Source organism: Ictidomys tridecemlineatus, chromosome Y, assembly GCF_052094955.1.
Source record: "Ictidomys tridecemlineatus isolate mIctTri1 chromosome Y, mIctTri1.hap1, whole genome shotgun sequence".
NCBI classification, from domain to species: Eukaryota; Metazoa; Chordata; class Mammalia; order Rodentia; family Sciuridae; genus Ictidomys; species Ictidomys tridecemlineatus.
This window is the reverse complement of record NC_135494.1, coordinates 17688559-17759680: the sequence shown is the minus strand read 5'-3', so window position 1 is coordinate 17759680 and position 71122 is coordinate 17688559. Positions and strand designations below refer to the sequence as shown.

General features: G+C 45.0%; 2 protein-coding genes, 2 long non-coding RNA genes and 1 pseudogene across 8 annotated transcripts in view; 1 reads left to right on the top strand and 4 right to left on the bottom strand.

The window, feature by feature from the left end:
- Positions 1–4553, bottom strand: part of LOC144372065 (uncharacterized) — a 10652-nt gene extending 6099 nt beyond the window's left edge. For all 3 annotated transcript variants that reach the window (XM_078035482.1, XM_078035484.1, XM_078035483.1), the window contains exons 1-5: positions 4187–4553; positions 2999–3113; positions 1518–1633; positions 1121–1351; positions 1–38 (exon numbers count right to left, since the gene is read on the bottom strand). The exon at positions 1–38 is cut by the window's left edge and continues 77 nt beyond it. In XM_078035482.1, the coding sequence (XP_077891608.1) occupies positions 1–38; positions 1121–1351; positions 1518–1633; positions 2999–3113; positions 4187–4255 (569 nt within the window). In that variant the 5' untranslated portion in view covers positions 4256–4553. The remainder of the gene's footprint in view (positions 39–1120; positions 1352–1517; positions 1634–2998; positions 3114–4186) is intronic.
- A 6105-nt stretch (positions 4554–10658) lies between these two features.
- LOC144372066 (nephrocystin-1-like) lies at positions 10659–41954 on the bottom strand. 2 transcript variants are annotated; one of them, XM_078035485.1, is made up of 9 exons: positions 41836–41954; positions 34929–35057; positions 27904–28009; positions 26597–26679; positions 24348–24506; positions 23118–23217; positions 14468–14681; positions 12375–12543; positions 10659–11730 (listed from the first exon to the last, which is right to left on the bottom strand). In XM_078035485.1, the coding sequence occupies exons 2-7, from the start codon at positions 34958–34960 to the stop codon at positions 14529–14531; spliced, it is 633 nt and encodes a 210-aa protein (XP_077891611.1). In that variant the 5' UTR covers positions 34961–35057; positions 41836–41954; the 3' UTR covers positions 10659–11730; positions 12375–12543; positions 14468–14528. The 2 variants fall into 2 exon arrangements, with proteins under 2 accessions (XP_077891611.1, XP_077891612.1); XM_078035486.1 differs by lacking the exon at positions 41836–41954 and having other exon boundaries at positions 24430–24506; positions 34929–35031.
- A 410-nt stretch (positions 41955–42364) lies between these two features.
- On the bottom strand, positions 42365–47613 carry LOC144372070 (uncharacterized). Its single transcript, XR_013432118.1, has 4 exons — positions 47520–47613; positions 47174–47216; positions 44151–44245; positions 42365–42527 (listed from the first exon to the last, which is right to left on the bottom strand). It is a non-coding gene; the product is annotated as an uncharacterized LOC144372070 (long non-coding RNA).
- A 4421-nt stretch (positions 47614–52034) lies between these two features.
- Positions 52035–63581, bottom strand: LOC144372068 (mitoregulin-like; annotated as a pseudogene). Its single transcript, XR_013432116.1, has 5 exons — positions 63395–63581; positions 60198–60271; positions 55061–55121; positions 53921–54045; positions 52035–52066 (listed from the first exon to the last, which is right to left on the bottom strand). The product of XR_013432116.1 is annotated as a mitoregulin-like (transcript).
- LOC144372071 (uncharacterized) lies at positions 62878–64768 on the top strand. The gene is made up of 3 exons (XR_013432119.1): positions 62878–63088; positions 63467–63709; positions 64629–64768. It is a non-coding gene; the product is annotated as an uncharacterized LOC144372071 (long non-coding RNA).
- The last annotated feature ends 6354 nt before the right edge of the window (positions 64769–71122 follow it).

The window sequence follows — 71122 nt, the reverse complement described above, 5'->3', positions numbered from 1 at the left end:
CTTCGGATGAGGCTCTTCACTGTATCCACACTGGTCACCTGGATCAGGGTGGAATAAATGTCATCAGAGAATGGCTTTTAGAGGAGCTACCCAGAAGACTGTGGTCAAACATTCAGGAGAAATCTCAGCTACATATACAAGGGCACAATCTTGTTATCCTGCTACCTGAGTGTAGCCTCCATATAACCCCTGGGTTCTTGCAACGTGCTACTAGAACAATCTTGGTACAAATATCTGCCTGTACCTGCCATCTCCCCTCCCCCTGGGGAGCCACATTCCACTCAGGTCAAAGGACCAAACTGCCTATGCACAGACATACTCTCATCTCACTGAGACGAGAGCAATGGGCCAGGGATCTGTGCACCAAGTGTGCTCTGGGGTGCAGGCTGCCTTTGTGCATGGAAGAGGCAGACGCACTGAAAATTTTGGTCCTGACTGCCACTACACAAAACAGACTCAGATACAAGAGTGTGTACTTGAGTGCTTCATGATAGCCTTGAGAGGCCCTGGCCTCTGGAAGCTCGGTGGGGGTCTGGTTGTAATGATGTACTTGACTCAGCACTGGCAGTCACTGAACGTGTCTTCTCTGCAGCTGGACACCTGCAGCATTAGCGTGTCTACTGCACATCCATAGAAATTCTGCCAAGAACCCCTTTAGCTCCGCATTTACATACATGCAAAGGCTAACATTCCGAAGCTTTGGCATGACCCCCCAGGTGATCCCGACCCCAAATTCCCACACCTAGTCATGCTAAGGAGGTTCTCTTCCCTGCTACAAGGAACACATCCCCTCCTACACATGTGACAAGTCACTGCCAGCTCCTCTGCTCCAACCTCACTCATTGAGAATACCAAGTTCTAGGCACTGCAGCCTGCACCCTGGACATATCTCTGACTTCATTTGTCCACAGAACTTCCGTCTGCACTTCTGGCCTGCAAAACCCACACTACAACACCCACTCACCACTGGAGCTGGGCATGCTGATGCTCTCCCTCCTCAGGTCAAGCCCTTAAGATGGACCTCTCTCTTCTTTATTTCCCACCACAGCCCCGGGGTTGGCTGTGTCTCCTGCCTTCCACTGTGTGGACACCCAGGAGGCAGCCCTACTGTCGGGCTTACCAGGATGCGCTTTGACTCTCTCTCGCTCTGTCCCTCTAGGAGGATATAAATAAAGTGGTTGTCTTCCACCTGCTCGCTGGAGTGAAGCAGTGAGGAGCTGCTACTGGTGACTTTTCTCATGCAGCACTCATTGCTTTGGGTGGCCTGGGGCAATGATCCTGCAGCCACTGCAGAGCTGCTGCTCACAGTTGCTGGGGTCCTGGATGCCACTGCCACAGAAGGCTCCAAGAACTGTGGGGGATGACAACATCAGCAAAGCCCAGCACCTGCACCCCACCCAGCCTGGCAGTTGGCTCTGTGGGCATTCTACAACATCCATCCAGAACCTGAGGTTCTTGTCCCCTTGGAGGATGTGGAGTGGCACCAGGAGTAAAGAGTAAAGAAGGTGATTGTTTACCTCCTTTGGCTTGACCTTCAACGACTTGCTGGCATCTGTTTCCCGAAGAAGAAAGTTATAATGCACTCCTCCAATCAGGCCATAATATACTTTCGCATCAGCAGGGACCCTCAGCTCTGGAGAGGCAGGGGCAGAGGCGTGGTAGGTGACACTCAAAAAATACACTACCCAACATCCCCCACAACTGAGAGCCTCTGCCAGCTCAGGTCTCACACACAGACCTGAGAGCCCCCGAATCCAGCTACTGTTCCACCAAAGACTCCCCACTGATTCCTCCCTGAGGACCCTCTATGCACAGGAGGTCCAGTACAGGAACACCTTTCAAGGAAATAGCCCCTTGTACCCCAGACTCTCTTAGTTCACGTTGGACCCAACAAAGAGAAACAGCTAGACTTTGTATCTGGATTGGTCACCAAAGACTCATGTGTTGAAGGTTTTCTCCCCACTGCAGCAATGATCACAGGTGGGTTTGGGGAAAAGCATTTGATGGTGGGTGCCTCCACCTTGCCAGTGGATTCATACACTCATACAGGGCTACACTAATTGGAGGGGTATGGTTTGGAGGTGTGTTGAGCATGGGTGGAGGATGTCCACAGCAGGGCTGTGCCATCCAGAGCAATATATTTCTCTTGAATTCCCCACTACTGCATTTCCTGCTCATGAGTATAATTCTCATTCACATTTTTAATCAATGTATTGTTATACTTCTTGTTCACCTTGTGTTTCTCCTTCTTGTTCTTGTTCTTCTTCATCTTCTCCTCATGCTTCTTCTTATAGTCATCTTGAACTTCTTATTCATGGTCTTCTCCTTCAACTTATTTTCATTTTTCTACTCCTCCTTCTCCTTCTTCTCCTCCTCCTCCTCCTCCTCCTCCTCCTCCTCCTTCTCCTTCTTCTTCTTTCTTTCTTTCTTTCTTTCTTTCTCTCTCTCTCTCTCTCTCTCTCTCTCTCTCTCTCTCTCTCTCTCTCTCTCTCTCTCTCCCTCCCTCCCTCCCTCCCTCTCTCTCTCCAAGAACAGTCTACAAGCTGTGAAGGGTTCTATTCTATTACACACTTCTCTCTAGAAATGGCCTCTGGTCCTCAGTTTGCAATGAATAAAAAGATTGGAAGCCAGAAATGATTCTTCATTGAACTGCTTTTCTCATGTACTCATCTGGGTCAGGAAAGGCTGCCAAAGTAGGCACCCTGTGGTTGTCTGTCTTCTTTGACACAAGACAAAGAAGCCTCTCTTCTTGGCCCTTTGTGGAAAATAGCTTTGCAATGCCTCCTCAGGCCAAGGAAAGAACATGATAGGCAGGTCCACAGCCCCTGGGGAACATGAAGAACCTGCAGATTTATGCCCCATCATTACACTTTGTTTTGTGCACAAGTCCCACCATACTCTTCCTGGGCATTGGGCCAATGCACACTGTGTTTTGTCTCCCAGTTATCGTGAGCCCACTGTGACTCACTGCTCCCTACCCTCTGATGGTTCCACTTACTCTGATGGTTCCAGACAATATGCAGAAGCTCATAGTTTTTTGGATCCTTCTGCTGGAGCAAGTGTACATCTAAGGCCTTGCGGATTACGACTGGAGTCCTGTCCTGGGAGGTCACCTGAGCAGGGTTGGAGAAAGCTCATCAGAGAGGGAATTTGGGAGTAGCTACCCAGAGGACAGTGCTCGAGGACAATCAGAGACAAGAGAGCTCTCAACACAAGGGCACCATCTTGATACCCTGCTACCTGAGGCCTTCATGTGATCATGTGGGGTCTTCCTATGAGCCTCTAGTCCAATCTTGGTACAAGAGTTTGGTTCAACCTGCTATGCCCTACAAGGACAAGGGAATAAGGACCAAAAGGCACACTCTAGTCCCCACAGATGGGAGGAATGGTCCAGTGGACTTCCATATCCCTGCTCTGGTCTGGGATGCAGCTGCATTTTTGTGGGGACCAGGCACAAACCCTAGGTGCTTTGGTCTTGACACCCAGGCACAACACACACTAGGACCCTTTAATGATAGGCATGGAAGCTTCTGGGCTCGAGAGTGTCAGTGCTTGCTGGGGTGTCAGGAGTTTTGGACCCAGCAGGTGCAGTGGTTCAACATGGCTCCCCTGGAGGTGGTCACCAGAGTCTCATGATGGATACTCCACACCCAGGAAGATCCTGCAGAGAGAGCCGCTAAATCTCTATTCACATACATGCAAACTAGGACACTAATGGGCCCCTCCTAGGCCCCCAGTTGTCTGTGACCCACACCTACCCACCCTAATCATTCTACAATTGCTCCCTTCCCTTCAACCAGCAACATATCCCCTCCCACACACAAGAAAATGACTGCCAACTCCTCTGCTTCAATATACTCCTCCTCAATACCACGGTTCAATATACTCCTCCTCAATACCAAGGTCAGTAGAGGATGGCCTGTACCCTCAATATTTCTCTGACCTCCTCTGAACCCAGCACTCACTCCTGCACTTCTGACCTGCACACCCCCAAACACGCAGGCCCACTCGCACCCAGACCTGGCATGCTGCTGCTCTCCTGCCTCTCTCTTCCTCACTTTCTGCTCTCCTTCCTGACCTTCCAGAAGCTCCAGTTCAAGAAGACAGGCCTAGTCCAAAGTGTTTGCTGTGGACTCGGTCTTCCCCACTGTGGGCTCCCAGGAGACTCCCCTGCTCGAAGACTCACCAGGATGCTCCTATACTGTGTTGTCCTTTCATTTTCCAGGTAGATGCGAATGACGCACCTGCCTCTCATCGGATTGGTATATTTGGGCCGTGGGGAGTACTGAGTGGAGACCCCTGATGTCCTGGACTCCGGCTCTGCCCCTTACCTGGGAGAAGGCTCTGGCTCTGGGGTTGGCTGAGGAGCCGTGACAGGAACTGAGCTTGTAGCTAGAGGAGAAAAGATGCCAACATGACTGCCTTGCCCTGACCTTCGCACAGACAGACAATACCCCTTCTGCCAGGAAGAACTCAGGCCCTTAGCCCACACAGGACCTCTTTGCAAACTAGGGTCACTTCCTGAATGGACAAAGGCTTATCCTAATTTCCAACCAAACACCAGGCATACAGACTCCCTGCAGTGGAACAACAGTCAGACCTTTCCTCATATACCCTTAGGTACTCACCACAGTCCACCTGGCTCTCAGGCTCTGCCTGGCTTGATATGCCATCTTCATTTGGGGCCAGCAGGTGGTGTGCTTGGTGCTCCAGGTTAAAGCCACTCAGGAGGAGCCACACGTATGGCAGCAGCTGCTGCAGACTCAGAGAGCCTGGAGGCTGATGGGAAGCCTCGGTGTGGAAGTTCACCCAGGTCCCCAGGAAAGAAGATGAGGCACTGTGGGGAGGCAGGTGTGGAGTCAGCAAAACCCTGGCCTTGCCTTCGCCATGGCCTCCAGAGCAAACCTCTGACCCTACTCTCCTGAACCGTCCCTGGTTCTGAACACACCAGTCCACCTCAGGAAAGACACAGTGGCTGTACAGGCAGGGACAGGACAGGTCGCTAGGCAAAGAACCTTCAACGAAGGAGCGTTAGATTCATGGTATGACCAGCTCTCCCCTCCTCTGGGCAGGCCCGACACTCTTCTTCCTCTTGGCTACCTGCTCTCCAACCTGGAATGCACCTTCCACGAGTGTCTGTCCTCCTGCCCACTCTTCTCAGGGCTCAAGAGACACCTCCTCCCCTGGCGAGGGCTGCAATGCTACCTCATTCTCTGTGAGCTCTCACTGAGTCCCCCTGAGTAGCGGTGGACCTCTCTTTTCCCATGAGTGCAGACCACATCTCTGTGGCCCTGAGGGAGGACAGGGAGGTGTAGAGTAGGAAATCCATTATCCCAGGGCCTTCCCCAGAGGACCATGACTACCTACAACTCCCTGCCTTACCCCTCCTACTGTTGAAGCCCCACACCTTACACTGCAGGCAGAAAACTGAATTGGGGAGAACAGTCTTTCCTCAGCCTTCCCAAGTCAAATCACCTTGCAGGTCCCTACTCTAGAAACAGGAGCCCACCCTCTTGACCCCAAGCCCATTCCATGTTGAAGTTGGTCCAAGGGTCCACCATAGTCACTGAAGAGGACAACGTGCAGTTATGCCCCATGGAGTCAGGGATGCAGTCACATGTAGGATATGTACTCATGGCACCTGCGGTTTGAGGCTGACCCCCATGAAAAGGGACACAATGGCAGTCATTTGCACCCCATTTTTCACTGAATTATGAAACGTGACTGGAAATGTGTCTTCACACAGTGGGTGCTTTCTCCATGTTCATCAGTGAATGAGCCCAAACTGCTGATTCCCACATATCTCTGGGTGTGGGAGCTGCCATGTCCAAAGCCCCTATCCAGCTATGTCCCAGCTAGGATGCTCTGTCCCACTATGGAAACTAACATGTCTTTATTTACCCAAAAGTGCTTTTCCAAGGCCCGAGTTTTGAGACGCCTCTGGCACAGATCTACGTTCTTCACAAAGCCAACATCACACCAGAAAGACCACCTGGCCTTGCTGAGTCCACCTGGGAATGAGCTCAGTGCACACCATTGAGCTGTGGTGCCCAGTGTGTGGGGACTGCTCCACGGACCTCTGTGGATCAGCTGGAGTCAGAATGGTTTCTCTGCCTGAGAGGGGAAGTTCACTCCCCTTGCAAGGCTGTGGCAGGCACCTCCAGGACTCGTCCCATTCGGGGCTGACATTCCACTATGAGTGTGGTCCTCTATCTCACTAGGCATCACAAACCTTTGGGTCCCTGAGAGGCACTGGCAGCCGCAAGACAGGCATGAGGGGGCTACACACTTGGGCTTGGTGGTCTGGTGCTTACCTTGGGAACAAGAGATCCAGCACCTGCTGGGTGGGGATGAAATCCCAGGAGATTAACCCCATGTTGCTGCGGAAATGTAGGTTTCTCCCACAAATGACAGGCAGGAGCTCATTCCTAAGCTGGTCCTGCCTGTAAGGTTCAAGGCTCTGTACACTGAAGGGCTCCTCCGTGTTCTGATCATTTTCACCCTGGGTTGGGACCAAGAATAGTGGGTTCAAAATGGAAATGGTGACAAACAGAAAAATGACTTGTGCCAATACACTAGAGTCAAAGCACAATGGGACAGTTTCCATCAGTACAAACACACACACACACACACACACACACACACACACACACATACAGAGTCAGAATAGGAGTCCTGGGCCATTCATCAGGGATTAGACTAGAGGGCCTGCTGGGCTCACCTGCCCTGTGCTACTTACTGTTACTCTTGAGCTCCTCTGTGACAATCTCCAGAGGCTCTGGCGTCTAAGATGAAGCCTCACCCAGTGCATCCACAAAAGGGCTAGTTGGCCCCCCTGAGATTCCTGGGAGCCTGAGGCTCGGCATTGTTTGCAACCACAGGAGAACATCCTTCTCACTCCAGCTTCTCCAACCAAATGAGCTCGGATGGCTTGGTCAGTGAAGTGGGTGCCTGGATACCAGGGTTCCATGTTCTGTTTGATCCATTGTCAAGGCAATGATGTCATTTCCTGTGTCCATACCTGAGCCTCTTTTCACATAAGACCACTTTCAAAAGCCCTATGGGCTGCTGATTTCTCCTCCATGCCTACCCATCTCAGGTGCGCAGGTGTTCACCAACAACTACCCAAACATCCCCACCAGCATCTGCCCTGCTTGGTGCCACTAGAGTTCCAGCTTGGAGCCTTCAAAAATGCATTCACAACTAGTCCTTCCCTCTCAGCAGCTTTTGGACCCTGGTCCCATTAATGTGCAACTCATGCTGTGCCCAGTCTTTTCTGGAAAGTAGGGTAGCATCTAATCTCTAGGGTTTATTGTGTCTATTGGCCCATAACACACTCTATTTTCTCTGAAACCAGAGATGGGACTCACAGGTGGCTAAAGCACAAATGTAGAGATGGGACAATCACAAGAAGGGCAGAGACAAAGAATGCACCCCAACTCAATAAGGCCTGTATCCCACACAGGAATGTGGCCAATTTCCGTCCCATCGTGGCTGCAGTTCCCTCTCTACACCATGGCAAGTTGGAGGGGACTGAGATGCAGAGGCTGCTCCCCTCTGCCATACAACTTCCCAAGGCTTCTCCTAAGATTTCAAAAGGGCCAAGTGTGTCTAGTGTTGGGGTCTCACAGAGACTCCGAGGTACCACAGCATCCTGCTGCCCAGAACCGGTTCACCCCTCACCTCAAGGGGGCTCAGCCTCTGGATTCATGGGAATTGAAGTGGGTACAGGTGATGGGATATCACCTCCAAGACTGAGTTATGCCAAGTCCATGACCCCTGTCTGCATCCCTGTCTCCAGCACCACTCCCCTCTCTCTCTTTCCTCCTCAGAGCAAACAAATCCATTTAGCAAGTGTGTCCTGTGATAAAGACATGACAGTCACCCATCCTCTCATTACAAAAACACTGAGGCTCAGCCAACATGGATCCTACCAGGAACACAGGCATAAACTCAGAGTCCAATCCTCCCAGCCGAGCCTCAGTGGAGCCTGGGCTCCCAGCCTCCTGAGTCAAGGAAACAGAGGTGCCTAGCCAAGCCACCTTGGATGCAGCCGCACAAAAACTGAACTCATCAATGCCCCTTGCTCTCAGTTTTGAGTAAGAGGGGAGGTGGTGTTTCACAACCCTGGACATCAAGTGCAGTCTCCAGGCTTTGGGGTGTACCCTGACCTCTCTATCTGCCCAAGCCCTCCAACTCACACTGGCCTTTTACCCAACCTCCTCCTAGGGCCAAACTCAATCCTGCCTCTCAATTTCTGCTGCCTTCGCCAACACACTGCTCCCCAAAATGAGCAGGGCTGGCTCTCTGTTATCATGCTGGTGCCAGCAGCAATGCCACCCCACTGACATAATTCTGAGTCCCAACCTAGGCACTCCAGCTGTCCTTGCCACATGTGGCCCGGTTTGGGCTCTGGCTCTTGCTCTTTTCTTTCATGTGCATGTGTTTTGAGGTTTTGAGTTTCTCCCACTGCAGAACTGCAGCTGTAGCAGGGTAGAGCTCATGAGGGTGACATTCTGAGACACATCCAATCCCATCAGTACTGTGAACTGGGGTGATGCTGGAACACAGTGATGAGTGAACACATGGGAGGTGGTTGGACCCACCTTGCCTCTGAGTGGCTTCCTTTCAGGACAGGAATGTAGGGATGGGAGCCCCTGGCGTGGGATGCTTTGCACAAGGCGTGACCATGGGCTCTCTTTCCTGGCAAAAATGGCTCCAATCAGCATGGAGAGCACTGTCATTCCTGGTGGCTAACAACAGCCCTGGACCCCAGAAAGGAACCCACACTCAAGATTAATGTCCGAGTGTGCGTGTCCTCGAAAAAATGAGGTCTCCTGATCCCAGGTGCAAAGGGGTAAGTCCTCTAACTCCAGGGGCCATGAAGGGACATCTGAGTTTCCCTTGTCCTTCTTTCCCTCTCTGAACCCATGGTGTCCTCACACTAACCACAGTTAGGACCCTGGCCTCATTCCCCAGTTGGGATCATTAGACTCCATAAAGGACAGTCTCTAAGATGCTCAGTAAACCACCACCCTCTGCACAACCCATAACCCTATTCACCCAAGAGGCAAGAGGATTTCTATTCAGGAAAACCAGGAAAGGGAGAGCCTTTCTCAAGTACACAAGGACATTAGTGAGTGAGGGAGTGATTAATGGATGGAGAACTATTTCCACCACCAACTTCCAGGAGCATATATGGCCGTTTGGGCACAGGTACGGACCCTTTTTTTCCAATCAAGTTTTTCAGAGAAGTGAGGCTGCCTTCTAGATGGCACCTCCACACTAAGGGGGTCTCCTACTTCTTCCACATGTATATATTGCAATGGGCCTCCCACTGTGCATCTGAGAACACTCTGTGGGCATCTGTAGCCTTTCAAGACCCCAGAAACCATGCGGGCACCCCAGCACCAGCAGAACATTTGTGCACATCACAACAATCACCCCGGGTGAGAACTCTCCATTCCACTCTGTACTAGGCCCTGCCATCTGTACTGATCAGTCCAACCCCTCTCCTTCCTGTTTCTTGATTATACTACCATGGTTCCCACACATGGATGCCAGGGTGCTTGTGGCCCCCCAACCATTTGGGTTCCAGGAACAAATGCCACAGTGGAATGTGTTTGCGAACTTTTGGATGACGGGAAGTCCCACCCTCCAGGTTTTCATCTTCAATGCAATGAGTGCAGAGGGAGCCAGGAGGGCTCTGTCAGGTAGAGAGGTGGGAGCTGATGGAGCCTCAACTAAGTGCCCAGGACTCTGGGTTCAGAGCTGGTGTTATGTGGAATTGTTGAGAGATGTGACGAAATCCCAGCTCACTATATGCAGAGACAGCAGATGCCCTCACGTGGTCAGGCTGCTGTGCTTCTCAGAGCCCCAAGATGTTCCACAGGTGTGGAGGTGGGGAACCCACGTTCCAGCCCAGGCTGCTCCTGAGCACCTCTACCTGGATTCGAAGCACGTGACTCTGCATCAGAGTCCTCACATCAATGTATCCTGGCCCCCCACCCCAAAAGTTCTCTCAGAGACACTGAAGTTCAACTGGCTCTGGATTTGCCCTTTTCTCTGGGATTCTGGGGGCCCATTAATTAGGAGGTCACAACAATTCTCAGCACACAGGCTGAGCCTACTGAGATCCCAGGAGTATCCAGGCATTGCTTCTATTTATAGTCCATCATGTCCCACGACACTGTGGACACGTATTGCACTCACTAAAGAAACCACCAGGCCCAGGGCCTTCATGCCACTGGCCTGCAGAGATCTGGAGGAGCAGGCAACCTATAGGCTGTGTGAAACCAAAGACCCTAGATCCTGAGATCTGAGCTGGACACACAGCTCATGTGCACACAGTCACCACTGTCACTGAGAGTGCAATTGAAACACCCGCAGAGTTAGCAGTGGACCTGGTATGCCCACGAGTGAGGGTGATCTGCATTTCTTGAAAATGATCGTGTCCAGAGAAAGGCAAATTTTGTAGGATTTCACTTATCTCAGATTCTCAATTATCAGGTTCATAAAAAGTAAATACCATGTTCTTTTCCTAGGCCTCAAGGGCACTAGAATTCAGCATTGATGGCAAGAGTATGTCCACGTGAGTTCTGGAGATGCATGGTGGTGACGCCTATACACCAACATGAACATGCTTAATGCCACTCAACTGTGTACTCCAAAATGGTTTAATTACAAAACGGATGTTTGGTGTCAATTACCACAATGTAAACACTTGGGAGACTGCTGATTGACTTATCTTAGCATAGTTTGTGTTGTATTGGCACTGGGTAATTCATAGCACAGATTTTATTTCTCAAACTTGGGAGGCTGGAAGACCAAGACCGGGGGCCAACTTGTAAGAACGTTCTTGTGTCCTCCTGGGGAAGCAGGTGAAAGAGGGACAAGGGCTGATTTGAGAAGCCCTTTCCCAGGGAAGGAGAATCCATGGCCTAAGCACGTCTTCAAGTTCCCACCCACTAACACATCATAATGCAGAGACAGAATAGAATGACAGCCCATGCTCCCCAGAACATCCCAACTTTTGGCATGAGTCCATTTCTGCAACATTTCACAAGTCATGATTTTGGATAAGACAAGAGTTAAGCTGAACACATGGGGAGCGGGCTCCCTTCTCGTCTGCTGCTTGCAGTGTTGCAGGTGGCCTTACAAGCCATCACTGAGGTTCTGCACAACAGCTCCGACTGCCCCCCATCACATCCCCATGAGGCTGACTCACACACAAGTCCTGAACACTCCCAAGCCCAGAAACCAGAAATGTTACAAGAAATCCAAGGGAGATTTGTTCAAAGTCAGCCCAAAACACCAGTCCACACAGGCTCAAGTCTCTTACAAAAGTGCCCGAGTATTTGCATTTAAACCCTGCATATCTTCTTCCTGTAGCACTTCCATTATCTCCAGATGACTTCTGACACCTAATACAATGAAAGGGCAGTGTGATTCTCTGTAACACTGTAAGATCCAGGAAACAATGAGGAGAGAAGTATCTGTCCAGAGAGACACAACTCCTTTCCTAATAGTTTGGATTTCCAGCTGGTGGGGATCATGGATGCAGAAGAATACGTGCAGGGCCAACTGCACTTTCTTGCTTTGCATTGAGGGGAGGAAACACTGCAGCCAGGATGAGGGCTTCTAGGAGCTGATATCCTTCAATTCAACATCTGGAAACATCTGACCTTCAGGCTGGAAGACTTTCTAGCAGGGGATCCAAGGACTTGCCTACTGTGGAAGGAATCCAAAAGAATAACTTACTTTAAAGGACATCAAAGAGGTTCAGGAGGGAGGGAGCCAACCCAATTGTCTAGAGCACTTTTAGAGGTCAGGGGGTGGGTTCCAATGCAAAACACCGCAGTCCCATGGAGAATTCTGCAGTGTGTTGGTGATTAAGGAGAATGTGTGAATCCAGGGGTCACTAGGTCCTCTCAGCCATAAGGAGGGAACCTGCCATAAAGGAACTAGGACAAGGGTGCGAGGAATGCTCACTGGGGGGAGATCTGAAGGAAGGAAAGTGTACTCATTAGAAAAGTGTCCCCTGAAAATTCTTAGCCAGCCAAAAGTCATGCGAACTTGTGTGGAAAAAGAGTCTTTGCACAGTGATGAAGCTAAGAGCTCACATGATGGAACACGGCATCAACTGGGACCAAATCCAATTTCTGATATTCTTGTAGGAAGAGGAGAGTCTGGACCCAGAGACCAGGGAGACTTGGGGATACAGCCTAAGTGAGGATGGAGTCAGGAGGGGATGCCCATATGGGAACCACAGATCGTGGGCAGCAGTAGGAGAGTGGGAAGGGCTGGGAGAGTTGGGGGGACAGTCCCCTTGAAACTTGGGAGGGGTTATGGAACTGGGACAGCCCAACACCTACTGTGATGAGCCTCTGGAGCTCAACGGAAGACACATCCTCTGTTGTCGGCCACCCAGTTGACAGAGTTTGGTTGCAGCAGCCTAGGACCCAGCTGAAGGTCTGAGTTGTTGGCCATGCAGGTTGGATCTGGACCACAGATACCCTCATCAGAGACTGTAGCGTCTCAGCCCTGAGGCAAGACAAGCACCAAGTCAGGCCAGGTGGGGAAACGGCTAGGCACACACTCTGGGGGCTGGTGCCTGTGTTACTGGGAGCACTTCTGATCCCAATTCCCTGATCTGCTGCCAACACAGGCTACAGAGGAGGGTACAGGGACACAGACCACGGATCTGCCCCACTCAGTGGGCCCAGGCCAACACCACACCCAGCAGCCTCGTGCCATACCCAGTGAGTCTCGAAGCGGCCCCCTCTTCCCATCCTGAGAGCTCTTTCCTTCCTCATGTGCCACTAGCTCCCTACTGTCTCTGGCAATATCTACTCTGTGAGATGACAACATCCATGGGTACTGCTCTCTCATCCCAGGACAGTGTGGTCCCACACACCCTGGTGAAATGGGCCGCCTGGAAGCTGGACCTGGAGGTTGTTGAGGCTGAATGGCAGGTATGGTCCTCTGGCACTTTATTATTTAAGTTAAAAACACAAAAACAAAAACAAAAAACGGGTCTTGGTGCTCAAAAATGTTTGATTTGCATATTCTCATCCCCTAACCCCAATATTTTCATTATTTCCTCACATATGAAATCTTACTAGGAGAAAGTTAATTTCGTATTATACAAAGTTGATTGAAATAACATTGGTATAAATAATCAATCACCATACTTTCAATTTTTGTTCCGCTTTCCTCTTAGAAACCACATGGATACAAGAGAACAGAGGACAGACTCATGGAAATGCTTGAAATGACAAGAAGCTCCCACTCAAGCTCAGCATTTAGTCCTGGACAGGGTAAGACCAGGCCACTTTGACATCTGTTCCAAAGAGTCTACCAGACAGAATCCTCTGACTGATCCCTGACTGAGCCATAGGAACTGGCTAGAAAAGCCTTGACATCCTCAATACATTCTTCACTTCAGAATACTTGACAACCATTGATATCCATCTCTCGTTACCTTGTTCCCCAGCCAACCATTCTTCAACAAATTCAAAGGAGCAACTCATGCAAGCACACAGAGAGAGGTATTCACTACACACATCCATATGTGAAAAAGACAACTGGTATTTCTTTTTTGGGCTATTTCAAATGAAATCCCTTCTGCATGACCTCCACAAACCAAAGGAAAATATTTGTGAAATTCCCACATAGAAGAGAAGATACTCTTGCCAAGGAGGCAGTGCCAAGAATTTTGACACTCCAAATGTAGAGTGTGTGTTTAGGAAGCAGTCACAGTTTCCATGAGAGAGTCCCATGAAATCAATTGGGAAGATCCATGCTCTAGCCCTACCATGCACGTGATGTGACTTGAAAGAGTCATTTAGTCTTAGTAACCATCATCACTAACCACTAAGTCAATGAATAAAGGTCTTCAGGTGTCAAGCGACAAAATGTGGGATGAGCATGGATGAGGATGGGTGGGAGAATCCTCCCCCTCTAACACAATTAGGGAAGGATGTGCTGCCCTCAAGTGGCTGGGGGACCTGGGATCCTGCCACAGAGGGGGATTACAAACCTCACATCCCCTGACCCAGGCCAGAAGACCAGGTAGAGTCCAAGGACCCTGGGGTGGCCCAATGGCAATAAAGGTCAAAAGGAACTAGGGATCTGCCTGGACCCTCAATCCCCTACTCTGAGCAGGGCTGCATGACGAGGCCAGAGGCCATCCACAGCAATCTGCCTTTATAGGAAAACAGGGACTGCAGGCTGCCTCTGGCTCACTGAATCAGGGTGGTATTTTCATAAAGCAAGACCACTTCCTCACATTTGACCAGCAGCTCATGCACTGACAGCACAATGGCTGGCTTGACTCAGGCCCTGAGAAATAAAATAGAAAATTCATAGAAAACACATCTTTAGCTCTTCCACATCATCAGAGGGTGCGATTCATTTCCGTCAACAAAGGGGTCTGAAATGGTGTCTAAACATGCTGGGGACTCACCTCTGTGTGAAACTCTTCAGGAAAAAGGGGATCAAATCTCATGAAGCAACTCTTCTCCCTTCTAGCCCATGGGCAATGCAAGGAACCTGCATGATACCAGAGGCTCACTTCTGTCTTCTGATGTCTTCTGGAAATGAATCATTAATGCTTCCTTCAAGGTGAAGCAGAAGCCTGCATTCCCAGCTGCACAGAAGTGTCTGAGGGCACTGTCTCCCTTAAAACCGAAGAAGAAAAACAGGTCATTAAAGAGGCATATGGATTAGAGTACATGTTCAATGATCCATCCTCCCTGGAGCCTTCCACACGCCCATCTTCCACATTCACAGAGCAATGCTTGGCCATTCTCAAAGACCAGGAGACCATGATGCTCATCACCAGGAAGTCATTAAAGGACTCAAACAGAGCAGCATGGATTGCAGAAGGTTGCACACCAAGGATCTTCAGCTCTGCTGCTACAACACAAGACCTTAACTTCAGTATTGACTTTCTGCCACCTACCAAGTACGATATTAGTGTCAAGCACAACATGCAGACATGCAAGTAGCAGGTGACACCCCACATCCATTTACAGAAGTGGGCAACATCTGCATTGGAACAAGAAAGTATCTTATCCTTACTGATAAAAATCATAAGAAACAAAGAATAAAATGGATGCAAGATTTCTCATTTCACTATTACGTAGCTGTTGGAATTCCCTATTAAAAAATACCTCCTCCAAAATAAAAAGTATCTCAGACATGTGTCAACTATTCAATGGATGACATTTTAAAACTATGGCCTTTACTTAATATTTATGTATGCTATAGCCCTGCCTAATGCTCTTTGAGAAAGGAGCACATAGAATTGGATCTTTGAAAACCTCACATTTGCTGATAAATATTACTACTTATGTCAGGCATGGTGAAGTGAAAAGTGGGACTTTGGATGCTCAAAGAACACAATGTTGTGGGATTGGTGTCCCTGATTCATAGACAGTATGTGGTTTCTATGAAAGCCAGTGAGGGAGCAGGAGTAAGGAAGCTCATTGAACAGATGACCTCAGGGGATACTGGCAAGTAGGCCAAATTGAAGAACATGTTCCAGCTAACAATGGTATTTGGGCTCCTGAGCCCAGACTGGTTGTTAAAAAAGGTGCAGACAGGCAGTGTTCATGTACAAAATGTCTACCATTTAAAGGTGGGTAATTTAAATGGCATCTAGTTACACATCTGAAAAAATGGTCTGCCAACTTATGAATTTCATTTTAACAACAACAAGAAAAAAAAAACAGACAATTGTGGGAGGCCATCCTCGCACGTGATTTGACTTACTTCCCTGGCTGGGTGAGAGGCGCTCAAACATAGTTGTGTCAGAGCCATTCCCCACCCTTTCCCAGGTCCGAGGGCTTGTCCATGCAGAGGCGTGCCTGGCCACTGACCTGAAGACCCAATCGTTGCCCTTGACCTTGGGATGCTGCCCCCCTTAACGTTCACTGGATGGGATTTTCCCTTGAATGTTTTATTCCCCAATAAAAGCTTACTCCCTGCATGCTCTCCCTCTCTCCCTAGTCTCTTGTGTAAACCTCGCCACCACATTAGGTGGCTAGAAGTGGGAGCTAGAAGAAGCCATCTCAGAGCTGTGTGAAAGGTAATGAGAGTCTTGTGTCTTTAATTTAAAACTCACTAGCAATTTCTTATGAACTGAACCTTCTTTCATGAAGCTCGAGCTGGTCGCAAGGCAGAAACAATGAGACATATAAAGATAAAACCTTGTCTTCACCAGGACGCCTAGAAATAGGTTTTATTTGGCTCATGCAAATAGCTTTCAATAGAAATTCTGATTTCTGAATGAACCCATTTAATTTTATAATACACAGATCACAAGGCTTTCTTTACAGAATATTCTCTTCTTCCTCTTAAAGCCTCACATAGAAAATGTCTCACAGGACATCTGAGGGGAATGACCCAAAGGATGAGAGAATGGCTGGAACCGTTCTCAAATGTGCCCATATAGCCTAAAGTGTAAAGGCATCTAATTGTTATCTAAAACAATTATGAACCTATTTGACCAATTATTAATAAATATCACCACTTTATCACTTGAAGCAAATCACAGAAAATTGGAAACAGATGATCATTGGCTTTGATACCTTTACTTCCATTTCATTACCCAGAGATGATCAACTCTATACTTCAAATGATGCAAATTTTTTACAGAATGCCTAAGATCCTGAGGATATATTTTGGCTCAGCCCATGGTATTGCTTCATTATTTTATTACTTTGTAAGTAATAAAATGTAACTTCATGTTGGATAATATATTCAAGTCATGAAAATATCATCCAACATCATTCTTCCCATTAGCCCAATTTCTCTGCATGCTCACTTACTCTTTAGGAATTTTACTAATTATTTGAAGGTTCTAGAGGACCTGTTAGACTCCTAATGGACAAACAATCCAACATACTCCAGGGTATATAAGGGTGCCATAAAAAAATAAGGTCAGCCTACAGCAATGGGCAGCTGCCTGCCCCAGGGTGGGAGGAGCCCTGGCCATGGCACCAGGGCTGCTGGGCAGCAGAAGCCTCCACAGCCCTGCAGGGAGCCTGGAGCACAGCTCTGCAGAACCATGCCTAGCCCTGGACAGATGCACATGAGTTCCCATCACAGGCTAGAGTGACAGTCCCAGGTGCACGCCTGTCATGCCAGCCACCAGGGAGGCTGAGGAAGAGGAACCTTCGAGGTCAGCCTTGGCAACTTGACCCCGTGGCAGAGGAGAAAAAGTTTACAGGGGTCTCTGAGGGTGTAGCTCAGGTAGGTCACTTGTCTAACAGGCTCAAGGACCAGGGTTCAATCCCCAGAATCACACATACACCAAAAAGTGACCTTGGAACATGATTTAAAATGATGGGTCAGGTACACAGAAGGAACAGGAGAGGGTTTTTAAAGCGAGGACTTAAACCCCAGAATCCATAGGTGCGACAGGAAAACAAAAGGACACAGAGTCAGTGAGACCTGAAATACCTGGGCGGGTCTGTCTTTTAACCCGCCTCCTGCCCCCAGGTCACACTGGGCTCCTCCATGGGCCCTCCCCTCTCCAGGGGGCCTGCGGATGGATCAGGCCACCTCTTCTCCTCTGAGGTCCAAGGCGCAGGACACACTGCTGAGGCCACCGCATCCTGAACAGGACCCTGCAAATCAAAACCCACCAGCTGTGACCAGCAGCTCCGCTGAGGAAAGCCCTTAGGTGAGAACCAGGACAGCGGGGTCGGGCGGTGGGCGCTGTGGGGACCGCCCTGGGCTCCAGGGGACAGGCAACCCGGGCCGAGGTTCCAGGACAGCGTCAGAGTCCTCCTGGGGTCCCAACCTCCTGTGGGCGTCTAGACCTGGGCCGCTCCGGGCCAGCTCACCTTCTCCACTCCTGGATCCCGGGAGCTGGACCCACCACACCTGGACCTGCAGCCCCACCTCCAGGGCACTACTTCCGGGCTCCTCCCACACCGAGCTGTGGGGGACCAGGCTCCAAGTTCCCGCCCTGGCATAGGCCCCGCCCCCGTCTCCCTGGGGAAGGTGGGGCCCTTGGAGCCCTGCCAGAGGAGCTGTCACCTCAGGTGCTGAGCTAAGGCGGGACAGCAACTAACTAGAGTCCTCACCTGTCCCCAGCTTCCTAGGAGTGAGGCCTGTGGCTGCAAAAACGAGATCCAACTATATGCTTTGCTATAAGAGACTCACTTTTACACTCAGAAGTTATAAAAGAAATCTTAATTTTATAAATTAATCCTCTATCTTAATTAACTCCAGAGTTTTAGAACAATTATCCTAGGGGCCACATTCAGGCTTCCAGCTGGCTGGAAGGAAACGGTGATCGTGACCCTGGGCTGGCCTGAGCGAGGGGATCCCCGTTCCTGAGCTTCCTGGGAACTGGAGCAGCACCTTGCCCACTGTCCAGAAGCATCAAGGCATGGTGCAGGCCAATTTCCCCCACCTCCAGGCGGGAGCAGCCTCAGCCCTCTTTGAAGCCACTCAGGTTCCCATGTCTACTCCTGACCTAGGAGCCGAAGACTGGCAGCCTCAGTGCCCCATGTGCACCCAGCAGTCATGCTGCGACTCCAGAGGCTGTTCTGCCCCAGGCCCCCATGGCCTGTGTTCCAGCTGCTGCTGAGTAACAGTGGTCGCTGTGCTGCGCAGGGGAAGGCTGAGCCCTCCTTCCTTCCTTCCTTCTCACCCCCTCCTTTGCTGTTTGCTGCCCACCTCCCTGTTCATCTGTCTGGCAGGCTGGGCACTCCCACAGTGGGCACGCCTTTCCTTCTGGCACCTTCTCACTCCATGAGGCAATGCTGCTTACCTGTTTTTTTTTTTTTTAATTCCTTTAGAGAAACCTCCTGATTTTTCCAAACCTAAGATGGCCAGAAAGTTCTGTGTCACCAAAGGTTACCTGAGTTGAAGAAGTAAGAACATATCCTCTTGACCTCACATGGGGACCAGCAGTCTCTGGTGGCAGAGGTGCTGTGATTGGGGTGAATGGGCCTCAGGTAGGCCATATCCTATTTATTTTTAGCAATAATATAGCAGCATTAAAAGAGAGGAAAAGAATGCATCAAGGAGAGTAACTAAGAACAGAGTAGGGACAAAGAGCATGAGAAGAAGATTAACATTAAACAGGGATGAGAGGTGGGAGGGAAAGGGAGAGAGAAGGGAAATTGCATGGAAATGGAAGGAGACCCTCAGGGTTATACAAAATTACATACAAGAGGAAGTGAGGGGAAAGGGAAAAATAATACAAGGGGGAGAAATGAATTACAGTAGAGGGGGTAGAGAGTGAAGAGGGGAGGGGAGGGGAGGGGAGGGGGGATAGTAGAGGATAGGAAAGGCAGCAGAATACAACAGACACGAGTATGGCAATATGTAAATCAATGGAAGTGTAACTGATGTGATTCTGCAATCTGTATACGGGGTAAAAATGGGAGTTCATAACCCACTATGTAATGTTTTGAACAACCAACAATAAAAATAAAAAAAAGAAAAAAGAATGCATCAAAAAGGCAAAGGGAAGTCCATTTCTAGCACCACCACACACACGTGCACGTAGCTTCCTTCTACAGGCCAGCGCTTCTTGGTGCTCAGAACTCGGAGCTTCCCCTCCCCTAAGGGGCTGAGAACCTGATCACTGCAAATTGAACCCTTTGTACAAGAGCTCCAGAACGAGAGAGGTAATTCCTATTTAACCCTGAGAGAAGGCTAAACAATATAGAGCACTAAGTTAGATCTGAAACAGCTCCAGTGTCAGAAAGCCAAGCCTTGGGGAGCCTGAGACACCTGTGTGCTCCCTGCCACAATGACAGCGCCCCCTAGCCTGTCCCAGCCCAGCCAGCTCGCTGAACAGTCTGCTGGGCCCCTGTGCAGGACCCTGGAGCTCTCTCCAGGGAGCAGGGGTCTGCCCAGCTTCATCAGCATTTTCAAGGTCTCTTGACACCCACAGGCTACACTCATGTAAGGCTGTGGGCTGGGGCAGCTAGGGCCCTAGGGGACAAAGGGCTCTGAGACAAATACTGGGCTTCCTGCTCTTGGCGCTGCTGCTCCACTGTTCTGTGCTCGCTGGCGTCCTGGAAAGACCCCTCGTGTCTCCTGGGAGCAGAGACATGGCTGAGCCAAGGTGGAGCTGGTAGGCAGGGCAGGTGGGGCTGGAGGTGGATGCTCCTTGGAAAGAGAGGAGAGGGCTGCAGGTGCCACACTCGCTCCCTTCTCTCTGTAGGTAGCAGGATGGGTGGCGAGGATGCCCAGTTGGGTCAGTCCTGCCTTTGCCCCTCCAGGTGCTCAGGAAGGGCAGCAACATCCTAAAGTTCACATCTGGCCCCTGACCTTGATCTATGTACACCGCAGCCCATGGTCCACGGCTTTGGAAAGGCCTAGGGCCTCTGGTTTCACTGCCATGGCCTGCTGTCGGTGAGCCAGCCTGTCCCTGGGTCACAACAGCAGGGTGCCCAAACCCACCCTTAGCATCACCAGGGACGCACACGGCAGGATCCCGCCATGTGCAGAGGCAATGCCAGGACAGCCCAAGTCTGGGTAAGGGGCAGGGGCGGCAGCAGCAGGGCGCCTGAGAGGCATGCTCTGATACCAAAGGTCTGGGTGCCCATGTGCACTACACTCAAGCGAGAGCCTCAGTCCCTGAGGTTGGGGACAAGGATCCAGGGCCCTTCTTAGTAACTCAACACACAGAAGAGTGCTCCTAGTTTCATCCACCCCCTGCACCACAGTCAAACCTGACCTTGAGATGGTGAAGGGACTTAAAAGCTAGTATCTGGATCCACAGAAACTGCCGGAAGCGCTGTGCTGACAGGGCTGCGGGGGTGCCCTGGGCTCCCGGAGGAGCGGCTGGCAGCAGCAGCAAGAGGGAGAACTAGGCCCCATGGGATCCGGCTGGCCCTGACAAAGACCGCTACTGTGCTGCTTCTCCTCACACTGGGAAAAAAACCCACAATTTTCTGAGAAAAGATTTGCCAAAAAAGGGCCATGAACATCCAGGAAAGAAAAAAGAGGCGGGGCAGGTAAAGAGAGATTAATCCCCAGGAGCACGTTATTAACAGTTACTGAAAGACTCAACACCCGTGTGTGATGACAAGCACCTGTCAGCTCTGGAGAAGGAACAGGGGATATTTAAAGCAAGGCCCTGACCCAGGGGCGGAAGCCACCACTCAGTCAGCTTCCCCTGCTGCTCCCCAACCTGCATCAGGCTCACCGTCTCCTGTCCCCTGTGTGACCTGGAGGAAGGCCCTCTCATCCCTCCAATCGGTTAACATCTGTTTTAAATTCCTCAATCCTCTTCATTTGAACAAATTTCAGGAAATGGCAGCATGTATCTACCTGGTGTGCACTGACATTTATTTGGATATAAAATAATTATGATATAGACAATTATAGCCAACACCATTGTGTTTCCCTATAGCCAGGGACTATAAATATGGACTAAGTGTTTTATATACTTGCTTTCAATTAAACCTCATTACAGCTGGAGGGAATTGACATTGCTATTATCCCCATTTTAAAGAGGCAGCCACTGAAACCCTGAGAGAAGGTTACATGACTACAGGGGATCCAGTGAGAACTTGAAGCTCTGGGATCTCCCCAGGAAAAGGCAAATGAAACCATGGTGAGAAACTGCTGTTCCCTTTTTAAACTGGTCTAAACAAAAAATCATATCATATGCTGCCAAGAACACGAAATCACTGAAACCTGTGCACAGTGAGGGTGAGAGGGTCAATGTCACAGGCGTTCAGGGAAGCAGCCAGACCAACACCAGATTTAACAGCAAACCCTCTGCTAGGCAGTCCTACTTGAGATGTAGGTAGCCTCACATCCACACACGCAGAAACGTGTATGCAAATATTTAGAGCAGGTTTATTTATAGTTACCCAAACCTAGAAAAACCCAAATGACCACCAACTAGAGGATGATAAACACATGGTGGCATGTCCATCAAATGCAGCAGTAACCATTTAGAATGAACAGGAACAAATCACTAACAAAGGCAACAGCACGGACGAGCCTCGGATGTATGATGGTCCAAGACGCCAGACTCAGAGGCTGCAGGCCGCAGGCCGCATGAATCCACCTACGGCATCTGGGAAAGGCCAAAGTGCTGGGGAAAAAAACTGAGGAGTGCTTCCCCAAGTCCAGAGCTGGGAGCTGACAACAGAGGGACACAAAAGAACCTTTGAGAGCAAAGGGAATATTCTTTGGATTGTGGTGATTGTCACGTGATCGGTACATTTGTAAAAACTCCAGAAACTGCAACCCCCAAATCATAAATTTTACTGCATGCAAGTAAAACCTAAATAAACCTAACATAAAAAAAAAAAGTTCATACTGTAGTAACTTGGCCACATCAGTGTTTATAGCAGCTCAATTCACAGTAGCCAAGCTACGGAACCAACCTAGGTGCCCTTCAACAGATGAATGGATGAAGAAAATGCGGTATCTATACACACAAGAGAGCATTACTTAGCCTAAAGAAGAAGAAAACTAGCATTTGCCAATAAATGGATGAAACTGGAGATTATCATGCTAAGTAAAATATGCTAGTCAGTCCCCAAAAACCAAAGGCCAAATGTTCTCTCTGATATGCAGATGCTAACTCACAATAAGGGAAGAGGAGGGGAGAGAAGAAGAAAAGTTCATTGGATTAGACAAAGAGTGTGAGGGGGAGGGAGAGGGGCTGGAAATAGGAAAGACAGCAGAATGAGTGGGACGTCACTTTCCTGTGTTCATATATGAACCCACGACCAGTGGAACTCCACATTATGTACAACCACAAGAATGGGAAGTCCCACACCATGTATGTAGGATATGTCAAAATACATTCTCCTGTCCTATAAAACCAAAAAGAACAAGTAAAAAAAGATTTCCCTGAAGATAGGCCCAGGCATTGGTAAGTCTCATTTGTTCAAAAGTAGCTGAAAGATTTATTACCAAGTCTGTCACTTGAGCTTAGTGTTAAAGAAGAGTAAATGATGCTAAGCTTTATTATTTTTCTATTTCTCTTCTGCTCTTTGGCAAAAATAATTAATGGGGGAAAAAGTAACTGACAAGAGACAGCCAAGCAGGGGGGACCCAAGGCAGATGCGACCTGGGGCTGAGTGCCCCGCGGTCACTGCCCGGGAAGCGGGACGCACCTGAGCATGCTCCATGACCTTTGGGTGAGAGACCTCAGTTTCACCAGGAGTTGAGGCTGCCTCCGCATGGTCATCATCTGCTGGAAAACACTGCCTTGCGCTGTCAAACAGAAACAGACCCATAGCTGTCAGCGCTCGGAACGGGTAAGACTATTTGTTAAGACTATTAAGTGACAGGTCAGCACAACTGGTGGTTATAGCAGGCAGGAGGCGCCCACATCCCTCCGGCTGTCAGAAGAGACCTGGCGGTGACAGACACCTGCGGCCTCCCTACAGCACCCCTGGCCACTAGGGCAGATGGCCGCAGCAGCACGCAGGGAAAGGGGGAAGGGCACATGCGGCCCCAGAAAGAAGCACCTACACCCCAAACCCCAACTCCTTCCTGTTCCAAGGAGGAGAGAGCCTGGCACTGGGGCAGCAGCCAGGGTTGGTGTCCTGGACCACACAAGGACGGGAGGGCTGAGGCGTGCGAGGGGACTCCAGCCGTCAGCCCACAGCTCCCCGAGGGAGGGCCCATCTGTGTGCCCTCCACTCCCTTCCCTGGTGTCCCCTGGCCAACAGACATACTGACGGGTGTTCCATCTTCCTGGAGGGTGGCTGGAGGGTGAGGTGGCATGCATGTCACGATTTCAATGCCTACACGCCCTGACCCTGAAATGGGCCATCTCTGAGGAAGCCGGCTTCACTCACTCTGTACCTGCCACAGCATCAGCTCAGCGTTCAGCGACAGAAGTAACGCAGGGCCCCATTTCTCACGATTTTCAACATTATAGTCTTACATGTGCTACCAAAATAACAATCACTGAGATAAAAATGACTAAGATCACATCACCAAATGGCACATCTTAAAACATGGGAATCCAAGTAGAAACTGTCATGCTTACTGGAATATGGCTGCCTTCTCTGAAGCCTCTGCCATTTGTTTCATCTTTAAGGAAAAGGAGGTGCCACGGTTTGGATCTGAGGTGTTCCCCAAAGGCCCACAAATTAAAGGCCTGGTCACCAGCCTGTGGCACTGAGGGAGAAGGTGTGGGACCTTTAAGAGATGGGGCCTTATGGGAGGAGGCTAGGACACTGGTCAGTTGAAGATACTGGACCCCAACCCTTCCTCTGAGTCCTGGCAACCATGAGATGAACAGGCCTCCTCTGCCATGTGCTCCCACCATGATGTCACAGGCTCAAAGAAACGGCCAAGCAATCATGGACGGAAACCCGTGAAGCAAAATAAACCTCTTTCTTCTGAAGTTGATTATCTCAGGTACGTTGTCACAGTGACGGAAAGCTGACAGAAGGCAGCGCACCACTGCAGTACCTCTTCTGGACACTGAAGGGTCCACTTCAACACCTTTTTCATAAGGAGTGCCACCATTCAAGAAGAGCTCGTAAGTCCTGTGAAGGAATAACATACTATGATGGCTGCGCATGGCGGGCATTCCGTAGACACCTGAACCAGAAGTGAAACATTTTTAGCACAAATGTATTCATTCTAATTATGTCTCATTGATGGATGAGAATGACAGTGTTGACCCTTCCATGGGGTGTCATCTCAGCAAAGAGACTCTGTCCCAAGCATCAACACAGGAAATGTACTTATGTGAAAATGAGAAAGATTTCTGTTATTAAGATGGGCCTGAGGCTGTAGCTCAGTGGTAGAGCACTTGCCTTGCACACGTGAGGCACTGGGTTCGGTCCTCAGCACCACATAAAAATAAACAAATAAAAATAAAGATGTTTTGACTTGAATGACTTGTTAATAGCAAGTAATTACTGTTTTTAAATGTGTTGAATCAATATTTAAAATTAACCCATTATGAATTTATATGATTTTTAAAATAAAACAGTAACATAGATCATTGTAAAATGTTGGAATGGGGGCTGGGGTTGTGGCTTGGAGGTAGAACACTTTGCGTAGCATGCGTGAGGCACTGGGTTCGATCCTCAGCACCACATAAAATAAAAAATAAAAATATTGTGTCTACCGATAACTAGAAAATAAATATTTAAGAAAAATGTTGGAATGGCATAGACAGGACACGTAAAAAGTGAAAAATTCCTCTGTCCTTCCCCCTACTTCAGTAAGTCTCCTGCCCTGTCTGTCACCCACCCTGTGACTCCCTGTGCCTCACAATACACATCAGAATGCTTCCCTATCGACCGAGCTCCACCTTCTAGGAAATAACTGGGACCTCACTTTGCCAAGGTGGAATTTTGGATGTTTCCTTATTTTTTTCTTCTAAGTATAAGTGAAAACCCTGAACATATTTTTTAAAGAATCATAAGAAACTTGAGTTTCTGTATTCACTCCTGATAATGGGGCGCCCCTCCTGCTCCGGCTAGGATGAAATTAGAAACTAGGGTTCAGTGGTAAGGAGGCTGTGCAGGGCATGTTATCCAAGTTAATCCTCACCAGGAGCTTGTGGGGTAGGAATTATTTCCCCAGATTAAAGGTGGGGGGAATTTGGACACTATGGCGCATACCTCCTGTTATACAGGCAGTGTGGGACCCAGCACCCTGAGTTTCCGTAATGACAAATTTAGAATCTTGATCACCATCCTCCCTACTGCTTGTCCATCTGTAGCCCTCTGTGAATGTCCTGTTTATATCCTAGACTTAGATCTTTATTTTCCCCATTTAAAAATTCAGATGAGCTGGGTGAGGAGGCACATGCCTATGATCCCATTGACTTGGGAGGCTGAGGCAGATGGATCACAAGTCAAAGACAGCCTCAGTAACTTAGTAAGGTCCTAACTAACTTAGCGAGACTCTGTCTCAAAATAAAAAATAAAAAGGACTGGAGATGTGGCTCAGTGGTTAAGCACCCCTGGGTTCAATCACTGGAACCAATAAATAAATAAATACAAATTCAGATGATCTTTTACTTATTAGTTTTCAAGGGCTCTTTTTACGTTAGGGCTAACAACATTCCAACTTTGTGGTATGCATGAGGATATTTGCTTCTAGCTTGTACTGTGCTTTTAAAGTTTAAATTTGCTTACAGGAGGGCTGCGGCTGAGGTAGAGCACTTGCCTAGCAAGTGCGGGGCCCTGGGTTCAGTCCTCAGTACCACATAAAAATAAATAAATAAAGGTATTGTGTCCAACTACAACTAAAAAATAAATATTAAAAAAACTGCTATAATTTCAATGTCCTACACAGATTCACAGAGGACCTGGGGACCCTGGACTTAGCTTTTGCACTGTTTTCAGCATGGTGGAATGTGCCAGTACTTCAGGGAACAGTCCCAGCAGGCAGACAGTGCAAGCATATTCTAGAACATGTCCTATGTGTCCTTCTCCCTCTCTGGGTGAGGGTGTGTGTGTTGCTTTCATACACTACTTTATACAACACTAAAATCAACATTAAAAGCCCTCGCCCCAAAAGCTGTTGACATGCCAACAGAACAAACCTGAGTTCCTTGATCCTAAAAAAAGAACTTCTACAAAATCACACAACTGCTAGGAATTCGCAGAGCACTTACTTTGCTGGTATTGGAACGCCACTGGCATCGAAGAGCCTGAGAAACACCCAGCCGCAACTCAACTCTCCTCTCTCACCCGTTGACTAGGAAATAAAACAAGTCTGAGAAACAACATCTGAAGGAGTCAAATTATAAGCACATGCAAGCCCCTGAAAGGAACAAGGCCAGTATCCCCGCTTAGGGCTAAGCAGTTCTGCCCCAGAAAATCAAATGAAATGTGGTGGGTCCCACGGTACAGCAGAGGTGGCACTTTAAGTGATGCTCACCTTTTGTCAAAATTTCCCTTGAAAATCCCTGAAACTGTTGATGTGCCAACAGGTGCCTCAGGAGCCGAGCACTTCCTGTGGCATCACCCAGAGGCACATGGGTGCTCCTGAATCAGCAAGCTCTGTCTCCCTGCAGTGGACTGTGGGGATTCAGCATGCAAAGGCCTTGACACCTGGAAGTCTGCCCCACTGTCCACTGCCAGAGGCCACTGGGCCTGGCTCCGGGCTGCTCCTCTCCTCGCTCTGACTCATCTGCGACTCCCCTGGGTTTACTTGTCCTAAAGAAACACGGGATGATGCAGTACACAGGGTACCTGTGGTGGCTCTGGGCTACGAGGGGCCGGGTTCCTATACTGCATTCAGATGCTGCTAGGGGGTGGGAGATGGAGGGCTGCTAGCATGGCCACGCCTCGGCTCCAGCAGTTCACATGACACCATGCTTCTGGTGTTCCCTGCACAGAACCGCCACTTGGCCAGGTCTCTCAATAAGAATTGCTGACTGCAGGGCCAGGTGCACTGGGTCCTGGGGTTGAAGTGCCACGGTGCTTCTGATCACTTTCTGAAAACCCCTTCTGTTCTGAATTTCCATTCTTTAGGAGCTCTGGCGTTCACTGGTGCTACACATGTAAGCAGGTCCTGTTCATCTTAAATGCCACTGAGAAAGCAGCACTGCATAAGAATCATGAGCACTGCCAGCTCGCTCCACCAGAGATGAAAATCCCACCTAGGGAAACCCTCCAGGACTTCACTCACAGACACACACACTCCAGCACTCCTTTTTTTTTGGGGGGGGGGAACTGATCCCAGGGGTGCTTCACCACTGAGCCACATCCCCATCCCTTTGAATTTTTTATTTAGAGACAGGGTCTCACTAAGTTGCTTAGGTCCTCTCAAAGTTGCTGAGGCTGGCTTTGAACGTGCCATCTTCCTGCTCAGCCTCCTGAGTCGCTGAAATCACAGGCCTGAACCATGGCACCCAGCCTGCCAATTCCCTTTTAACTGGTATATTATAAAGTGACATTTATCTTGCGTCTGACATACATTGCGAAGAAATTCCAAGTTCAAATAATATTCCCAGGTCTGGAGATGAAGAATTGGACCTGATAAAACAGTCGCCATGGAGCAAGCATGGCAAGAAGCCAGTGACCTGGAACGATAAAGAAACATGGGTTACTGACCACAGTGCACAGTGGGAAGGGGCGTTCTGCCCCGTCCAAGGCACAAGGCTTGTGCCTCTGCATTACCACAAAGGTCTCTTAAGGAAAGTTAAGAGCAGACGGACTGACCCATCCACACCACTGACTTGGTAAACACACTCAGCTCCCTTGTTGAGGGAAACACCTTTCTCTTCACTTACTTTTCTCCGAGCAGGGCTAACATACAACCTGTGCAGCAAACCACCCCAAGGTGCTCAAGGCCCACTTGGCATATGCTGTAAGGTTTTTATGCCAATCGCTGTTCATTTTAAACAGAATTGAGTGGCTGGGCACACATGTCTGCTGGGCTTTCCTGATGCCTGCCTGGAACAGGCCCCCTCCCCTTGGGCTCCTCCCACCCCTCTCCCTACACAGCATCCATCCCCCCCTTCTTGCCTATAAAACCCTACCCCGTCTTTGAGGTCTAGTTTTCTTTTACAAAACCTCCTGAGGCTCAAGGGCTAGAATTAACTTCCCTCTCCTCTGTGTTTCCCAAAGCGCTTGGAGACCCATATCCTCACAGCCTGCCTGATCAGAGTAATCCATAGCGCCCGCCCCACAGGGCCACTCTAAGGATTGAATAAACCAGGGACCCAAGGGCCTGTGCGTGGCTAGAGCATCCTAAGTAGAGAGCATTCTTATTATTTGCAGCTGTGTTTCTTCCCCACTGACATACAAGTAAACCCTCATGCACTAGGAAGAATGTGGGCACGTAAAGGATACCTCAGTTCATTCAGGAAGGTGACAAGCACTTTGTTATTCCTCCCAAAGCTCACCTTTATATCCTGAGAAAGCATGACACACAGCTGTGCATCACAGAACTGTGAAATGACAGACCCAAAGATATGTGGTGTGTCTCCCTGGAGGCAGGGAGGTCAGGAGGTCAGGAGGCCACGCTCACTTTCAGGCATTGTGCTGTAGTCAAGCAAGGATGCCTGTGGCACCCAGCAAGCTGCGGGCCTCACTCACAGCCAGTGCCCTCTCAAGGAACCCCCATTTGTGTTAAGATCTTTATTAGGAGAAGGGTAATTAGGGTGCAGTAACAAAGGGAGTTAGTTGAGGGAGGGAAGTAAACACTCAAGTAATGAAACCTGGGGGTGGAAGTAGGTGAACTACAGACAATTTGTATTATTAAAAGAACAGAGAGACATCTTGGATTCACTAGCATCCATCCCTGCGAGACTGACTCAGTGGTAGAAACCTTAACCTCATCCCAGTTCTGACAGTCTGGAGTGTACTGGTTCCCTAGGCGGCACCTTTCATTTCATCAGAGGAAAACACAACTGTCATTAGTGCAGTTGTAAGACTCCATTTCTGAAAAACACTTCACTTCCTAAATTTTATCTTCTTGTCTGCATTTTTCATCAAATGGGCATTTCCTAAAATTGAAATCCAATGAATAGGATGATTCATTGGAATTATAACCTTGGTGAGTCAGAAACACAAATAACTTTAATCAAAGTCCTCCTAGAACAGTAAAGAATCTAAGGGTTCACATGTGGCTCCATGTGCTCTGTGCTGAATGTGATGCTTCCACAGCCTCGTCTTAGGTCTTAACTGCTGGTCACCTAGGAGGAAAGCAGGGTGTTTCCTGTTCTGCTACTCAGCACATTTCTTACCTGGGGAGAAAAGGTCCAGGTTTTTGGGCTTTTTGGGTTGCCACGTGGCCCTCACAGTGTGAATGTTGCTCAGGACCTGAAAGATTTTCCGATTTCAGATCAGGCTGTAGGAAGTTCTTTGAAACATCACCCTCTTAGTCCCAGATAATTACCAGTGGCTATATTGGTCAGGGCAGAGGGAGAAGAGGGGCTTCCATTTTTATTTCATGCAGTTCTGTAAGATCTGGGTTTCTTTCTTCATCCAATATAGTATGCATCTAACTTTTCAAACAGTGAAAACAATGGTCCCAATACTTATTAATAAAACAATGAAGGAGCTTATAAAATAGATTCACATTTGTGCCCTTGTGACAGTAATAAACCACATCAAGTGAATACTCAATATCTGAGATATGCTTACTAGAAGAGGAAGTGACACTTTAGGTAGAAACCTCAGAAGCCTAGAGGACTAAACCAGAAGATCTAACACTTGTGTCATCAGAGTCCCAGAGGAGAGGAGTTTAAAAGGTACTGTAGGAAATAATGGCTGAAAAATCCCCAATTTCAGCCAAAGACAGAAACCGACAGATTTAAGAAGCTGAGCAAATTCCAAACAGGGGAGATCCAAAAGGATTTGTGCCAGGTACACCACACTTCTAAAGTAAACAGGAAAAAAAAAATACACTGAAGGTAGCAAGAGAGAAAAACAGCCAGGTTAAGCCAGGGGAATGACTCAGATGGCAGTGGGTGTCTTGGCAGAAACCAGAGGCCAGGAAGAGGTGGCACCATGGTGTTTAAGTGGTAGACGAAAAGAACTGTCAATCCAGAGTCCCACATCTAGTGGAAAGGTCCTTTAGGAAGGAAGGGAGACAGATACTCAGATAAAGCTAGTTTAAGAGAATCTGTCACCCTGAAGGGGTGGTTAAAGGACACTCTCTGTACAGAAGAGACAAGCTAAAGAAGGAATCTTGGAACATCAGGAAGGAGATCAATGGGAACAGTAAAGATCTGATTAAATACTACTAATTTCTCAGTTGATGGTTAAAGCAAAAATTGTAAGACTGGATGATGTGGTTTCAGTGTATGTAGAGGAAATGTGCAAGTCAGTTGTGAGTGAATGAGGACAAAGAGAATTAGAGAGAGGGACAGTCTCTGCCTCTCTCCAACCAGAACGCTGCCTGTGGTCACTGTGATTAGCTGGGTGTATAAAATGACACCTACAGCAAGCACCCAGGAAGCCACCCAGAGAGACCACTCAACACCACGGATAATTCAGAATGGAGTTCTAAGAAACGAATAAGCCACACGCAAGAAGGAGGAAAGAGAACAGAGGACAACAGGGAGAGAGAACAAAGCCGGGCTCCCTCCCAGCCCTAGAAAATAAAACAAAAAAGAAAAGCAGGCAGCAGACCCAGAGGCTTGAGGCTCCCCCCGACGCTGAAGGTGTGGGTGCACCTGCCCTGCGAGGACGGTGGGTGCTGGGAGGGCGTCCTGGATTGGCACTGCCCAGGCTCGACAACAGAGCTTTCCTTTGTAATAGGCTAGATTTGTTAAAGAAGCCTTCAAAGAGCAAATAATGCAATTTTCTAACTATTAAATGTGATGCAAAACTTCTCCATTTCGAACTCTGATAAAAATTAATTTCATAAATGAACTTCTAGGATCTGGATATAAAATGAATCCCATATTTTCTGTTATTAAAGTGAAATTCTAGTTTTTGTTTTCGGTTCTCACGTGAGAACAGGAGAGTACAGCAGGTCCTCTCTTCTTGGTCACTGCTGACACCTCCTGGCGCGTTTGCGGTGGTGCTTTTGTGCACAGTAGCCCTGTGGTCAACCTTACTCCAAGTTCAGGTGGAAGAAAACCACCAGGGCAGCGCCACACGCAGTCCTCCCCGAGGCCTCCCTACCTGTGTGCGTGTGACCATGGTCTATCCAGGGGTGGATGTCTGAGACCTACTGCCCGCTCCACACCTGCTCTCCCTCCACCCTCCACACTCAGCCCACCACCAATCCCGTTGATTCCCGCCTCCTGCATCTCCCCCGACCTGATCTCCACCCAAGCTGTAATCGTCATCACTCTTTTGGTTGCACTTATTATGCTCCATGTGTTGTTCTCCATGCTTTACTTATAATAACCCAGTTTGCTCACATTGATCCCAGGAGGTACAAGAGGAGGAGCCTGAGAGCAAGGTCAAGGTCCCATGTTGTGCAAATGCCAGCGCCAGGGGCAATCCTAAGCAAGCTGGATCCAGATTTTTGCTTCTTCAAGATGATGCCTATTGTCCTCTGCCTGCCATGCTGTGCCATGGCCCTGCCCCCAGTGGTCCACTTGAGTCCCCTCTGGCTGCCCTCTCCTCCCTTTAACTTACCTTTTCTATTTATTCTTCAGAGAGGAGCCAGAGATCTTTCTAGAACATGAATCTCATCATGTCACCTCCTTCAGTGCCCTCTGCTGTTTTTAGGACAGACGCGCACTGCTTCTCACACTCCCTGCCTTCCAGACACTCCCTGTCAGGATTCCACACTGGCGGCCACCCTGCTCCCCCTGGAGTCCCCTCCCCAGAGGGCCTCTGCCTGCACATCCCACGGAGGCCTGGGGCTCCTCAGCTCAGGGGGTGAGGCTGTGAGGAGCTCTTCTGCGGCTCCCACCCACTCTGGGAACCCCTCTAACTAGGCTTTAGCTGACATCTACCAGACTGTCTGTTTCACTTCCACTTTGTGATTAGTACAAAATATTTTCTAATTTCCCTTTGACTCATTGATTATTTAGAAATCTGTTAATTTCCAAGCATTTGAAGACTTTGCCCACGGATCTTTTTGTTACTGATATCTAGCTTAATCTCATGTGCTCAAAGGCCATATGATACCGGGCTCTCAACTCTATTTTAGACTTGTTGGGGTTTATTTTCTGACCCAGGTCCACCTGTGTAGACTGGTGGATATTCCACATGCACTTACAACATGCTTCTTACTGTCTAGAGGTGAAGTGCTGCTCAATACTGATCCTACCTAGTTTGTCAATAGGTTAATCAATTCCTAATATCCTTTCTCATCTTCTGTCTGCTTGTTCTATATTCCTAAGAGAACAGGAGTGAAGTTTCCAATTATAATGGTGGCTTTTCCCATTTCTTTTTTCAGTTCCATCAATTTTTAGGTCATGTGTTTTGAAGCTCTAACATGGTGTGACTGGGTATGTATCTACTTTGTTTGACTTTTTTTTTTTTAATGCACTGGGAGTTGAACCCAGGGCCTTGCAGATGCCAGGCAAGCACTCAACAACAGAGCCACATTCCCAGCCGGACATTAATATCTTGAATAGTGAACCCTCCTCCCTTTAACTTACCTTTTCTATTTAAGGTGGGCTTCTTGTATGGAGCATCTAAGTGGGTCTCTCACTGTAACTCTTACATTCCCCTAATAATGTATTACATGTTAGGTATATTTTTATATGCCTATTGGTTTCTCATGTTTTCTTTTTTGAAGGGCCTGTTCAAGTTTTTGCTCATTTAAAAAACTGAGTTATCTTTTTATTTCTTAGCATCCTTGACTTGTTCTTAATCTTAGACTAAAAAAAAAAATTCTACATTTCACTGTCAATGAGAGAAATTTAGGTTTTTCTTGTTCTTTATAAATTTGAGGAAGTTCCCACCTGTTCCTAGTTTGTAGGGGATTTCTTAAAACTCGTGATTGGGCACTGGAATTTGTCAATGTTTTTTCTTTGTTTATTGAGATGTTCACATGATTTTTTCTTGTCTACTAATATGATGAAATAACATTACAATTTCGCATGTCCAATGCTGGATGCACAGGTGTGTACATCTGAACATGGGGAGAAATTCCAGCTGGTCGTGACCTACTGTCCTTTCTATAAATTGCTAGATCCAACTTGAGAATGTTGTTTAGGATTTTAGTTTCTATATCCATGAAGGATACTGGTCTTGTAATGTCATCATTTGGTGTCATGTTTTTCCTAGATTTAGGAAATACGTTAGGGAATGTTTTCTCCTATTCTTTGGAAGAGTTTGCATAAGATGGGTATTATTTCTTCCTTAAATGTTTGCGGGAAGTCACTAGAGTGAAGCCATAAGGACTTGGATTTTTCATTGTAGGAATTTTTTTAATTGAAGTTGTAATTTCTTTAAAACAGAAATTCAAATTTTCTATTTCTTCTTATGTCAGTTTCAGTAAATTATGTTTTTTTATAAAATTATCTATTTCATCAATGTTGTCAGATTTACTGGCATACAATTCCTTATAATATCCCTTATTGTCCTCAGGTCTGCAGGATCAGTAATGATGTTTCTATTTCAATGGGAGATATTGATAATTTGTTTTTTGTTTTGTTTTTTTAATTTTGTACCAGGGATTGAACTCAACCACTGAGCTACATCCCCAGCCCTATTTTTTTTTTTTTTTTTTTTAGAGACAGGGTCTCACTGTATGGTTTAGCACCTCACTGTTGCTGAGGCTGGCTTTGAACTTGCGATTCTCCTATCTCAGCCTCCAGAGCTGCTGGGATTACAGGTGTGCATGTGCCACCTCGCCCAGCTTTCTTTCACTCTTTTTAGTCAGTCTTTCTGGGCATCTTTCAATTTTATTAATCTCTTCAAAGAATCAACCTTCATCTCCATTGATTTTCTCTTCTGTCCATCTGTTTTTATTTCATTAATTTCTACTCTTTGTTATTTCCTTTTTTCTACATTCTTAGGTTTAATTCACTCTTCAATTTCTAGTCTCTTAAGTTCCCAGCTTAGATCACTGATTTTAAACCTTCCCTCTTTCTAGTATATGCAATTAAAGCTATGAATTTCTACCTAAGCACCACTTAAGCTACATCTCATGAAAGATACATTATTTTTTTAGAAGTCATTCAGACTATCATTTGGTATTAGGTAAAAAATGGTCTTTTAGGAATCAGGGAAGAGTTGAGAAGAAAAGGATTCCAGGAGACCTCACGGGAAATGGCGATGCTCCATATCTTGCCTGGGGAGCTGGATATACATTGCATTTTCAAAAATGCAATGCTCTATACTTAGACCTGAACTGTACACAACACTAGAAGACAGGTACCAGTCCCTCTCATAAGTGAAGAAATCTAAGGCCCAGATGGGTTAACTGTGTGTGTACCAACATCACACACTGAAGAGCCAGGGTTAACCCACTGCGGTACCACACACTCACACACACAGCGCACTCCACATTTAATGTGTGGTACCACACAAGGGCTTCTCCATCATCCTGTGTGAGATGGTTCAACTCAGTGAGCTTACCTTACTGCCATCAAACAGACAGAGGCAAACATGTCTGCTGAGCACCTGGATGCTCATTCCTGGGAGAGGAATCATCTTACAGTTCCACAGGGTGAGGATCAAGGAAACACGACTTGGCCTTGACTTAATCTGAAAGAAAAACATAAAAACCTATTAATAGTGGTACAAATCCATTTCCAAAGCATCATTTGTAAAATACAGCTTAAGAAGATATAGATAGAATACAAAAAGGAAAACTTTTACATGGATATACATACGCAGAGTTTCTTTTTTTTTTTTTTTTGGCTTTCCTAATGGCTTTATTTTTTTTTTAATTTTTAATTTTTTAAAATTTATTTTAATTAGTTACATATGACAGTACAATGATCTTGACATATCATACATTTGAATCAAATAGGGTATAATTTCTCATTATTCTGAGTGTACAGGTTGCAGTATGAACAATGTGATCCTAATGCCTTTAAAATAAAATGCAAACACCTCCAATAGCATGTGTAACCCTTTTGTGATCTGGTCCTTGCTTACAGCTTTCAGGTAATTTCTTATTCTTTTCCGGCAGGGAGTCTAGCCAGGCCCATCCTAAACCATCCATAAATACTTGTTCAATGAAAGAATGTTAACATGGCACTTGGTATTGTTCTCTGACCCTTTCTCACTGTCTGTGGTTGGTGAACATCTCTGAGGCATGCTCAAGGTCTCCTCTTGAACCTAGTGCTGCTATAAACATTGCAAAGTTCAAGTTGGCACTCAACAAACGATGCTCCCAGACCTGCAGGTCTCTGAGTTGGAGCAAGATTTCTTTTTTTTTTTTTTTTTTTTTTTTTTTTTATTGATTGTTCAAAACATTACAGAGCTCAAGACATATCATCTTTCATACTTTCAACTCAATTGGGTTTTGAACTCCCCAAATACATAATACAGACTCACTTCTGTTACATACTCACATTTTTACATAATGGCATATTAGTGACTGTTGTATTCTGCTACCTTTCCTATCCCCTACTATCCCCCCTCCCCTCCCCTCCCCTCCCATCTTCCCTCTCTACCTCCTCTGCTGTTGTTCAATTCTCTCCCCTTTTTTCCCCCCCCCACCCCCTTGCCCCTCATAACCTCTTATAATTTTGTGTATCACTGAAGGTCTCCTACCATTTCCATATGTTTTCCCTTCTCTCTTCCTTTCTCTCCCCCCATTCGTCTTAGTTTACTGTTAGTCTTTTCCTCATGCTCTTCCTTCCTGTTCTATTCTTAGTGGCTCTCTTTATATCAAAGAAGACATTTGACATTTGTTTTTTAGGGCTTGGCTAGCTTCACTTAGCATAATCTGCTCTAATGCCATCCATTTCCCTGCAAATTCTATGATTTTGTCGTTTCTTAGTGCTGCATAATACTCCATTGTGTATAGCTGCCACAATTTTTTTATCCACTCATCTATTGAAGGGCATCTAGGTTGGTTCCACAGTCTAGCTATTGTGAATTGTGCTGCTATAATCATTGATGTGGCCATATCCGTATAGTGTGCTCTTTTAAGGTCCTCAGGGAATAGTCCAAGAAGGGCAATAGCTGAGTCAAATGGTGGATCCATTCCCAGCTTTCCCAGGAATCTCCATACTGCTTTCCAAATTGGCCTCACCATTTTGCAGTCCCACCAGCAGTGAACAAGTGTGCCCTTTTCCCCACATCCTCGCCAACACTTATTGTTGTTTGACTTCATAATGGCTGCCAATCTTACAGGAGTGAAATGGTATCTTAGGGTGGTTTTGATTTGCATTTCTCTGATTGCTAGAGATGGTGAGCATTTTCTCATGTGCTTGTGGATTGATTGTATGTCCTCCTCTGAGAAGTGTCTGTTCAGGTCCTTGGCCCATTTGTTGATTGGATTATTTGTTATCTTATTGTTTAATTTTTTGAGTTCTTTGTACATTCTGGATATTAGGGCTCTATCTGAGGTGTGAGGGGTAAAAATTTGTTCCCAGGATGTAGGCTCTCTATTTACCTCTTTTACTGTTTCTCTTGCTGAGAAAAAACTTTTTAGTTTAAGTAGGTCCCATTTATTTATTCTTGTCATTAACTCTTGGGCTACGGGCGTTCTATTAAGGAATTTGGAGCCCGACCCCACAATATGTAGATCGTAGCCAACTTTTCCTTCTATCAGATGCAGTGTCTCTGTTTTTATATCTAGCTCCTTGATCCATTTTGAGTTAACTTTTGTGGCTGGCGAGAGAAAGGGATTCAATTTCATTTTGTTGCATATGGATTTCCAATTTTCCCAGCACCATTTGTTGAAGATGCTATCCTTCCTCCATTGCATGTTTTTAGCCCCTTTATCAAATATAAGATAGTTGTAACTTTGTGGATTAGTCTCTGTGTCCTCTATTCTGTACCATTGGTCCACCTGCCTGTTTTGGTACAAGTACCATGCTGTTTTTGTTACTATTGCTTTGTAGTACAGTTTGAGCTCTGGTATCGCTATACCTCCAGATTCACACTTCCTGCTTAGAATTGCTTTTGCTATTCTGGGTCTTTTGTTTTTCCATATGAATTTCATGATTGCTTTATCTATTTCTACAAGAAATGTCTTTGGGATTCTGATTGGCATCGCATTAAACCTGTAGAGAACTTTGGGTAATATCGCCATTTTGATGATGTTAGTTCTGCCTATCCATGAACAGGGTACATTTTTCCATCTTCTGAGATCTTCTTCTATCTCTCTCTTTAAGGTTCTGTAGTTTTCATTGTATAAATCTTTCACCTCTTTTGTTAGGTTGATTCCCAAGTATCTTATTTTCTTTGAGGATATTGTGAATGGAGTGGTTTTCCTTATTTCCATTTCAGAGGTTTTGTTGCTGATATACAGGAATGCCTTTGATTTGTGCGTGTTGATTTTATATCCTGCCACTTTGCTGAATTCATTTATTAACTCTAGCAGCTTCTTTGTAGATCCTTTTGGGTCTGTTAAGTAAATTATCATGTCATCTGCAAATAGCGATAATTTAATTTCTTCTTTTCCTATTTTTATGCCTTTAATTTCTTTTGTCTGTCTAATTGCTCTGGCTAGTACTTCGAGAACTAAATTGAATAGAAGTGGTGATAAAGGACATCCCTGTCTTGTTCCAGATTTTAGAGGAAATGCCTTCAGTTTTTCTCCATTTAGGATGATGCTAGCCTGAGGTTTAGCATATATAGCTTTTACAATGTTGAGGTAAGTTCCTGATATCCCTAGTTTTTCTAATGTTTTGAACATAAAGGGATGTTGTATTTTGTCAAATGCTTTTTCTGCATCTATCGAGATGATCATATGGTTCTTGTCTTTAAGCCTATTGATGTGGTAAATAGCATGTATTGATTTCTGTATATTGAACCAGCCTTGCATCCCAGGGATGAATCCTACTTGATCATGGTGCACAAGTTTTCTGATATGTTTTTGTATTCGAATCGCCAGAATTTTATTGAGAATTTTTGCATCCAAGTTCATTAGAGATATTGGTCTGTAGTTTTCTTTCTTTGAAGTGTCTTTGTCTGGTTTTGGGATCAGGGTGATGTTGGCCTCATAGAATGAATTTGGAAGAGCTCCTTCTTTTTCTATTTCTTGAAATAGTTTGAAAAGTATTGGTATTAGTTCTTCTTTGAAGGTTTTGTAGAACTCCGCTGTATACCCATCAGGTCCAGGGCTTTTCTTGGTTGGTAGTCTTTTGATGGCTTCTTCTATTTCTTCCTTTGTTATTGGTCTGTTTAAATTGTGTGTGTCTTCCTGTCTCAATCTGGGCAAATCATATGCCTTAAGAAATTTATCGATATCCTCGCTATCTTCTATTTTATTAGAATATAGGGTTTCAAAATACTTTCTAATTATCTTCTGTATTTCTGTAGTGTCGGTTGTGATATTGCCTTTTTCATCCCGTATATTAGTAATTTGAGTTCTCTCTCTTCTTCTTTTTGTTAGCATAGCTAAGGGCTTGTCTATCTTATTTATTTTTTCAAAGAACCAACTTTTAGTTTTATCAATTTTTCAATGGTTTTTTTTGTTTCAATTTCGTTTATTTCTGCTCTAATTTTAATTATTTCTTGTCTTCTACTACAATTGCTGTTGTTTTGTTCTTCCTTTTCTAGGTTTTTGAGGTGTAGTGTGAGTTCATTTATTTGTTGGTTTTTTCTTTTTTTGATGAAAGAACTCCAGGATATGAATTTTCCTCTTAAAACTGCTTTCATTGTGTCCCATAGATTCCGGTATGTTGTGTCTGTATTATCATTTGACTCTAAGAATTTTTTTATCTCTTCCTTTATGTCTTCTGTAACCCATTGATCATTCAATAACATATTGTTCATTTTCCATGTGGTGTAGGATTTCTCCTTCCTTTTTTTATCATTGATTTCCAATTTCATTCCATTATGGTCAGATATGGTGCATGGTATTATCTCCACACTTTTATATTTACTAAGATTTGCCTTATGGCATAATATATGGTCTATTTTTGAGTAGGATCCATGTGCTGCTGAGAAGAACGTGTATCCACTTGATGATGGTTGGTATATTCTATATATGTGAGTTAGGTCTAGGTTATTGATTGTGCTGTTGAGTTCTATAGTTTCTTTATTCAGTTTTTGTCTAGAGGATCTGTCTAATGGCGAGAGCGGTGTGTTGAAGTCACCCGTAATTATTGTGTTATGGTCTATTTGACTCTTGAACTTGAGGAGCGTTTGTTTTATGTAGATTGCAGCTCCATTGTTTGGTGCATACAAATTGATAATTGTTATGTCTTGTTGGTGGATGGTCCCTTTTAACAGTATATAGTGTCCTTCTTTATCCTTCTTAATTAATTTAGGTTTGAAGTTGATTTTATTTGATATGAGTATGGCCACTCCTGCTTGCTTCCGAGGGCCATGTGAGTGGTATGATTTTTCCCAACCTTTTACCTTCAGCCTGTGTATGTCTTTTCCTATCATATGAGTCTCCTGAAGGCAGCATATTGTTGGATTTGTTTTTTTTGATCCAGGTTGCTAGCCTATGTCTCTTGATTGGTGAGTTTAGGCCATTAACATTTAAAGTCACAATTGAGATATGATTTGTACTTCCATTCATGCTTCTTTATTTATTTATTTTACTTTGGCTAGTTTTACTTTTTTTGGTTATTTTCCTCCTCCTTTACTGAGATACCTCTTGTTGTTAGTTTTGGGCACTATTTTTCAATTCCTCTTCTTGTAGTATATTGCTCAGAATGCTTTGCAGTGCTGGTTTTCTTGCTGCAAATTCTTTTAGCTTTTGTTTATCGTGAAAGATTTTAATTTCGTTGTCAAATCTGAAGCTCAATTTTGCTGGATACAGTATTCTTGGTTGAAATCCATTATTTTTCAGCGTTTGAAATACATTGTTCCAGGATCTTCTCGCTTTCAAAGTCTGTGCTGAGAAATCAGTCGTTAACCTAATTGGTTTACCCCTGAATGTAATCTGTCTCTTTTCTCTGGTAGCTTTTAATATTCTCTCCTTGTCCTGTATGTTGGCTATCTTCATAATTATGTGTCTTGGAGTTGGTCTATTATAGTTTTGAATGTTTGGGGTCCTGTAGGCTTCCAGGATTTGGCAATCCATTCCATCTTTCATCTCTGGGAAGTTTTCTACAATTATTTCATTTAATATGCTGTCCATTCCTTTGGTTTGAATCTCTGTGCCTTCTTCTATCCCGATGACTCTCAAATTTGGTTTTTTAATGACATCCCATATCTCTTGAATAGATTGCTCATGGGATTTAAGCATCTTTTCTGTGTTGACTATACTCTTTTCAAGTTGATAAACCTTGTCTTCATTATCTGATGTTCTGACTTCTACTTGATCAAGTCTATTTGTAATATTCTCGTTTGAGTTTTTAATTTGGTTTATAGTTTCCTGCAATTCTAGGATTATAGTTTGATTCTTTTTTAAGATCTCTATCTCCTGGTAGAGCTCGTTCTTTGCCATTTGAATTTGTTTGTTTAATTCATTTTCAAAATATATTTTTATTGCTTGGACTTGCTGTCTCATGTCTTCTCTAATATTCCTTTCCATTTGAGTTAGGAATGCCTTGAGTTCTTTCCCTATCCCTGCTTCTGATGTTTCTATGTCCTCTTGTAGAATTAAGTTGTCTTGCATTGTTTGTACTCCTTTTTTCCCTTGTTTTCTCATGTTGTCCCCGTTGCTTTCCAGCTCTATTTGATTGTCGTGTTTCTACTCTCTTCTATAGATTTGTTTTGGTTCTGTTTTACTCTGATGCCTCTCCTTAGTGTTGTTAAACTATGCCTGCTGACGTGGATTCCACTGTGAAAAAAGATCTGACGTCCCAGCTCCAGTGACGACACTACTTTGCTATGACCGGCCCCAGTTCCTTGCCTGGGTGTCCTGATGAGGTGGTGTGACTGGACTGTCTCTGTTTGATTTCAGCTCCCAGTCGCGGCAGGCAGGCGGTCTCTAGCCGCCCAGTATCACAGGCCGCGGGCGGGTGATCGGTCACCTGTGGCCGGGTGTTCTTCTACCGCCCAGCTATGCGGGCAGTGGGTGAACTGTCGCCGGCGGGCCTGCAATTTCCAGCTGCCCAGTCTTGAGGGCCTTGCCTCTAGCTTCCTGGTTTCTCCTGCTAGCCTTCTGTAGCCGCAGGGCAGGCCGCATGAATCAGTGGGCCTGGATCTCCGGGGTCCCACAGTTGGCAATTGGGATCCCAGGCACTCTGTCCTTTGGATTTTTCCTGTTTGCCCCACCCCCAGCTCTAGCTAGACAGATTTCCTTTTGGCTGCAGATGGGTAGGGGGGGTTGCAGGTCAGGTGCCTCTAGTTCCCCCCTAGTCTTTATGCAGGCTCACTCTGATTCTCCCTCCCCCGGCAAGCCTAGGAGAGAATTTATGCGAGTTCCCGATGTATGGGGGATGGGCTGAGTGCCACACACCTGTTTTGTTGTTGAGATCTGTCGGAGAATGGGTGGATATATCAGCTGTTCAAGATGCTGACTGCTGATTCCCTTGGTGGAGTGTCCGCTGTGGGGGATGGGACTGTACCGCTTCCTTCCCCGTCTAAACTCCCGTACTCAGCCCGGGGGTCAGTGCGGGCTTGGCTGGTGGGATTCCACCTGGTCGCAGCGGTGCCTCTCCCTGCTTGATAATTAATGGCTTCCCTGGGGCGCCACGCCTTCTGTAGCCGCAGGGCAGGCCGCATGAATCAGTGGGCCTGGATCTCTGGGGTCCCACAGTTGGCAATTGGGATCCCAGGCACTCTGTTCTTTGGATTTTCCTGCTTGCCCCACCCCCAGCTCTAGCCAGACAGGTTTCCTTTTGGCTGCAGATGGGTAGGGGGGGTTGCAGGTCAGGTGCCTCTAGTTCCCCCCTAGTCTTTATGCAGGCTCACTCTGATTCTCCCTCCCCCGGCAAGCCTAGGAGAGAATTTATGCGAGTTCCCGATGTATGGGGGATGGGCTGAGTGCCACACACCTGTTTTGTTGTTGAGATCTGTCGGAGAATGGGTGGATATATCAGCTGTTCAAGATGCTGACTGCTGATTCCCTTGGTGGAGTGTCTGCTGTGGGGGAACGGACTGTACCGCTTCCTTCCCCGTCTAAACTCCCGTCCACAGAGTTTCAATAGTCTGTTCAAAATCAAACCCAGTTATTTCAGGTAAATTTTGCATAAAGTTATATTTGAAATATTTGCATTTTTTTCTTAACTACTTAAAAACTTCAATGAAAGACTACTAGTACTAGCAGGTAAAATATATGACCTGACCCTCGAATCACTGTATTCTAGTCTCCAGGTCCATTCCCATACGATGTGAGGAATTATAAAGAGTTACCCTAGCATGACAACCAAGATACCTGGCATTAATGTCACCCAGCTACCTCCTCTTTGGCTCTTAGATGCTTTGACATAGAATGTCATGTTTGGTCTGACTGTTCAAATCTATTTCACAGATAAAGGTCAGATTGTGAATACATAAACTGGCATTCTGTATTTTTATTTTTAAAGAACAGCTTCAATCAGCTAAACTTTACATTCTGCTTTATGATCACAAGCCTTTTCATTTAAATAATTTATATTGTTGCAAAAGATAAGATAATATCAATAATCTGTCACCTTTTTATTTAAGTAATGAGAGCTGGGTTTTTAGTTCCCGGGCACAAGTTCACGGCATTAATTGTGATCTGCTCAAGCACTGGTGCACCAAGCAGCCCCTCTGCCCAATCGCAATACAGCACCTCCTACTAAGGTGCCAGTTGATGCTCAGGGTGAGAGGATTAGGGGCACCAAGTTCTACACCCCCCTTCCTACCACCCCGGCCAACACTGAGGGGTAAAGTCAAGGTAAATGGGAAGAGAGTGACATACTCTAATGCAGTTTATATCTGTTACAGGCACATATAAAGTAGAATTAAAGATCAAGAGCATATTCTACTTCAAATACTGGCATAGCAAGAATCTTTTTTTCTTGGTGGTACCCAAAAAGTGTGATCATGAGGTTCTGCTGACTTTTTCATTCCCACTCAACTAAGATCATGTCACTTCCACTCTTCCTGACGGAGCTGGCAGCTTCCCACTGCAAGAGATCTGAGATGAGCAGTTCACAGAGAGCAAAGTCTGCTTAGTTCTTGGTCTCAGAGGTCTTAGTCCATGGTCGCTTGGCTCCACTGTTTTGGGGCCAGTGGCAAGGCAGGGAATCAGAGCGGGGAGCACATGGTGGCATGATGTGTCACCTCGCAGCAGCCAGGAAGCAGATGGGAGAGAGGCAGGGGCTGGGGTCCCACAATCCCTTCATGGGTGTGGCTCAGCCATGTAACTTCCCCTCACTAGGCCCCAGCTCCAGGTCCTACCGCTTCCCAATAGCCCCAAGGCTGGCAGCAAGCCTTGACCCATGGGCCGTGGGGCACCTATCCAAAGCACAGTGCTGGCCAATACTGACTGCGTTCTCATACTCCGCCAGGCACTGCCAAAGCCTTCATAAATTCTCACAACCGCTCGATGTTAGGAGGACTGTCATCCCTGTTCCCAGATGAAGACACTGAGGTAAAGCATGATGAACAGGGAGACTCAGTATTACATCCTTTGTGGCCATGGGAGAAGGGCACAACCGCTAAGAGAAACCAGAGTCAGGGGACCAAGTCTAGGTGCTGCCTTGGCTATGTGAACACCACTGCTTTAAAGCCACATGTCACTCATGTGCTGGCCCCAGGACAACGGCAGCCAGGCTGCAGCATCTCTGCTGTCGCTGTACTCACAGTGCCTGTTTTCGCATCCCACTTCAGATCTCTGAAGGCCAGCTGTGATGCCGTGAGGTCAGGTTGCAGAAAGTAACTTGCTCGAAACTGATTCCCTGAAAAAACAGCTTTCCTTTATTTTCTTATAAAAAGAAGAATGAAATTCAAAACCAAAAGTCTAAGACATTATGCTACAAATTTAGGAAACAGATATTTCCAAAATGCCAAGGGGCTTATTAGCAACTTGCTTTCCAAGACAGATGAACCAAGATAGAATCATGCTCAAAATTTTAAGATAAAAACTGATAAAAGACTACTTTAAGATAGTTTTAAGGAAGATCTTAAAGAGTTTAGACCAACAACATGCTTCACAGTGAAGATGATTTATTCAAATATTTCTATAAAATGCAGAAATGTGTAACATTTTTTATATATTTTAGAAAAAATACATAACCATTAGTTTTGCTTCTTTTTTAAATTTTTTTAGTTGTTGATGTAACTTTATTTTTATTTATATGTGGGGCTTAGGATCGAACCTGGTACCTCACACATGCTAGGCAAGTGCTGTGCCATTTAAGCCCCAGCCCCAGTCCCAGCCCCTGCTTCTTTCTTCACATATATGTTTTTAGTTGTAGAGGCACAAAATACCTTCATTTTATTTATTTACTCTTCCGTGGTGCTGAGGATGGACCCGGTGCCTCACATGTGCTAGGCAAGCGCTCTACATTGAGCCTGGCCCCAGAACCTAGTTTTACTTCTTAACACAAAAGTGCAGGAATCCATCCACAAAATGCACGAGGACCTTTTCAACACTTAAGCCAGCGAGGGGGTAGGTCTCGTATTTGGGAACTTATAGTGGCACTTCTGCTATCAAAACCACCCAATGCAAGTGAACTCCCCCTCCACTCTGCCAAAAGGTCCTGCGCAGCACCGGAGATGGGTATGACCTGTCAGGAATGAAGCAGCCTACCTGTCCCCACCTCTATCCTGCTTTGGTGAAGAATTTTCTACCAAAAGTCTTTGATGTGTTCCAATATAAATAAAGCAAGCGCGGGCTCCATTCTTTGTTAGGAGCTAGACACATCTGGTCAGCTTTGCCCTTTGATGCCCCTGCTCTGAAACTGCTTTCCTGTGTTCTGAGGTCATCTCATGGTACCTTTTTTAACTATTACTTCCCAGCCAGCCCATCCCTCCGAAGGGAAGCCATTCCCTTGCCCACGCAGGATATGGGAGATACATAAGCATTTTTATACTTCTCTTCCATAGTTTATCATGAAAACATTTATTATAAAATCACTTTTTTGTTTAAGAAATCATTTAAGTCCCTGCCCTGTGTCATGGGCTGTGCTAGGAGCTGCAAATGGAGCCGAGAATTCTTGTTGACCACAGCTGAGTGAGGGAAACAGAGAAGTAGGCACATGAGACTAGTGCATGTGCTCACAGGGTGGGAGGGAAGCCGCGCTGCCAGAGCGGGCATCGCTGCCAAGGTAGAAGGGACCCTGAGACTACAGGATGGGAAGGGACAGGAAGAACCTTCCCAGCAGAAGGAACCTTGAAGCAGCCCTTCCACCCGCAGTTAATGGCTCAGGCACACAGGAGCCAGCCTGCACCTCATGACTCCCCTTCAAAATGAGCTTCTAGACAAAAGTTGCCAAGTACCGGGAAATCCAGGGTGAACAGGAATCAGAAAGCCCACGGAACGCTCCAGGAGAGCCCTTGCTGTGAAGAGGAGCAGAGGAAGGGAGGCTTCCTCACTGGGATGGGATGGGCTGGTGGCACGGTGCTGGGACGGGATGGGATGGTGGCACTGTGGTGCGCTGCTCACAGTGGTGGCAGGGGAAGGCAGGATAGGCAGGCTAGAGAGCAGGAAAGGGCTGGCAATTAAAGAGAATAGGGAAGGGCTGAGCCCACAACACAGGTAAACAGATGGTCCTCTCATAGAACTGGAGTCCTTGCTTATGGTCACAAGAGGGACAAGGAAAGGACGTGCTCCAAAGAGAAGTGAGACTCGGCATTTTCCTCAACTTGTTTTAGCTACCAGAGAAAAATTAGCCTCCAAGCATGGCTGCAGAGGCCGAGCGCCACCGTACCTTCCTCCAGCAGCGGGGAGAGTGTGGAAGGCCTGAAGCCTGCGGGGATAGCCCTCATGCTGGTTAACACACCCACGGTGTTCATCTGCCGAGGAGAGGACAAACAAAAGTGGTCTGCTCGCTTCCATCCATGATTCCTCACCTCCCCACTGTGTCCCTTCAGCACCACAGCAAGCCCAACCCAACGGGAAAACACCACGTGCACGTGTCAGGAAAGTGCTGCAACGTGACCCAATTCCTGAGAGGACATGGCCATCACTGGATCGGCACTCTCACAAGGACTTGGGGCCCACATAGTGCTGGGCGCAGAGCTTTGTGTTTCTAGATCACTGCTTCAAGTACATTCTGACTGTAATGCTCCTGCTCCACCCCCACCCCAACTGCACTGCCTTTCAGCAGATGATACCACTAGCATCTCCTTGGGAGTTAGAAGAGCAGTAGAAGGTCAGGAAGATGCTAACTGAACCGTTCATGGTGATTACTCACGGGGTGGAGAATTTTCATTTTGTCGTGTCATTTTTTTTAAATGACAGGATTACAGATAGTGTCTTACCTTTCTGGGTTTTTCAGACTTTTCAAATAATAACTAAAATCTAATGCCAGCCTTTGCCAAAATGATAAATAATCTGGATAGGATCAATGAGAAAGATTCCGAGCTCTGAAATCACACCATGAATGAGATGATCTACTCTTTTTGTACAGAAGCCCTAATGAGAAATGCTGGTTGCAGCTCAGGCTTGCTAAGGCAGAAAGAGAAGCCTTCTGCCCTGCACCTTCCACACCTGAGCCTGGGTAGATCTAGGCAGTCTAGAAGAGTCTCCATCCTGGTTTGAATCTGAACTCAACCAGAACTAAAGGTAATAGAACACTTAGGACATCCCAAATGTCTTTATTGCCAAAAATATTATAAGACATCAAATATAAAGTATTATTAATAAGACAGCAGATACCAACCTCTGAGATAGCTTTTTGAACAGCACTGCGGCGAGTATCAGTTCTGGGGAAATGAAAGAGCAGGTAAGTGCAGGCGCAGCCTCTGCCCCTCACCACACGAATCAGAGAACAAGTACAAACACTCAGTAGATTCTGAAGACCAAACAATCTCTAGGCGAGGCCAAGCTAGAACTAAATGCACTAAAAATAATTGCAGAACTAAAGTAGCCATGACCTTTAGGTCAACAATAATATGAAAAGCTCTCTAGGTATAAGTTGACTCCATTTCAAGAAAATCTTGCATTATTTTAATAGTAAAAATAAATAAAAAGTCGGCAGAAGCTGCTCGCTCTCCCGCGCTCTGTACCTCTGATTAGCTTCGGATTCACCCTCCGTCCCCCCGGTGTCCTCCTCACTGCCCTCTTCACTTGTCGCCTGCTCCTCTTCTTTGTCACAGGGCTGGAAAAGTGTTGAAACAGGAAGTGCTTTCCAACTAACACAAAAATCAACCAATAAAAATGCTACGACTTTCAGAAACTTTCAGGCACAGAGGGGAATTTATATGTGACAGGGAAAAAATTTCAACCCATGACTGATAACTTCACTATGTGAAACAATGACAAAGACTAAAGTAAACAGCAAATTCACCAAAATAAATCCCAGGTAGAATTTATTCAAATGAAAAAAATTAAAAGAATTACCTTTGATAGGAGAAAATAAAGGTGGAGTAAAGCCCTTTGCAGTTACGATACCAAAATTTAAAAAATCATAAATGGAAATGCTAGCAGATTTCACTAATAAAAAATACACGCAGCTGAAGGTCAATAAAGAAACCATTAACACCAAGTTCTAAGGGTTAATTTCATAAAAAGCTCTTATAAATCAAGAAAAAGATTTTTTAAAAAAATTTATTTGAAAAATGGTCAAAGAAACTGAACTGGTTATCCACAAAGAAGAAGCGCAAATGGTCGTAAATCATATGAAAGGATGCTCGGCCTCATTCGGAGTATCACAAGTACAAATAAAAACTATGAGGCTGTTTTGTTGACCACATTGGCAAAGGCTAAGAAACACTGGTACTGGCCAGCCTCGGCAGATGCATGGGGAAATAAGCCCTCTTGACATAGGAGGCCATAATTTTGCCAAGACAAAATTGGCAAAATAAATCAAGATATAAAGGTGTAAACCCTTTGAAGCACTGACAAGCATGTAGGATTTCACCCAAGAAGAACAACCAAGAGTCTACAAAGAGGTACATTCAGACTGATCCAAACAGGCTGCAGGTGGCCACCCTCCACCTCTTCCTCTCTAGCAGAACCACTGACTCATCGGGCCTGCTGAGACTCCATCTGGCCAGCCAGCCTCCCTTGCAGCTAGGTGTGGCCTGGGGACTAAATATGCTGGTCGTCGAGACGTGGCTGAAGTTTTCTAACTTCCAGAAAACTTTTTACCTCCTTAGATAGCAGCTCATATTTCTTGATTCTTTCATCTTTTTCCTTTTGCTGCTCAGAATCATTAAAGGATTTGGCCACTGACTTAACTAAAGAGGTAACCCAGGAAGAGCTGCCTCACTTGGAGCTATGGAGTTGCAGGTGGGGCCTGAACCAGCACCAGAAAGCCATCTCCACACTCCTTCCATGCGTGGGAGAAGACGCAGCTACCTCAGGTGAGCTGCTTTGGGGAGATTTTTTGGTAACTCATAGAAGCTAATTTTAGGTTCTTTGTGGCATAATTGATGGTGATTATAGGTTGCAAATACCCTGAATAAATGTCACCACGAGCTGGAATGCTTGCTGCCTTCCAAAGGACCACCTAGACCTGTCCTGCGTGGTGCATAGCCCTTCGCCACCCGTGGCTACTGAGCTCTTCACATTAGCACAGGTTGAGATGTGCTGTCCACGTAAACACACACTGGATTTTGAACCTAATATAAAACAAGTAACTCAATGTCCAAATATAGATCATGTGTTGAAATGATATTTTTGATATATTAGACAATATAAAATATTAAAAATAATTCCCCCTATTTGTTTACTTCTTAATGAGTGTAATGAAAATATATATTTGTGTCTTTTGCTGGCAAAGAATTCCTAAAACTCTTGGAATCTCCTGAATTCTTATCCATAAGAAGTTTTCTTATTCCTAAGAAGTTCAACCATTCTAGTGTGCAGGCTAGTGAGGTGCCTCTAGAGGACCCCTAGACAGCTTCAGGAAGGGATTAGAGGTTGGAACCTTCAGCTCTTCCTTCCAAACTTTAGGGAGGATGGAGGAGCTAGAGATTAAATTCATCACCAATGGTCAGTGATTTAGTTAATGAGAATAAACAAACTTCCATAGAAACCCCCGGGAGGCTGAGGCTTCGGTATCTTCCAGGTGGGTGAATACACAAAGGCTTTGGGGAACAGCACGCTTAGGTCCTGCATGCCCCACCTCAACATCTTGCCCTGTGCGTCTTCTTCACTGGTGTTCCTGAGTTGCATCCTTTATAATAAACTGGTACATCCAAGTATAGTTGTCCCGCAGTATCCTCAGGGGATTGGTCCCAGGAATCCCCATGGATACTAAACCTAAGGATGCTCTAGTCACTTATATAAAATGATACAGTATTTGCATATGACCTGTACACATCTTCCCACATACCTTAAATCATATAAAAAATACTTATGATCTCTAACACAATGTAAATGCCAAATAAATGATTATTATATTGTATAGTTTAGAAAATAATGACAAGAAAAAGAAATGACATGTTCAATATAGACGCAACTGTTTTAAGATATTTTTGCTCTGTAACCTCAGATACAGAGGACAGACAGGAAAGTGTTCTCCCAAGTTCTGTGAGTCACCCTAGGGAATCATGAGACCCCTGCAGAAAGAGATGAGACTTCTGAATTTTTGGCCAATCAGTCAGAAGTACAAGTGGCTGCTGGGACATGTGACTGGCATCTGAACATAGGGCAGTCTAGTGGAACTGTGCCCTTACTGTGTGACACCTGTGCTAAATCCAGGAGTTAAGGCCAGAATCCAACTGAGTTGCTGGACACTGGCTGGTGCTATGGAGCTGATATGGAAAAGACACCCGTGGTGTCAGAGAATAACCCCGCCCCTCCATCAGGAACTCAATTACAAGAAGAATTTCTCCTTTCTTAACGCAAAACAAAGTACAAATTTAAAAATAAAAATAAAGCTCACTAGTCATGAGTAGCATTTCATTACTAATGCTTTAAAATATACACTGAAAAAAGGAAATATTTCCTTAATTCAATATTTATCCTAACTTTTATCAAATGCTTCCCTACTGCCATACCCCAATACCTTTGTGACTATAAATGAATCATTCCTTTGGGTTGCTCAACACACATTCAAATTCTACATGCAAATGGGGACCATTTCCACAAGCATTTATGAGGACCCGTACTTATTCTAGCAATTTGATTATTGCAGAAAATATTTTTGAATTTGTAAGTCTCTCTTTGGAAAATTTCTTCCAGGAGTATCATATAAATCCCTGAAGAAAAATGATTCTATTAAGTTAAGCCCTATTTTGAAACAAAAATAGTTTACCCAATGTTCCTACCTACCTAATCCATGTTTTCAACAATACTTGTCCATTGAAAACAATACTTGTTCATGTACGAAATATAATCCATCCTTGAAAAACAGTAATTTCCACTACTGAAGACATGTAAAAGCAAAGACTTTCTTAGAATATACATTATTATTTAGTATTGGTGGCATTTCTCCAGGAAAAGTTAAAAAAAAAAACCTATGAATTAAAATGTATTAGCTGAGTGCAGTAGCACATGCCTGTAATTTCAGTGACTTGGGAGTCTGAGGCAGGAGGACTACAAGTTTGGGGCCAGCCTCAGCAACTTGGCAAGGTTCTAAGCAACTTAGCAAGGGGTCCTGTCTCAAAGTAAAAATAAAAAGGGGTGGGGACGTAGCTCAGTGGTAAGCACTCCCAAGTTCAATCCCTGGTACCAAACCAAACAAAAAACAATAAAGATATTACTTGTACAATATTCTTGCATATTTTACTATTAATGAGTGTCACACTTTGAAGTTAAACAAAAGATCAAGATTTATATATTCAATAAAAATTTCTTTGAATCATTTCACTAGCAGAAAACTGTCTCAAATTCTTTACAAACCACACCTGCATGGCTGAGGCTGTAGGTCAGGGGTAGATCACCTGCCCGGCTAGGCCAGGTCTGATCCCTGCTCTGCATAAACAAACAAGACCCCACAACTTCATTTTTCTATCCCACCTGCCACTTATGTATGCACAGGCCTAGAATGGACGTGCGCCCCTTCAAGTCTAAGCCAACAGGAAGAAGTGTGATAGTGCTCCCCCTACCTCAGCTAGAACACTGCCTAACTCACCTGAATAACTTGGTACATACGACATTCAGAAACTAATTATAAAATTTTACCCCTTGTTAAGATTTATCAACACTAAAGCCACATCTTTAGAACAGGTAACTTTAATAATAGACTCTCACATAACTACTGCTTATAAATCATAATCCCTTATTTAAACAGACTGAGCCTTTAGAAACATTCTCCTTACACTAGGTCCCCGTCTTCTCTACTTACCTTAAATGTAAGGTCCCCAACTTGCTGAGCAGTAAAATCTCCAAGAGCAATATATTTTCTACTTGTTTGTTTAGGACATTCATTTTCTTGTTCCTCTTCCTCTTCTGATTCTTCTTCCTCTCCACCACTTTCTTCCATTTCGTCATCATTTTCACCTTCTTCATCTTCCTCAGAAGAATCCTCATCTTCCTCTTTGTCAGTAAGTACATCAGTTCTACAAAAAGCATTTGTATGAGGAGATCTCTTGGAAAAACATGCGAATACAAACCCAGTTGGAGCAGAACCTCTGTACCTTGAAGAACTGTTCCATTTTTGGAGCTGGCCAAAAAAAAAAAAGCAATGAAAGGAAAGTACAACTAATGGTTCCCACAACCGTGCTGAGCACACGTGACCTGAAGGACTGAGGGTGGACAAGGAGCCGGTTCATATGAGCGAGGCCTGCACTACAAGAGCACCCCACCCCCAGCCTGGGTCCCCCATTCAGGACACGCTGCTTGAGCGCTCTCACACAGTGCTTGAAACACAAGTGGGGGTTTTGATTCTGGCTCTCTCTCTTCCGTGGGTGACCTTCTTGTAAGCTCTCCCTTTCTCATAAATAAAGTTGAGATAACAACAGAACCTGACTCCTAAGGCTGTCACGAGGATCAGGTGAGTGACAATCCGTAAAGTGTTTAGAACAATGTCTGCCTGCAGTGAGCTTCCCATCAGAGCCAGTTAGGATGAGGGCTGAGGCAGTGGCTCAGTGGTAGAGCTCTTGAATATATACTGGAGTATCTGGATATACCTAGAGCCATTTATCTTCATCACTATTGTATTTCTTTCCTCTTAATCAGTGTTGCTAAGAATTTATCAATTTGATTAATATTTACAGAAAAGTCAATGTTTGGCTTTGCTGAATGCACCACTGTTTATCTGTTGATGTCACTGTTTTCTGTTCCCATTGTATTTTTTCCTTTCCCTTGGGTTTACCTTGTTCTTTTTTCTGGCTTCTTAAGTTAACAGCTTCAATAATTGATTTTTGGTATCTTTTAAAATTATTCATTGAAGCCATGAATTCCTTTCTAAGCACTGCCTTGGCTGCAACCCATGAGTCATACATCCTTTTTAAAATATTTTTTTAGTTGTAGTTGGACATAATAAATAAAGGTATTATGTGGTGCTGAGGCTCAAACCCAGCGTCTCATACGTGCTAGGCAAGCACTCTATCGCTGAGCCACAACCCAGCCCCAGAGTCATACATTTTTATCATTTGAAATATTTTCCAATTTCCAGTGCAATACTTTCTTGAATTAATGCATCATACAGATAAAGTATGTAACTTGATTTGCAGACTTTTAATGATATCTAGTTATTTTTCTGTCACTGAGCTTTAATAAAATTCTAAGAGATCAAAAAATATATACAATTTCAATTCTTTGAAATTTATTGAAAATTGCTCTCTGGTCCTATATGGCTCATTTTGACTAATGTTATATGTTCATTTGAAAAGAATGCATATTATTTATTTGCACAGATTTTTATAGTTGTTTGTGGTGGAAAAGTTAAGTAAAATATCAGCTATTCTGACATTCTTAATGCTAGAATTCAGTGAAAATTCTAGAATCTTCGAGTCAATATTCTTACCATTTTTCCCACAGTGTAAAAAGCTGGGGAAGAGCATTTGAAGGGTCTAAATAATTGATATTTTATTGCTCCCTACAAATTGGGTTTGTTTATACCTACAAGTCTTTTGTAATTTGTAAGAGAGATTATTAACATTCTCTCCAGCAGAAAAACAATTATGTGTCTACTTCAAATTTTTAAAAAACATTTATAAGAAAGGGGACCCTGTCAATAGACACTGCAAGTCATTTTCCTTACCCATCAACACTGACACTCAGGGCGTCATCCTAGTTATTTAACACTTGTTTACGTAGCTTCTCGCACCTCTGTTTTGCTTTCCCAACTACATCTTGAGTAATCTGAGGGCAAAGACTAGGACGTGCACATCTTTACATCTCTCTTGGGATTTGACGTGTCCTATCATGCACAATAACTACTCATTATTCAGACCATTGTGGTCATTTCCTCATATCTATGCTGTTATAGCATATATTTATTTCAGAATCAAATGTAAAAATGATAGCAACATAATATCTGAAAGAAAGGAATGAAGGCAAGAAGATAGCATACTCAGTTCTATGTTCTCTGCTTGTGGTCACAGCAAGCGCCTGCAGCTGTTGAGTGAGCTTGTCCAGAAAATTCTGCTCCTCCTCCTTTCTCTGATTATAGTTCCTGACGGGTGCAGACTCATCCGCCTAGGAGAGAATATTTCATTGAAAAATGATTTTTAGTTTCCTAATTACATTCATCTTAAAAAAATAACAATAAAAACCACAGTAAGTGCTGTAGGACAAAATAAAGACTAGTGTGAGATTATACTTACCTTAGGGAAATACATCAGAGTTACAAGAAATGTAGTGAAGTAATTGAGTTGGAATGCAAGCCAAATGAAAACACAAAACCACATGGTTTTGTTTTCGTTTTGTTTTTTGCTGAGCACTGCAGACACTCTAGAGTCAAGTAGGGGACAGGGTCTGACAGGATATTGGCTCCAGAGTCAGAAAGGAGAGGGCTGGTCCCAGGTTCTGCCGCTTACTGACAGAGACATTGTTTCTTCACCTTTGAAGGCTGTTTTCCCATCTGTGAAATGGGTTAACTAGGTTTTCAAACTCGGGGCGAGCCTGCCTCCTGCGTTGAAAAGTTCTGTGTCACTGCAGAAATGCAGAGGAGACACTCAGATGCAGTAACAAGGATTCAGACACAGGCAGGGGACACTTTCAGGTGACTTCCACTTGCTCCATGAGCCTCTAGCCCTAGACACGTAGATGAAACTCAGGCCCATAGGAAAAAAAAAAAAAAAAAACTCCTGAAGGGATGGCCAGGGGTACAGCTGGCTCCTCCAATCAGGCAGTCATTGCTGTGAGAGCCACCACCGAGATGAGACTTCCTTCCACTCACCCGGGGCTAGACTCTACCCACAGTGGGATTAAAATCAAAATGGCTCCAAAATGCAACTCATCTAAATTATACAATGCACACATTTGAAAGGCAGTGTCTGGTTTCTGGGTCCTTAATGCTGAAGACCTCAGCAGGGCTGGAGGTTCTCTTCTGCTCTGAAGCACACCTGGGAGACCATGCCCCACTCAGCACCTCTGGGTTGGGCTTTATTTCTAATGCAAACCCAGGAACTTACCGACTCCAATTCATTCCTCTTCATGAAAATATTTATATAAAAAGTTTTTTTTCTAATATGATTCACATAATACTTACTTTTCTTAGCTTTTGAAGAACATTTTTATTCTCATCTATTGCCTATTTTAACTGGATACATCTAAATTTAAAAAAAAAAGAAAATATAATGATTTTTCTGTTGTCACAATTAGAAAGCTATTTAAAAAAATCATTCAATCACTAAGCAGCCAAGGCCATTGGCTACTGTTAAAAATAATGTTTAAAAATCCACATGTAAAAACCTTTGTACCCATTGCTTTAGATGATCCAAGGGGCGCTCCAAGGCCCTGGGCAGAAAAACCAGGCTCAGAAATGTCAGGGACCTGGGGCCTCAGTCTCCTGAGTCTAAAATGAGGAGGGGCTCTGGGTTCTAAGACGCCTCCCCAGCTCTACAGTTGCCAAGGCCAAGGAACTGGACATGAGACACAACTGCCCCCCACCACAGCTGTGTAAGTCTCCCAACAAGCCCGACTCCAGGCAGAGAAAATAAGGTTCTAAAAAGAACCACAGTGGGTCCCTGGGAGGGCAGCAGGGAGGGCAGGTGGGCACCCGGACTCCGAGTGGGCACTCGGACTAGTGGCAGTGGCAGTGGCTGCCTCTTCCTGCCACTGCCACTACACACCCCTTTTGAACAGGCTCTTGGGACAGGTGCAATGCTTTGGGCTACAGAGACAGCTCATATATCTCAGTTTAAGTCTCAGACACCCAGAGAAGAGATACAAAAAATGACCAAAAATGGGGTACAACTGATGATAGGGGAGTTTTCCTTCTTTTTCTTGATACTAAGGATTGAATCCAGGAACACTGAACCACAGAGCCACATCCCCAGCCCTTTTCTGCATTTTATTTAGAGACAGGGTGTCCCTGAGTTGCTTGGAGACTCACTAAGTTGCTCAGGCTGCCTCTGAACTCATGATCCTCCTGCCTCAGCCTCCTAAGCCACTGAGATCACAGGTGTGTGCCGTGGCACCCAGAGGAGTTTTCAAACATCAAATCTTTTTTTACTATTCGGAGCCCTGGCTTTTCTCTCACTCTCTGAAAAGTGACTTCTGTGTTACTGGAGCTGTTTTTCTCTTACAGATGTGAGTGAAATGACATAAAAGGGAAAAGGGGTAGGAGTCAAAAGTCCTTTGTGAAATGGGCAGAAAAAGAGAAATGGCTACATGAAACTGGTTGACCCTGCCAGGTGCCTGCCCCAAACCCTCCTCTGGCTTCCTCTATCCTGTGACCTGCCCTCTGTTCTCAGCCTCCACTGCAGGTGGTGGGGGGACACCTGGGCTGGCCAACAGAACATAAAAGAGCATGCTCAGGATGCCCCCTGCCCCCAGCCTCTACAGCAAGGCATTAAGAAACCCCCTCCCCTTCCTGCTCTTAAATACTGCCCCCTAAGGACTTTGCAATTCTGAGGACAGACATCATCAACAAGCTGAGGCTGGCAGAAGAGACAGAATGTCACCAACCGCTGGTCTTGGGACATCAGAAGCCACTGACCCACCCGGGAGAATCCAGCAGCAGAGTTTTGTCAGATGAGACTTAGTAAAGCTGCTTATTTTGACAGATGGCCTGTTGAATGAAAGAACTCAGAAATCTCACTTGAGAGCCAGAGTGCAAAATGATTTTTTTATAATACACAATCCAAGAAAATAATTACAATTATCTCCTTCATATCTATAAAATTATCAAATCCTCAAACAGCCCAGATACTTAAGATTCCTGGTTCAGGATAAAAACTAAGCACACACCCATCTTCGCTGCCTCCTGAAACCGAACAAAAAATGACTAAAGTGTTTTCGAAGGTAATAACCCCAAACAGCAAAGAATGGGAAAGGATCATGGGCCAGCAAGAGAGGGCAACAAATTTCTGCTTCATGGAAAAAACAGAAGCATGTTCGTTTATCAAGTGACACTCTTATCAAGTGTCACACAGGCACAAGGGACACCCGGCAGAACACTCCAGGATCATGAAGGTCTGTCTAGGATGCACATGGGTGCACGTTTAGGGAAATCAATCTTAAAGCCATCAGGGGTCTTTGTATTACTCGGGGAAAGAGCAAAGATTCTCATTAAGTTTACATTTAGTTAAGGCTCTTTTGTAATAAAGGTAGCAACTTTTAAAGTTTATTTACAGAAATCCTCAGCCTGTTAGCTCTCTTCTCTTATCTCACCTTCTGTTTTCCCAGTGAACCAGAAGATTCTTCTTAAAATATAATAATAATAATAATAATAATAATAAATGATTTGGGGAGAATCATAATTACAAAAGAACTTTCCAGCACACCTATTCCTGCACTGAAGGCTCCTCAGACTAAAGGCTGGTTCCTGACCCCATGATGAGCCCTGTCCACCTGCAAAGAACTTGATTTGCATTCAGCATATGGTGCTAACAGGAAAGACACCAAGATATGCCACAGTGGAAGAACCCGAGAAAGGGCTCTAGAATAACCAACCCAGGCTCACATTCTCAAATAAAAATGAATAGTAAAGGGCCACCAGACTAAATAAAGAAAACCAGCAACATAAGGATAAAATGTAAAATTAATAAATAAATAAATAGGAATCCGAGCAACAAGGAAGCAAAGACAATTCAAAGAACAAAAGAAAATTTAAAAACAAACCTAAGCATGGAAGGAGAAAATCTGAAAGCAGGAATATGATAGTATAAAAAAAAAGACTGAAAACAAGAAAAAACACTAGTAAATGAACAACATGATCAGTAAAATAAAACATTCATAGAAGTTATAAAAATTTTTGTTAGTGTTATATTTGGAATGTCTGATGGACTTAATTGTGGCTGCTACACAAAATACTGTCAGTATTTGTTACCCAATCCTCAATTACAATTCCATTTAGGAGGGAAAAAAAAAAGTCAAGAGAAACTCCCAGGCATAAGAAAAAGACAAGCAACAAAAGTATTCATGAGAGGTTTAGAAACCTAGACAATCTATCCAAGATATTCAATACCCGACTCAAAGATGTTTCAGAAAAAATAAATAAATGGAAGTAAAGAAGTGATCTTTAGTAAAATAAAATTTCCCAGAGCTCATGAGAAATATATGAGTTTTCAAAGTGAAACTATCCACTTGGTGCTAAACAGATAAAAACAATGCCAAAATATATTCTGCTAAAATTTCAAAACACCAAGGCTGAAAAGTCAACAGGCTAATTATTAAGGAACGATAATTGGACTTACCAGCATCACTGCATGCAAAGAAAACTCAACAATGCCTTCAAAAGTTTTAGTAGCAATTATTTTAAATTCTATAACCAGCTAACTATTAATCAAACATAAGGGCAAAATGACATTTTCAGACTTGCAAACATCAGTGTGAATTTTTAAGGGACTGTGAAGGGATCATTTTATTCACAAGCTAACTATGGCTTAAAAATACTTATTATTGCCAGGCGGAGTGTCACACATCTACAATCCCAGCAACTCTAGAGGCTGAGGAGGAGGATTGAAAGTCTGAGGCCAGCCAGGGCAACTTAACAAGACCTTGTCACAGAAGAAAAAAATAAAAAGGACGAGGGATGTAACCATGTGGCAAAGGGGCCTGGGTTCAATCTCTTCTCCCCATAAACACTTAATATTTTTTATTTTGAGAGAGAGAGAGAGAGAGAGAGAGAGAGAGAGAGAGAGAGAGAGAATAAATTTTAATATTTATTTTTTAGTTTTTGGTGGACACAACATCTTTATTTTATTTTTATGTGGTGTTGAGGATCCAACCCAGCGCACCAGGCATGCCAGGCGAGCATGCTACCGCTTGAGCCACATCCCCAGCCCCAACGCTTAATATTTTTTAAAAGAAAATTCAAAACTTAGCTTTCCCCAGGGCTTCAAATATAGTCTGTATATATTATTTTGTTTTTAAATCTAGCAAAGCAAGTACGATTACCTTTATTATTTTCTTCACTATTATTAATTAACTTAATTTGAAATAATTCCTTAAACAATCAATCCTGCCAATAATGGTAAATTAAATTCCATTTGACATTTTAAAAATTATTTATATTTTACTTTTCCTTTAGGCACTTTGAATTGCTGGCTTAAGTAAAACTTTTCCAAATGCTTCTAATAAATAATTTAAGTTAATAGAATGAATCTCATGCTCTTTTCTTTTCTTCCCCATGGTCTTATTACATAAGTATTTACTATTTATCTCCTGGTGCCCCTTCTCATGTTCTTCTGAATGCTATAAACTCTTTAAATACCCCCAAATATGCAGATTTACTTAATGATATTCTGAACTTAATGCAAAAGTGTTAACAGTCTAGTTCAGTTTAGTTCGTTATGTCTATTTAATGTTAAAATTTCCCAGGGATTAAAACCAGAAACTACTTACTCATATAGAGAACACAGTATATTTTCAAGAAAATTAAAGGTCATTATCCCAAGCAAAGACAAACTGCTTCTAGCAAGACTTCTGATCATTTCTGGGCTACATGAGCCAAGGGCCTAGGGTAATTCTGCATGAGCCACCACAGTGCATTCTGAGCAGATTTTAGTTGCTGCACAATAGCAACAAGCCCACAACCACTAGGTGTAGCTAGTTCCTTCTAGACCTTCATGACATCACCCTGCAATCCTTCCATTTGGTTGAAATGGACTAAACCCTGCACCTCTGAGGTTCTCAAGTGCTCTCCCTTGCTTCAGGAATTCTGCATTTCTTAGCCACCTTAAAACATTTTCATAGGCTCCCAACTTTAGTGTCTTAAAGCCAAGTAATGCTAGATGCATTAACTAACTGCTGTGAACCTTGATTTTCTTATTTATGTTAATAAGTACCTTATGGTATTATTGAAAAAATTTAAGAAAAAGTTTGAGGAGTACAGACTATAATGCCCGGCACATACAGGGTATAAAATAAATGAAGGGTACTTCTTTTTAATATTTACTATTCTTTATTTGATCTTATCATTTCAAATTAAGACCAGGTAGATTTAGATAATGATAGGAAATATTTAAAAGTACATTTTAGAAAATCTTATTCACTGTTACCTCAATATTATCTACCATTATTATTTTGTCTTTCGGGTGAAACATAGATAAATAAAAAGAAAAAGCAAGAAAGGAAGGGAAAGAGGGCAAGAAAGTCTCAAACAACTTCTGTGCCTTAAATCCAACTCATTGAGATATAAGCTTAGTCCCGAGAAAACCCAATAATTGAGCATACTTTACCTTTGGTAAATATCTCAACTTTTATTAGGTTCTAGAGCTTCTTTCAATCAGCTCTCAGAAAGCAGACTATCAACCTACGGCAAACGGAGACAGTTTAAAACATCATATTAAGTTATGATTCTTACATTTCAGTTATGTCTATTTACTTTTCTCCCCTTATGAAATAAACACTTTTAGGCATACAATAAAGTCGAAAGAATTTTATAGCAAATACCTATATGCCACTACCTCGCTTCTACTGTTCACATTTTACCCTACTTATTTAGTCTATCTATCCATCAACCCACTTTATTTTTATGCATTTTGAAGTCAACCGCAGTCACCAATACACTGCCCCCTAAATAATGTGCTATAGGTACCACTAAGAGAGCTGAATATTTGATGTAAAACATACAAAGACATGCACAAACCTAAAAGGTATATCTGCTGCATTTTGACAAACGTGTGTGTTTATAACTGAAACCTCATAGAAGAACTCCAATGTCCTTTCTAGTAAATTCCATCCCATTCCTCCTGAGACAAACTTGTGTTGATTTTTGCCCACCCTAAATTTTGCCTGCTCTTGAACTTTTACATAAATGAACTTGTACAGTATGAACTCTTGTCTACATGAACCATGTAATGTTATGCTTCCACACTTTTGTATCATAAGTTTATTCCTTATTACCAAATAGTATTCATTGCATCAAATGTTACATGACTTTGTCCTGACTTCCTGTGTTACTAAAGACTACTTGCATCTTTGTCAATGTACCCCTCCAAAAAGGCACATTTTTCTTTGGTTTCTTTTCTGCAGATTATGTGCAAAAGATAAAGTAGATAAAAAAGTAAATTCCACTAGCTTCTTCTCTGTCCTTATTATTTGGCATCCACCTGAGTTATTTACAAAATTCATACACTCAGTGACCCAAATAGAAAGGTGATTCCTTGTCCCATGGATATCATGCTGGAAATTTATTATTCCACTTTCTTTTTTTTTTTTAAGAGAGAGAGAGAGAAAAAAAAATTTAATATTTATTTTTTACTTTTCGGTGGACACAACATCTTTATTTTATTTTTATGTGGTGCTGAGGATCGAACCCAGCGCCCCCAGCGCATGCCAGGTGAGCACATTAGCGCTTGAGCCACATCCCCAGCCCCGTCCGTCCACTTTCTTTTCAGGTCTCTTTTGTGGATACAAGAAAGAATGAGCTAATACTATTAAAACGTCCTTTCCAGATATTCAAGGTATCAAGTGGTTCCTGAATCAATTTGTCCCCAAGTTGAATAATTTTGTAATCATCTTTTATTTTTGCTTTACTAACTGCTTTTATAGTTTACTTTTGAAAAATTTCCTGGTTCTCTTAATGTCCTACTAAATTTAAAATTAAGTGCAGAACCACAGTAAGTTACCGGTAAGTAAGTCAATACTCCATCAAGTTTTATTTTTCATTTCTACCAGGAGACAATTTTGCTTTTGCTGTACCACTGTGATTCCAATACAAAGTCACTTAAATATTTATGTGCCAAATTCTTTGGTACATTTTAAAATTTATTTTTTTAAATTCTTTTTAGGTACCAGGGATTGAACTCAGGGGCACATGACCCCAGCCCTATTTTGTATTTTATTTAGAGACAGTCTCACTGAGTTGTATAGCACCTCATTTTTGCTGAGGCTGGCTTTGAATTCACCATCCTCCTGCCTCAGCCTCCAGAGCTGCTGAAATTACAGGCCTGCATCACTGTGCCTGCCTTATTTTTAACTGATATAAAATAATTTTATTTAGAGTAAAAATCTTGGCAATAGATCCTTTTTACAAAATAAAATTAGCAAACTGATAAAGAATCTAAAAAAAAAATGAACCTATTAATTGCTATTTACTTTTTTTTTCTCGCAAGGTAATAGACCTGGGATGAAATGTCACACACCTATAATCCAAGCTACTATGGAGGCTAAGGCAGGAGGATCACAAGTTCAAGGCCAGCCTCAACAATTTAGCCAGACTCTGTGTCACAATAAAAAATAAAAAGGGCTAGGGATGTGGCTCACTGGTGGAGCACTTACATGCCTAGCATGCACAAGGCCCCAGACTTATCCCCAGTGCCACAAAAACAAATAAATAATAAAAGAGCTGGGATGTGGCTCAGTGATAGGGCACACCTGGGTTCAATCTCAGTACTGGAAAAAAAAAGGCATAGGCATTCGGTGTATTTAAAAATGAGAAAAAACACTACTCCCAGCATTCCACCACAGAGATACCATTTCAGCATGTTTTCTTTTATATCTTTTTCATGTACTATATATAGAAAAACGTCATTAAGATACCTTTTATTCCGTTTTGTTTTTGTTAACTTGCCATTTGATCACAAATATTTTCCCTAACACATTAACAAAAGTTTAGTAATAGTATTATTATATCCCATCAAAAGTTATTCATTCCCCTATTACTTCTCATTAAAGTGTATCATTTTTTCTATTAAGCAACAATGAGACCAGTACTTTTACTATCTATCAATCTCTGTCCCAACGTTTCATTATTACATAGGGCAGGTTTCTGGAACTCCACTACCCAGCCTGGGCGCATGCACATGGGCTACACCTCCTCACAGTGCTTTCCAGAAAGCTGAACCTGACACCCTGGAGCAGCGAATCTAGGTGCCAGGCCGGCCACGCCTCCCCCAAGACTGAGAGTGGCCACTTTCACAGTCTTTGGGAGAGTTCCTCTCCTTTGCCACTGGTTTAGCTTTGAAGTTAACTTTCATGCTGACATCACTTGTGTGTCCTCTAGTTAACGTCCCTGCTCGCCCTCCAGGTCCTGCAGTCCTGACACAGTAGGACTCTTCCTGAGGCTTGGGCCCCAAGAGCGGTGGCTCCAGGGACAGGGACCCCGGAAAGCGCGGAGCGGGCGCGGGTAGGGCAGCTCCAGCGCAGCCCTGGGCTGCAGACCCTGCGGCTGGGGGCCGTCAGGGCGGGGGACGTGGTCTGTCGTGGACGGTCGGGAGGTTCCGTGGCTGGCCCGGCCGGGCGCAGCGCGGGCTGGAGCGGAGTTTCGCGCGGGGTTTAGCGCGGGCTGGAGCGGGGTTTGGCGCGGGGAGGTCGCGGGTGCGGAGCGTTTGGGTCGGACGCCGGCTCCCAGGGAGTGGGGTCGCTGGGAGGAAAGCCCCGCGGCGCCCCGCGGCCCCTCGCCCACCCCGCGGTGCGCCCGGCCCCACCGTACCTGCTGCTTCAGTCCAGGTCCAGCTTCTTCTGCGTCGTCGCCAGCTTGTCCTGCAGCCTCTGCTTCCTCCAGTCCAGGTTGCGCCTCCTTAGCCGGTTCGCCTGCCAGCCACGAGCACTCCGGAGGCGAAAGCCACCAGCACCGACACCTGCAGCGTCCTCTCCGACACGTCTGCCATCGCGGCCGCCCGGCGTGCACCGCTGCCTATGGTGCTGCGCGAGGGTCAAGCAACGCCGCGTTCACAGCGGGCACCGGGCGAAGAGCCGGCGGAGCAGCGGCTTGGGCGGGGCGTCCTGCTGGGTGTGTCAGCAACAGGTTGGCCTTCTCCAGAGACCTTCCCAGTGCTTGGAGAGCCCGTCTGCACCCCTCTGAGCCCTCCACAGTGTCCCATCTATCATTAATCAGATGTTTCCTTGCGCTATTAGCTGACATTGGTGTCTTGCCAAGTGTAAACTCAGCACCTCTTTATTTTTGCTCAGCAATAGAATTTGAACCACGTGTGCAACTTAAAATCCTCTGGTAACTCGTTTCTTTCAAAAATAAGTACAAGCAGATAAAATTGTTTTTAATAATATATCTTATCATTTCAACATCACTTTGGAAATTATTTAAAAGATTTCTGGTTTTTGTATTGTCTTTGAAACTTGATGTATATCTTTACAATTAACATCAATCATACTTTTTAAACACTGAGTTTTCAGTGGAGATATGTGATCTGTATCTAATTTTATAAAATTTACAGTTGAAAAAGAAGTCTCATTTACTTACACAAATTTTTTTTTTTCCTGAAACTGAGTTTACTATGGGTTTTTAAATTAAATTGATCATTAGATTTCTTTAAATTGAAAATGAAGTTCTTAGGGCTGGGGCCCACTGGAAGCGCTCTTGCCCAGCATGTGTGAGGCACAGGGTTTGATTCTAAGCACTGCATAAAAAATAAATAAAATAAAGGTCTGTCAACAACCAAAAAAAAAAAAAATTTAAAAAGAAAATGAAGTTCTTTTGTCACACTAGCCATGCTATGCCAGAGCTAACAGGAGACAGAATTATTGAGATGAGGGGCACACACACTTCTAATGATACAGGTCACTGTGATCCTGCGTGTCCCACTTCCTGGTGTTCAGGCACTTAAGTGTGCAGATCCAGAGACTTGCTTATAACTAATAGAATAAAGCAAAGGTGATACGGTGTCACCTATGATTGCTTTATGTTACATTGAAGGCTTTCCTTACAGCTTGATGAAGAGGGTGGAAGTGTTGAAGGAGTTGACATCAAAGAACTGTGAGTGACCCCTGGGAATGGCGGGGTGCTCCAAGCTAACAGCTAGATCCCTTATCCTACAACCACAAATAAACCAGCTGTCTGCAACCTGAATGAGCTTGGAAGCACATTTTCCTCACTGGGGCCTCCAGATGAAAACACAGCCTGGCACCTTAGTTGCAGCTTTGTGAAACTTTTAACAGAGGACCTAGCTAAAGACTCCTGGCCCATGGAAAGTGTGAGAGAATAAGGGTGTATTGTTTAAAGTTGCAAAGTTTGCAGCAATATGTAACACAGTGTGGGAAAACACTTTCCCACTCTGGTTTTCAGTACCAACTACCTCTTATGCAGACGCTCAGTACTTCAGACATCAGATATGGGAGAAGCCCCACACACCAACCAGTTCTGCAGTGAACACCAGCAGTTGAATGTCCTCCAATTCTATCTGGAAATAGTGTCAGATACTACAAGTTGAGAGCTCAGAATCACAAGACTCTGACCACACCCCGCCCCCTTCAAATTGCCAGTTTCAAGTGGTAGGTTGTCACTTATACTTCAGACAGGTATAAATCAGGAGTTCCCACAGCCCTGTCCTCGGGTTTGATTTGTTTGCTCACAAAACTCAAGGAAACACTTTACTCATGTTTCCCATTAGTGTCATCTCATCTCTTAGCTCACCCTGTTGTGTTTTCAGGACAGAGCCGACCTCCGCTACCGCCCTGGGTCCAAGCAGTCCTGGCCTCTTACCTGAGGGGCTGCAACAGCCCCCACCGGCTTTCAGAGTTTCTCTTCCTGTCCTCCATGTTTTATTCCCCACACAGCAACCAGAGCAGGTGGGCCTGCAGGGAAGAATTTGGATCATGTCACTGCTCTACTCAAACCCTGGAGTGTTAAAGCCTCTGTGGTGGCCCCGAGGGCTCTGTGTGACCAGCTTCCCTAGCCTTATCTCTCAAGAGCCTGCTCACTGTGACCTAAACTGGTGGAGAATGTTCACAGGGTGGGACGCTGCCGTTCTTCTTCTTCTAGATACTCCCTGGCTCGTTTCCCCATCTTCTATAAGCTTTTTTTTTTTAATCAACTTTCACCTCTTTATGAAGCTATCAGACTAGGTAAAAATCTCAAACTCAAAACTAACTAACTAACTAAATAAGTCACTCACAAACTCAGCCATTCCCACTCTTGGTGTTCCTGATCCCCATGGTCCTTTTCTGTCTCCCTCTAGTCCTGGCGCCCTGACACATACAGCAGGATTTACTTATTACATTTACAGTGCAGTGCCTCTGGCCCTCCCCGCCACCTAGAATATAAGCCACTTGAGAGCAAGGATTTTCGTCTCCATTGTGCACCATGAATCCTAAGTGCTTAGAACAGGGACTGGCAGATAACTGACACACAGTGAATATTTGATGTTGATGACAGTAGGGAGTGGTCATCTGTACCTTCTGGGTGAACGGCTAAATTAAATCAGTCTCTGCTCTCAGGTCCTCCCTCCCCCCCATCCTCCTCTTCTTTCCCTCTTCCTCTTCCTCTTCTTCCTCTCTGCAGTGCTGGGCATGGAACCCAGGACCTCCCACTGACTAGGCACGCATTCTGCCACTTAGCTGTGTACCTCCAGCTCAGAACTGAATTTTGAAAGATAAGTAGGTTAATCGGAAGAAAACATGAAATTTCTCCTTAATTAAGTTTTCTCACTTATAAAACAAAAAGTTTGGTATGATGTGTTAATTTTAAGTCATTTTGGAGTCTTTTTCTGAGACTGTGTACCTGGGCCACTAGTGTTGCTGCAAATTTGAACTTCATTTGGAATTCTGGTCTCCTCCCTAAGATGCCTTGGGCTAAAAATAGGCAGATCCTGGACATGAGAGCCTTAGACCTGCAGAGCCAGCCAGACTATGCAAGGCCCTTATTTTAACATGAGGAAACTGGGGTCATATTCAGAGAGCTGCTGGGAAGAGACAAAGATCTATAATCTTAAAATCCCTCTTAAGAAGCCAACATGTCCCCAGCTTGAATCTTTGTATTTTTTTCACCTTGGAAAATTGTTTCAGTAGGACATTTTAGTGGATTTGATAATGGCAAACTGGTTTTGAGGTGAATATTAAATTTGGATTAATAATAGGCTGAGTAGTCAAATGTCATGAGTTAATTGATTACAGAGTGTCTTCTGAAGGATACATTAATTGCTGCTGTTGAGTTTGCTGTTTGAAGCACTTACCAAGGGAAAAGACATTATCATGTACCATACTGAACCTTTGCTGCTTATGTAAATTCATTTAAAGTATATAAATGACATTACCTTCCTCTGCAACTCCCAGGCCCTGAGCAGTAAAGTGGTCACTTTATACTTGAATGTGCCCACAAAACATGAATCTGTGATCTGATTAAAACAGAGCATTCACCTTCTATTAATCCAGTCCCTGTCGCTAATAACACAGTACCAGAGTGGAGGAGTATAAAGAGGAGAGGTTTGTTTCCTAGGTCTACATTAGGGGCAAGGGCAGCAGCTGAGGATGGTCTTCTTGCTGGCAGAGTCCCGAGCCAGGGCAGAGCTTCACATGGCGAGAACCACAAGTGTAAGGATGGGTATCCTCCGAAATCTCCACTCCCCTCCCTTTATAAAGTCACCTGTATCCAATCATGGGGACTTCACTGGGGTGAATTTATTTAATCCTAATCACCTCCCAAATATTTCATTTCTAAACACCATAAGTTTTTTTTTCATTTTTGAATATATTTTTAATTTATTGGTTCTTTTTAGTCATACATGACAGCAGAATTCATTTTGATATAATTATATAAGCATTTATTGAGTACATTTTATTCACAGAAAAACAAACTTTAAGCTACAAATCCCAGATTATACAGCGGGAAGAAATTTTCTTCGTTTTCCACACTGATGGAAAGGTTCATACTAAATGAAAAAAAGTCCTATAATTATATTCACAACATTTCATGTGATTGTTCATAATACTAATACAATTATATAAGAATCAATATGTTTGAGGTTAAGCATAATAATAATGAAAAATGCAAAATCTAAGAAAAATTACATCAAAGCCTTTGTTATATCAAATAAAAAAATGCAAATTTGTTACTAAGCATAGACAAATGGCAAAATATATTTATATAGTAAAATATATATGTCTTCAAGTTAGGCAATACTACAGTAATGTTGGAGTGGTTGGACTGTAGTTTGAAGTCTGAAGTTTGCAGCTCTGCACATGGATTTTTGGCATTCACCATAGTGTTTGATTGACCTGGTAAAGGCTCTCTTTCCCATTCCCGTCAGAGGAGAAGTCAAAAGCAATTTGCATTCCTATTGCTGGGACAGCCTTATGTTTTCACTGTCTTGCTTCAGGGTTCTGTCCATTTGTTCAGAGGAACCTTGACAATCTTGAAATCCTGCAAAATAGCATGCTGGTCCATTCATGGCGATGGGCTGGTAACAGGAAATAGTAGGAACTGTGGGTGCCTTTGTAGGACAGGTACAAGTCGGAAGGTCATAGAGACAGCTAAGTTCAGGTTCAAGCTGCAGGGTGAGTGTCCAGGTGTCCAGTGGTCTGGGAAGGTCAGGATATCCCTTGTAAAGTGAACGGGAAGTAGCTGTGCTTGGCAATACATCTAGCCGGTCTCTTTGGGTCTGGGGGTTGGGGTGCTGCTCCAGCCAGGCAGCTCATGAGACTGACTGGCGAGCTGCTCTGCCCCTGGTTGTTATCATGGAGCCAGCTCTGGCACTGGGAGTATCTGTGGCAGTGACAAGGATGAGATGTGGAGCTTCTGCTGAGCCCCACGTAGAGCACTGCAAGGGAGACCTCCTGTCTTCCTCTGTGGCAAATGCTCTTAGTACAGCACTTCCTGTGTTGCTGGTCAACCCAAGTAGAAGCTACACTCCTGCCTGTGGGATCTCAAGGACTCTGGAGCCTGAGTGGACTGTTGTGAAAGGAATATTACTGTTGGCTGATAACTGGGTATATACAGCAGTTCCTCATTTTTAAGAGAGAATAATAAGTGGGAGACTGGGCCTGGGCCTGTTCAAGGGCCCAGGGAGACTGTGTGAGCACCCAGCTCAAAAGTCCCTTGGCCTCTCCTCCAGCTCCCTGCCTCACTCTCAGCCTGCACTTGCATGCTCAGGAGGACGGGGAGAATTTTCTGGAAACATCCCATTCCTGGTTCATGAGTGGACCTGTTTTGGATGACCACCAGGGGATACCTGACACAGAGAAGGTGCTCAACAAGCCAGCTAGCAAGATGGCCCTTCCTGTGGGTGCCAGACGTCCATTCCCTTGCCTCCCTGGCCCTTGCTCAAAATAGGTTCATGTGCAAGGTGGTCGTTTAGCCAGGGATAGAAGGTAATAATAGCCCAAAGGTTTATTTGGGCTCATGGTTCTGGGGGATCCATCCCTAGACCTTGTGACTCTCCCACTACTTTGGGGCTTTGGAGTGCACAATGGAACAAACTGCTGACATCATGAGCTAGGAAGCAAAGAAAAAGAGAGGATGGGCATGTGGTCTCAGAATTACCTTGGGGTGCTCCCTCAGTGACCTAGGCCCTACTTCCTAAAGGCCCGTAGGACCTCCCCATAGCATCACCCTGCAGACCCAGCTTCCAACTCATGGACCTGTTGGATACACTCTTCCAAACTAAAGCAGTGTTGGAACTTAAGGGAGACTCTCTCTACCAGGTACCAAAGCACTGCAAGTGGAATATCCCTGCCTATTCTGGGCTCCTCGTGCTGCCAAACCACATGCACAGGGAGGGGTGCTATGTTGCCTATGCTAGTAGTCCCAGTGGCCAAGGGAAGATTCTGCTGTACAGTGGGGCAGGGAGAGCCAGGTCTGGAGTCTTGGAGGTGCATTGGACATCTCTTATTATATTTCCATGTCCCACTGTACAAGTTTATGGAAAAAACTATAGCAACCCAAGTAAGACGGGACTGCCAGTGGAGTTCCCGTAGGAGAGGAAGGTGGGATCACTCTGCCAGCTAAAGATCCCTGTTTAGCAAAGGCTGAGGGGATCATGGAGCAGGTGAAGGGATGTCATTACCCCGTAGGTCCTGGGACCAGCTACAGAAGCAGGGTTTCTGCATTCATGTTGCTGTTACTTCATTGTTGCTTGCAGTCCCACTACTTTATATAGAGGATGTCGCTGGTGGCTCCCTTTCTGTTTCAGGTGGGAGTGTGACTGTAACAAACTACCATAGGTAGGGTAGCTTATAAACAATGGAAATTTATAAGGACACCAATTGCATTCCTGAAAGCCCCACCCTCATGTCGCTGAGGCTTCACCTCTTAAGACCATCATATGGGGGGTCAGGGATACACACATGAATCTGGGGGACACAAGCATTCAGACCATACCAATGACCAAGCTGACATTAGCTTCCAGAGATATGGTAGCTCTTTCCCACCCATATTAAAGAGTGAATATTGAGGGGCGAAGATGTAGACTGGGTGGAATTAGACTCTCCACCTCTTTCGTCCTTCCATCGGCCCCAGGAGGCTGACCTCTGTGGATTCTGTTCCACTGGCAATCTTGCCTTCTGGCTGGCATCTGGGTTCTCCCATTGAAGAGACCCACCCAGAAATGGGGAGGAAAGCAAGGGTGGGGTCTTATTCCCTGCCTGTCCTTCTAGGATGTCATCTCCAGCTGGTCTTGTCCCTCTCCTCTCAGGGATGGCTTCATAGGTGTAGGACTGGCACAGCTACACAGGGTCCCACATTCAGAATGGCCCTGGCTCTGCAGTGGCCATCTTGAAATTCTTAATAATTTGCTCTGAGTTTGCATTTTAAAGGGAAGTTCCATCGGGATAGCAGAGCATGTGCCAGGACCTGGAGCCTTGCCTCAGGAGAGGCCCATCTCCCAAGGTGGGCTCTCAGCCACCTGCTTTCCCACTGAGTGCCCTGGCCTCACATGGCCTTCCCTTATTCCCTGGTGCAGCAACTGCTGCCATGCTACCCCCCAGGTAAGGTGTGGGTGCATGGGGGTTTAGGGTAGGGTGCCCACACCTGGGGCATGGCTGTGGCCATCCTCCACCATCCCACAAGTCGGCAGCACCCTGGCCATTTCCATAGGCACCTCTTGAAGGGTTGAGCTTTTTCCCCAGCTCCTGCGGGTGCCTGGTGCATCCTGGGGTGAAGGTTTTAATTCCTGGGGGGTTGCTTTTCCTGCCATGTTGGCTGGGGTGGCAGCTCTTGGGAATGGAGGATGCCTGGCTTCACTTGCTCGCCTCCTGCTGGGGCGTGACACATCCACCCAGTCCTGTGGCTGGAGGCAGCAGAACCCTGCAGTGGGGAGGAAGGCTCTGCTAAGATCCAGAGCAGATGCCTGCGAGGGTCTGTAACCTCTCTGGAGGGAGTGCGACTCTAAATAGTCAATGAAAAGAAACATGACAGAGAGAGAGAAGAAGAATGGAAAACAGGAGAGAGAAAGAGGGGAGGAGGAGGACCCCCTGAAGACACTGTAATACC

Coding starts and splice junctions, on each gene's coding strand:
- LOC144372066 (XM_078035485.1), bottom strand. CDS start 34,960: ATGTTTGCCTCTGTCTGTTTGATGGCAGTAAG. Junction 26,680..27,903: donor ACTTGGAATTTCTTCGCAAT/GTATGTCAGACG, acceptor TTTATTTCCTAG/TCAACGGGTGAGAGAGGAGA. Junction 14,682..23,117: donor AGGTCATGGAGCATGCTCAG/GTGCGTCCCGCT, acceptor TTCGGTTTTAAG/GGAGACAGTGCCCTCAGACA.